Here is a 72,089-nt window from a genome sequence, read left to right as displayed (position 1 = left end):
TTAATGAATTAATTGCGATAGTAATATTTGTATTCGTCTTTAATGTTGTTAAGTTTTCTTGTGCAGTATGTTGTCACTTTAAGGACTTAAAATTTAGTATGTTGGTCCTTATGATTTGGTTATACCCACCTTTGTGGGTTGTGAATTATGATTTAGAGTGCACTTGATTTTACAAGTTCTCTTGGTAGAATTGTTCACGTTTTGTAATTTGTGTACTAATTCTATTTGGAATATGCAATGACATTTTTGAAAATAATTTGTGAGACTATGATAATGATCCTATCTATGCATGTGTGTGTATGATCTTTGACATGCTAGATTTAACCTCAACTCAAGTCAATAATTTGAATGGTTCAAAATGCAATTTTTTTTATTTTTTTGGGGGTTTTGTTTTCATCTATATTTTAGATATGGATTCAATGAATGAAGAAAATGATGATTATGGTGATATTGTTTCAAGTGCTCCAAAAAGAATGAGATCTAGGACTTCTTCTGTATGTTCGGATTAGCTAAAGGTCCTAATGGGAAAGAGAGCAAAGTGTAAAAAATGTCAAAATACTTTTCTACTGGTGCTAGTTGCAATACTACTTTGTTGCGTTATAGAGCAAAATGCCATGAGGTTGACAATCAAATTGTGTCTCATCAACCTTTAGATCAAGCTACGTATCAGGAATTGGTTGCATTGGCAATCATTAGGCACAACTATCCATTCTCATTTGTAGAACATGAGAAACAATAGGTTGCTTCATTGTTATCTGAATCCTAATGTTAAGATTATATCTAGGAATACTGCAAAATTGGATGTGATAAAAATATACAGGAGAGAAAAGGAAAATCTAAAACATGATTTAAAGTCAATTACTAGTAGGTTTTGCTTTTCATCAGATTTATGGTCTTCACCTAACACTGATGAGTACATGGTTCTTACAGCACATTATGTTGATAAACATTGGGTGTTGCAGAAGAAAGTTTTCCGTTTTCCTCAAATGCCACCTCCACATGGTGGTGTCGTAAATGAGGTTGTGTACAATTTACTTGAAAATGTTAAATGTGTGAAAGGTTCGGATCATAGGAAGTTGACGTTTGCTGAATGTCTTTTAGGGCTTCCTTTTTTGACAAATAAGAAAGTACGCCAAGATGTGCCATCAAGATGGAACTTAACATACTTGATGATTGAGACCTGCCTTAAGTATCAAGATTCATTTTCTCACCTAAGTAGGATTGATAAATACTTTCTCAATTTCCCTTCAGAAAAGGAATGAAGAAGGGTGGAGAAGATAGCAAGGGTTTTTGAACCATTTTATGATATCACCAAGTTCGTCTTTGGGACAATCTACCCCACAGCCAACTTGTATTTCCATTGTGTTTGGAAAATTTAGTTGCGTATTCTAAAATAGTTGGAAGATGATGATGTGATAATTAGAGCAATGGTATAGGAAATGAAAGAAAAGTTTGATAAATACTAAGAGTATTACAGTCCCGTGCTATCATTTAGTGTCATTTTGGATCCTAAATATAAGTTGCAATGTGTAGAATTTTGTTATGAAAAGTTGTATAAGCAAGTAGCAATATTGATGGCAGTGAATCTTCATGATAAATTATATGGCATCTTTGAGGAATATATAAATTCTACTAGTGATATCAAGGATATGGTTGAAGTAGCATCCAGCAGTGGTGGAAAGCGTGGTTGTTGTGATAGGCATGATGATTTTTCTGGTTTTGAAATGTATACGAGTCATCTTACTGGTTCAAATTCAAGCAGTGTCACAATTGGATTTATACTTGGAAGAGACTCGACTTAACCATAGGATTCATGAGGATTTGAATGTTTGGGGTATTGGAAGTCTCACAATAATCGTTTCCTCGAACTTTCCTTGATGGCATGTTATATTTTGAGCATTCCCATTACTACTATTGCCTTAGAGTCTACATTCAATATTGGTGGTTGTATTCTTAATAAGTTTCGCAGTTTTCTTTTGCCATAAACTGTAGAAGCTTTGTTATGTGCTCTTGATTGGCCATATGGAGTACTAGGTATATCATATTTTTTTATCATTTATGTGCTCGCAGTATTCACTAATATGTTTTTGATGTGCTAATAAATGTTTTGCTTTTCCTTTTCAGCTATACATGATTCTGAGGAAGAAGGCCTTATGAAGGATTTTGGCAACTTATGCCTATCTCAATCTAGTTTATATGTTGATGAGGATTAGGTGAATAAATTTGTCAATTAAATTAAACCATAGCCTAAAAGCATTCATTTTTTTTTTGAGTTTCTCCATTAAAAGCATGTTGTCTATGATTGAAGTACATGAATTTTTAAATATGCAGTAGTTTCATTGTTGGTTTTGCGTTTTAGATGTTTGAATTCTGGAAATAGTGATGTTCTTTCCTATGTAATTGAGCTAGTAATATGTACTTGGCTTTAGATATGTTTATACTAATAAAGTCGTCTTGTGCCTCTTGCAGCTTCACTCGTAGGAAGAAAAGAAGCTATTTGAGAGTGTTTTTACAAACAATCACTTGTGGATGTGCAAGATATATGGTTGTGTTATTGTGACTATTATGGCTGATTTTGTCAATTTCAATCTTGCCTTCCATTTATAGTTTTAAGATATCTAAATAGGGGCTTAGAATACATAAATTTTGCTGCATACCAACTTGGTATATAGAGCAATATGTACTTGAGAAATAAGCCACATATATCATTCTTCCTATTCCTTATTGTTAAAAGGAGTGCTTTTAATTTTATTAAGTTAGTTTCTCTTAATCAAAGCATACCATGATGAGATCGCCAAATTTTACCATTACTTGCAACTAATTAATGCATGGAAGTTTATCACAAAGCCTATGATAATTTTCTTCATTTATTTCTTTTCTAGTAATTACTAGTTTTTATTTGTCCTTTCAAAGAGTGAAATATTAATGTTCTTATTAGAATATATTATTCTTTAATATATTGTTGAAGATTGGCACTCTGAATTTAGTTGGGCTTTCAGGACTCAAGAGGTAGAAAAGTAAATAGTTTTCACTTCATTATTATATTTGATGTGTTTGTAATGCTTGGGTCAACAATGGCAAAGTGAGAAGTGAAAATGATATATATGGTTCATGCAAATATGTCTGTCAAGTTCCAACTATTATTAGTGTAAGAATGTTTATAATTCTATTTGTAATATAGCTCACTTTGTTGTGTGTAGTAGATTCTTTTTTTTGTCTTGGAGTCTTAAGGGTTGTTAAATATTTTTTTGTTATTAATTTGTTGGTTGGTTTATTTGTGTAGTTGTGGATTTTAGGTCTGCAAGGCTTACTGTGTTTTCTATTGTCGAGCTCAATGAGAATTCTTACATTAAAAATACTTTATTCATTAATTAACAATAAATATAAACTGAATTTTTATTTGATCTAAGCACACATTAGACCCTCCAAATCAACAAATTTACTACTATCTCTATCTTATTAGTTTTTTTTAGCTTGGTGGCTTATATATTATTTTTTAGGTTTTGGGGGCATTTTGGTTAATTTTTTGGTTTTTGGGGTATTTTGGTAACATGTCATCCAATCCAAGCAACAAAGCGACATGACCTCTAGACCACGCTGACTGAGCCACGTGGCAACACCTATGCCAGACAACTCTAACGAATCCCAAGAAGCCACATGTATGGTCCATCAACGAATCATGATGCATCATGTGTCATCCCAACATCGAATCACAACGTGCCCTATGTTAAAAAAAATAATATAAAAAGGGAGAAGAAACATATTTCAACACAAACCCAATGAGAAATGGCACAAGGCATCTTCAACAAATACATTGATGGCTCACAAACAAAGGGGCAACTAATGGGTAATCAAAAAGTGTTTATCGTCCATGTGAGTCATCCACAAGAAGAAGGTTCATCCAAGATAATGGTCTGGAAGGAAGAGGGACAAATGTTAACAACAAGGAGAAAGGTCGTCTAAGAAAGATAAATCACCTATGCAACAAGAGACTGTAGACAACCAATGAACACTTAGTAAACTCTAAGGTGTTCTCTGCAAACCAAGTCCAAATAGATATCCCGCATCTCCACCAACCGTCCAAATAGACTTCAGTCGTCCATAGAGATATAGGTCGAGGGTATTTTAGTAATTTTATAGGTTTAGGGGGTATTTTGGTAATTTTAAAAGGATTTTAAAAATATTTTAGTCATTTTTAAGTTTTAGGAGCATTTTGGTAATTTTGATTATTGGGTGGGTTGAGGTTTACTCATAATAACTGAGTTGGGTTGTGTTTGGGTTAGAAGTAATTAGTTTTTTTTTTTTTTTTTTAAATCAATGAAGGGAAGTAATTAGTTAAATGAGTTTTATATATCCAACTCAATTATGCTCACCCCAAAACCACCCATTTGGCACCCCTAGAATTAAGCTGTAAAATAAGATTTCCACTTCTTTTTTTTTGGGTTAAAAGTTAAAACTAATGCAAGATATCCATCCACGAACCGCTGCCATCACCACGGTCTGCATTGTCCTTGTTGTGCTCACAACTTGTCGCTTCACTTTGTTAATTTGTGCGTGATATCTTTACCCATATAAATATTCTTGCAAGATATGATCTGGAATCACCCATCAAGCAATGTCACCTGTTTACTTGGGTAAAATTGGAAGAATGCAGAGTGGGTACTCCTGGGCTGAGTTATTAGCAGCGGTGCACCTAGTATTTATTTTGCTTTACCTTATTTTTTCAGGGGACCAAATGTAAAGAAAAAGGTAAATTCCGAAAAAAACCTATTATACAGACACACAGGGATGGTAGAGATGTTACTTTTATCTTTAATATTATTTGGCATATGTTATTTTATCAGATATAACAAAAATATTTTTAAAATACGTTGTTTGTGTGTGGTTAATTAGTTTTTTGGTTAGTAGTATATTAGACACAGAGTAAGATAATAAGTTTAAGGTTTAATTGATTTGTATATTATGGAAAAACCAACTACCATATTTGATTTTTTTTTTCAATAATACCCCTTAATTTATACATTAATATGGAAAACGATGTGAAACCTAGTAAAAAAATATATTATAGATAAGATTCAGAACAGTTTGAATTCCATTTTGATAGAATATAGATAATTGAGTTAATATACAGTATGAAACAATTATTTTTATGAATTTTCTTATTATTTATATCTTTTATTTTTTAATTATTGCTAGTTTAGATTTGTATGTATTACTTAGTTTTGAATTTTAGTATATTTTTCATTTGTGATTCAAAAATAATATATATATATTCGTTTGAGTGTGTGTGGGTGCTCTCGTCATGTAGCTAGGGCTGTGCCTATTGAGTTTGAAATAAATTCTCATTGTAGACAAAAGTTCTTTACATGGAAAACGTGTTAGTCGTAAACCCATAGAAACTTTTTCAAATTTAGTCAAAAAAAAAAAGTTTTTTCAAATTCATTAGCATGGGCTATTGTGATAGATACATAATAAAAATGGTGTTTGTAGTAAACAAAGTAGAAGTGACATTACTCCAATCTAAACTTACTATTTTAATAAATTGAAAAAAATAATTTTGAAAAAATTGGTGTGCCTGCTATAAAGAAAACATAACAAAAATGTTTCCTTGAGTTTGTTTGTGTTTTTTCACACGACATGATATCATATTTCTTATTCGACCATAAGGAACTTTACCAATTAATTTAACTAAAGCTCACAATTTTCTTGAGTTAGAAATAAAGTAGTTCCATGGCTATAACTGGCAAATTGGACTCTAACTCAATAACTTGCAGAAAAATATAGTATAAATCGAGATTTTCGAACAAGTGAAAAAAATTGATCAACCTATACCCGACCCATTGAAATTGTGGGTCATGTTAAGTAGACCAATTTCTTTTCAAAAACGATTTTTTGGCTTTTTTTTTTCCTTTCTTTTCTAAATTTTTCTCTTCTTACAACACTCATATATTATTTCTTCAAAATGTCAAGATTTGTGGTGAGTTTGGTTCAAATTTTTGAAATTGAGTTTTTGAAAAATTAGTGGTTTAAAAATTGCAATATGAAATTCGGCTTTTTAAAATAAGTAGTGTTTGGTAACATTTATCAAAATGCTAAATATTTGACTAGTACTTATAATGTAGCAATTACCAAAAAAGAAAAAAATAATATATATATATAAGGAAATTTATTTTATACTTCTAGTTTCACCTTCTTATTAATAAAAATATAAATAAATAAATATTGTTTTGCAATTGCACATCAACAGGTACAACTGTCAACTGGGTGTTTCTTTTTGACATGATTAAGAAAGAGTTAAGAGCACGAATGATAATAATAAAATAAAAGTCGTTCCCGACCAAAAAAGAAAATATTCGAGAACCTTATAATTAATACGGCACCTGTTTGGTTTTTTTTAGAGATGGTCGCTTTGAGGCTGAGGTTAGACTTTAGAGCAGAGGATGGCTACGCAAATTGACTTGCTTCAAATTGATGACTTACTAATAATTTGGTTTTGTGAATGAATGGTATTCTTGAAATGTGAATGGTGTATTTCTGACATAGCATAGTCCGTTTATGGTTCCAAGAAATTATTAGCATATTATTATTTTTTTTTTTAAATTACAACTTATTTGCGTATAGTTTAGCCAAAATTTAAGTTACCTAAAGAGAGAGATATAAAAGTAGAACAAAATTACATTTTTAGCCATGTTTTTAACAGAAATCTAACTAATCTCAAATGGGTAAAGTGTCAAATTTTAAACTAAATATAGACAACTTAAATTTCAGCTAAATTACAGTTGAATAAATTATAATTTGTCTGTCTTTTTTTCCAAAAAAAAAAAAAAAAATCAATGTGATCAAGGAATTTATTGTACTTTTCAGATAATGTAGGATCGTTAGGAATAAGTGTCATTTATTTTCCAATAGACGAAAGAGAATTAATCAATTTACTTTGTTGAAGAGATACTACTAAGTACTAATTACTAGTAATTTAGGGATACTCTAATTAAGACCTTAATAAAATGCATTAGTTCTAAAGTTCTTTCATTTATCTTTCATTTAAGAGTGCTATTCACAAATATATACCTAATATATAGTGAATCTTCCATTTAGCCCAAAAGTTAAAAGATTATTAAAAGAAATAAAGAAATCTTGCAAAGATTCAACAACGTATCTAAGAAAAGAGAAGAGGGAACAAACTCATTAAAAAATAAGTGCAGTTCTTTGAATAGATTTAATAGTAGCAAGTATCAAATTTCAAAACTTGGGAGGGACAGTGACATTTTGAAGCATCATCATAGAAATGATAGAATGCCGTAAAGAAAAAGAAAATCCTTGCTGACTAAATATGAATATCCCCATCCCATGTGTCCCTTCTTTTAGTACGTTCTCTCTTTGCATTTCCGAATGAATTAAAAATTTAAAATACGGCCGTTTAATTCGCAGTTTTTAATCAGATTCCTATAGATTATTTGTTTCTTTCACCTTAAACTTTCCTTCGTAACTTTTGACTTGTGTAGTTGTGTACCTATAACTTCTTAGAAAGTGTGGCCAACTGTCCTACTCTCCTATATAAATAATAAATCCCCATTAGATTACAGCATCAGATACAGCCATTATAAACCAGAAAAAAAGCTCTAAAAACCATTTCTATACCTCAATTCCTCACAAAGAGTCTCAGAGAAACAAGGCAGCAGCAGAGGAAATGGATAACAGCAGCAGCAGCAGCAACAACAACAACAACAACAATCATTCTACTCTTCAAGAAGGGTCAGTACCTATTACAAATTTCTTTGATTTGTAGTTTTTGTTTTTACATTTTTCTATATGGCCAAGAGTTTTACACTTCTACTAGCTAGCTAGTACTAGTTCAAGTTCATCATGATGTATCATTTATGTACTAGTTTTTCCTTTTGGGGACAAAGTTCGTTTTGTCTCCTCAACTAAACTGGCAATATCTTAGTCATAAATGATAACTTGCTCTTTTTAGTGTTGTAGTACTAAATAAAGCACTGATTATGTGACTTCAATTACTGTCCCCATTGAACTGCTTGTTATATATAGGTGACAGTTTATGAGCGTGTGAGTGTGTTGGACTTCAAGAAATTGGAAACACTGGTTGATTGAGTATTGATTTCCTGTATATATTTAGAAACTTTTGTTTATGGGTTTTTACTTTAAATTCATGTAACCCGGGAACCAATTTGACTCGGGTTATTCAGTTATCCGGTTTAGCACTTGGATTGTCCGTACGACCCGACCCAGACACAATAACATAATTGTAAATAAATATTTTTTTTTGGGTAATATATATATATATGTAAAATAAGCTGCCACATAGCAACACGAGATAAACATAAACTACCACATCGCAGTTTCAGTTTTATTATTTGTTTCACTCTGTCTGTCTCTCTCACAATCTCGAGCATTCCTTTTTATTCAGATTTTTGTAATTATTAGTATAAATTTATTCTTTTATTTATTTATTTATTTATTTTGACCTTAGATCTGGGCCATCTTTTGATATTTGCCCCTCTGAAAAAGCCCCCATTTTTTTTTAATCAAACAAAGCCTCTTCTATTAATATTGATTGACCACTAATATTAGATTATGGAGATTCTTAGGAATTGAAGGCTTGAGCCTTGAGCGGTAGTTGATTTTTTTTTTTTTTTTTCCATTTTTCTGTTTAGATGTATTTAATTCTCATAATTTTTTATATTGTCCATCCACAAAATGTTTAGATTTTATCCCAGACCATTTTCTAGGATGATTTTTTTTTTTTTAAAGGGTTCTTTTTTCTACTTAAAAATTTTGAAACTTATAGAAGAATATTAAAATTAATAAAAATATTTATACATCAGATAAATACATATATTAATTTAGCTTTTACAAGCTTGTTCGTAACTCTCTGTTTTTTTTTTTTTTTTAACATCAATTTTTTATTTCATGGGAGGAGGAAGGAGTGGTTATTTGACCATTGACCATAACACAATGTAAATATGCACATTTTCTCTACACGCTTTTGGGATGTTTGTGTAAAAGTGATATATTCTTTTCTTCTTTTTTTTGGATATTCTTGCTCCATTTACCCAATAACAAATCATAGAAACCTCAAATAATAGAAAAAATAAATAATAAACTAGCTTATAATTAAGATCCAAATGCACACTGAGATTGTGTTTGACAATCAATTATAGACTAAATTTTTAATTAAATTATCTATTATTTTTAGATCTCACATTATTTTTTGTGAGTTATAACTTTTAAAAAATAAGCTAACTTTTAACTTTTTATTTTATATTATTCAAATAAACTACCTAAAAAAATAATTACTAAAGGTACAAGATGTAAACACAAAATGAAATAAGCTTTAGATGTTTTTGGGACCCATGTAGGACCTACAAACAATAAATAATAAGTTTGTTTCTAGCAAAATGTGGATGCCAAACTAGAACACGTGTCTGTGCAGTTCTAATACTAACTTAATTTTTACATTTAGCTTCCCCTTTTTTTTGTTTTAATTTATTTACAATTTGTTGATAGTAATTTATTTACAATATAAAATGAAAACCTTTATAGATGTATAAGTTCCCACATACTTCAAAAACAAAAAGAAAAAAGAAAAAAGAAAAAAAGAATTGAGATCAAACTAATTTAGGTACGTACGTATTATTAGCTTATATTGAAATGCACAACATAGACATAGTGAATTTACATTATTTAAAATAAAGTTCTTGTTTAGGTCCGTCACTATGAGAGATTTAGGAGACCATAAATTTCAACATCAAAAATTAGGAATTTGCTTTTAGTAGTAAGGATTAAAGAGATCAAATTGTTGGATTCTATTTAACTCAAATAATAAATTTTTTTATTGTTAAATAAGAGACTTGAAAATTGAATACTACTACATACACTAAAAAAAATTTATGGTTTGATATGATGAGAAAGTGCAATAATTATAGAGTGAACACATAAATTGAAAAATTATTGTATTTTTTTATTTAAAAAAAAATAAAAAAGAGAGAGAGATCTAAATGCCCAAAGAAGTTTCAACATGATATATAAATATACTTCTACGTAACGTCGTGATCAAATCCCGGTCCAACTTATGGCACCTCTACCAATTCAACTCAATTTGCAAGATAGGTCATTGCATTGAGGTTTCTTTTTCTTTTCTTTTTTTGTCAAGATTAAAAAAATTGGATTTTATTCAACTATTTAAATTCATTTTTTTTTATAAATGATTGTAATTTACATAATTAGGCTTAAGATTGAGATATGGGAAATAAAAAATCAGAATTAGGACTTAAGGTGTCAGTATGGTGTGTGTAGCCGCTGTAACGTAAGTAAATAAAAAAATTAAAAAAAAAAAAAAAAAAAAAAAAAAAAAAAAAAAAAACTTATAATTTCTTGTATTAGTATTATCACTAGCATCGACCAGTCTATAAAGCCATTTTTTTATTTTTTATTTTGGGTCCTCTTAATGGGTCTGTTTAGGAAAATTGTAAATAAACTATTTTATGAATGTTTTAACATTATTTTTATGAAAAATATAAAAAGTTATTAAATAAAAAACCTTAATTACTTTTCTGTTTCCATAAAATGCTCCTAAAACTATTTCCTAAACTAATATTCCTATGACATTTAACTTTTCTCTTTTATCTTTCATTCTTTTTAAATACACCCTCAACTCAACAAACTCTCTCTCTATGGTAAAATATATATATATTTTCAGTGTTTCTTTATTTTTTATCAAACAGTCAACTCACAACCCAACAAACCAAGAACGAAACTAGCAAACACTTCGGCCCAAGTACAAACCCATTGAATTGAGAATGAACCCGGCAACTTTACACCCCAAATCAACACAAACCCAACCACAACTCAAATCGGCCCAAATCCACAATACAAATCAGCATAAACCCAACCCAACAAATCTGCAAACCTACCCAAATCACAAATCCAAATCCCAACCCAAATTTCCCCCAAAAAAAAGTACCTAACCTTTTTTTCTTTTCCATTTTTTTTTAAGGGAAAAAAGAGGACCTAACCTGACCCATCAATTCACAAAATTTTGTATACATATATCTATAACTTTGTGAGAGCTTGTAATTTTAAAAATAAAATCCTTTTTCTTATAGTGTTTACTTCCCATGAGAAGTATTATATATAAGATTAAATTAAAGTTAAATGTCCTGCAATGTATTGTTTATACCCCAATTATTTAGGTATTTTTTATAGAATCATTTAATAGGTCTTTTGGCACACCATCAAAAGATTTTACCCAATTAGTTAGTTGACATCTTCAAATATATGACAAATTTTCTACAACCCTTGTCCTACTTTATTTACGGTCTAGGTTGTCTTCACACTAACATGGCATGTTGCACAATTTAATATTATGTGACTAATATTCTTTTAATTCTGTCTTAAATTGTATATTTCATGTAACTGAAGCAAAATTATTATTTTTTTTTTTATATATAGGAATGAGCGAGAACTCCATTTCTTCACTTGGTTTCTTGAAGCTTTTGGCCCTCTCTTTGGATTTTTGCTTACTCTTCTGGGATGGAAGTATCAAAGTGTCTCTATATTCCAGACACATGGTGCAACAATAATTCTCTTAATAATAAGCGTATGTATCTGCATTTTGGCATTGGTTGGGACAACACTACCTGCTTCCAACCAAAGCTGCCGCCATTTCTTCGTGGCTGTGTGTCTCGTCTCTGGAGCTTTTGCCTGCGATTTGTTGTTGTTGGTCATTGTCCCTCCCTTTGGGTGGTTCATCCTTGTTGTATGTGTATCAATACTTATGTGGTTACTTTACAGCTCGTACTCTCAAATTCTCCAGTGCTATCAAGAAATTCTCCTATCAGTTTCAAACTACGCTTCTTGGGAATCCCTCAATTTTCGTGACTCGTTTCGACATGGTGTTGAGTTGGTCCCGTAAAGGCTTTTCATTCCTACTGCATCAATGGATCTCCCGTGCTAACTATAAATGTGATGGAACAACAAGTGACGAAATTGGCAGCTACTGTCTAGTTGGATGGAGATTAAGTTCTTGTTACATAGAAATTAATGTGTCTTGAAATTTTTTCACCTATATTTGTTTGTGGACTAAAAAGTAAAAATGCATGTTACAAACTACATATTGATATGTAAAACCCAAATTGTATAACTTTGTCTATTAAACAATATAAGTTGTTTTATTTCACCAGATTACTTTAGCATGAATAATATTTGGACATTGTATGAGATGCACTGTATATGATTTAGTTTTGAGGATAAGATTTGTAAACGGAAGATCTAAATTACAAGTTCTTTGTAAACTGAAAAACTTTGGTTCATATTTGGTGATGAAATTGGACATTTCATCTGTGAAGATTATAACGTATCAATTAAGATGATTTATTTTGATCATTGAGTTGAAGACTTCTAATTGATATGTTAGTGTGTTTTAACTATGTAAGATACATGGAACTGGACTGATGTGATATTTATTATTCTATTAACTAGTATCATATAAATAACAAATCTCAAGACTTACATATAGTTTCATTAACTCTCAATCCTAAGAGGATTGTTAACCCGAACATCAAATGTTGGTTGCTTTTGTGTATACATGAGTGAGATCTTATTAATGGTCAAAACCTCATACGTTGGGCAACAACATGTAGTGTTAAGGGAACACATATTCTCAAGATAGAATTCATAATTTCTTTTTAGAAAAATGAAACATTCCCTTGAAATAAGTTTAATGAAAATTGGTTACTCAAAGTATTAAGCACAATCACTTTAGTAAAGAGTTAAATATAAGAATTAAGAATAACTAAAAGATTAAAAATAAGAACTCAAGTAATATATATATATATATATATATTAATAATAATTGTACATGTGATCTAAGCTTTACGTACTTATACACTTATACCTTCACCATGAGCTGTGTAGCCAAAAAATTTTGTTTGGAGGGGCTAACTTATGAGATTAATTTATTAGTTTATGCAAACTTTCATAAACATGCACAAATACATATATTTATACACATTATTAATATCCTTCATAATGAATCCTTAAATTTTTCGTTTTTAATATAAGTTATCAAACTGTCTACCAAAGTGAGTAAAAAAATTTCAACTGAACTTATAAAGTATTTAAAGACATGAATGATCCAAAATTTTAACAAACACAAGAACACATTTTGTAATAAAAAATAAAGGTGAAAAAAAAAAAAACATTCTCTATAACTACTAAAGTCAAGTGAACAATTTTTTTAAGAATATCATTGGACTAGTTCAAATATTTGGGAAGGCCAAGTCTCATTCTTGTAGACTAATAATTAAAATTTTAAATATTTATATATAATATTAAAATATTTTAAAAAATTTTGGGCCATACCTCCCCACTCATACATGCAACTCCACCCCCGACTATGAGAGTAATCTCTTTGATAATCTCCTTGATAAAATATTTAAAAACATAGAAAGAGATCTAAGTGGAAAGTTCCGATTGGTATTGTTTATGGGTTTCAGGGTTTCTTAGAAATTTTGACCTCAAATTCGGTCTGCATACATTTGGGATCAGAGTGTTTAAAGAATAAAATCCGATTAGCTCTCCTCGTATGTGATATATATTAGGATTTAACGGTTTTTCAATGATTTACATTATAACATGAGCTGGATTATATAGAAATACTGACACATGAAACATTAAAAAAAAAAGTCAAAATATGATACACGTATGAACAAGTAACAAACATGGTTTTCTTAGGTTTCATCAATGTCATGTCGGTGTAGGATACATTCTAAATATAATATTTATCATGTATTAAAACCTCAATTTTTAGATTAAAAAAAAAGTTTCATTTTCTTCTTACATCATAACTTTTATCGGTGACATCTAAAATGTTTGATTTTTTCCACTTTATTTAATAAATATTTTGTAAATGTTTTCTTTTTTGGGTAGAAACAGAGACTTTATTTATTTAACAAACATTGTTCATATAACAACAACTAAAGTCGGCCGTCGAGTATAGCGTCTATTAGTCCCTAGACTTTGTTTCACTATGGGTGTTTTCATGAAAGGATCGAATGATAATGTAATAGAGTCTTAGGATTTAATTTAATTAATAAAATTTATGGTGCAATTACATTTTTATAGTATCATTAAAAGAAAATATATAAAAGAAAATTTATTTTGTACTTCTGGTTTCACCTTCTTATTAATAATAATAAAAAATAAATATATTATTATTGGTGTTACTATTGTTATTATACAGTAATATTTTTTTCTTAGTTATTTTTTTTTAGTGTCACCACGTGTGCTCTTGCCTTTGAAAGTATAGAGGGGCGAGCTGTCAGACTCAGATGTGAGATGTGCTGAAATTAAAGTGTGTTTTGTCAATAAAATATAAAGTTGGACTTTACATTAAAAATTAGGGGTCTGTTTGATTGGAATGGTGAAAAAATAGGGGGATAGAAAATTGTAGGAAAATAAAAAAAATTTTAATTTTTCTCATTTTTATTTGGTTGGGAGTAAAAAAGTAAAGGGATGGAAATAGTAAGTTTATATAAATTTACTCATATACCTTTGTTAAAAATGATGCCCAATTAAAAAATAAAAAAAATGACAAACAACCAAGAAAAATAAAATCACCCAAATTTATTAAAAAAAATAAAAATCATGTCCAGAAAAAGAAATCACGTCTAAACCAAAAGAAGAAGAAGAAGAAGAAGAAAAACAAAACAAACATTGTCATGCCCAAGGGCAACAAAAAAAAAAAAAAAAGAACGAAAGAAAGAAAGAAGAGGCAACCTGCAACGTCCTGTCCAGTGGAAAGCAAAAAAAATAATAATAATAAGAACAAAAAATATTCACTTGTTATAATTGAAATTGAAAAAAAAAGAAAAAAAGAGCAACGTAGAAACCCATATGCAACTTGCATATGGGCATTTTTGTCATTTAGCCATTAGGCTTTCCTCCAATAAGTTTTCTCTCCATTTTAGGGAGAAAACTTTTTAGTGGACCCGAGAAAACACTCTCATTTTCCCATCTCTCCCATCCAACCAAATACCCTCCAAAAAGTTTTTCCTCTTCATTTTCTTTTTTTTTTTTTCCATCCTCCCTAAAATTCACTCTACCAAACACATCCTAAGAGAAATTTTAGAAGAAGTGGACACTTTTCTCACTTTCTCACAGTAATATTTAATATCTGTTTTGGCATAACTTATCTAATTTTTTTGTTAAAAATATTGTAAATAAAAGGTAAAAGATAAATAAAATAAGTAAATGACTTATATGAAACTCACAAATAGAAAAAAATAATAATAATAAGCTAGCTTACAAAGACATCTTAAAGCGGACACTTTTAGCTAAAGTTTGCAATTGCAACTCAACAGGTGCTATCGCGTTTTGCAATATATATATATATATATTTTTTTTTTTTTTTTTTTTTTTTGGAGGAAGCTGGTTCTTTTCTTTTGACATGTTTTAGAAAAGAGTCAAGAGCACGAATGATAATAATAATAAAATATAAAAGTTTCCCGATCAAAAAAGAAAATATTCGGAACCTTATAATACGGCACCTTTTTTTAAGAGATGGTGGCTTTGAGGCTGAGGTTAGATTTTAGAGCAGAGGAAACATCAAGCGAATCAACATAGAAGAGAATGGCAACGCAAGCTGACTTGCTTCAAATGGATAACATAGTAATTTGGTTTCTTTGAATGATTAGTATTCTTGAAATGTGAATGGTGGATTTCTAACATAGCAAAGTCCGTTTTTATGGTTCTAGGAAATTTGTATATATATATATTTTTCCTCTAAAAAAAAAAACCAAAAATCAATATGATCAAGAAATTTATTGTACTTTGCAGATAATGCAGGAGTAGTTAGGAATAAGTGTCATTTATTTTCCAATAAATGAAATAGAATTAATCAATTTATTTTGTTGGAGAGATACTATTAATTACTAATTTAGAGAGACCATAATTAAGGAATTTGGCTTATATTCAGTACTTTTTTAATTAGAATCTCCTTTTGTTTAAATGAGAAATTGACACATCACCCACTAACTAAATAAAAAGTAAAAATTAAAACTTACTACTATTTATCATTGTATATTTAATTTAAAATAAAATGAGACCTCTAGTTAAAAAAGTACTGGAAGTACGTCAAACCCCTAATTAAGATCTTAATTAATAAAATACATTAGTTCTAACGTTCTTTCATTTATCTTTCATTTAAGAGTGCTACTCACAAATACAACCTAATATATGGTGAATCTGCCACTTAGCCCAAAAATTAAAAGATTATCAAAAGAAATAAAGAAATCTTGCTAAGATTTAACAACGTATCTAACAAAAGAGAAGAGGTAACAAACTCATTAAAAAAATAAGTGCAGTTCTTTGAATAGATTTAATAGTAGCAAGTATCAAATTTCAAAACTTGGGAGGGACAGTGACATTTTGAAGCATCATCATAGAATGCCGTAAAGAAAAAGAAAATCCTTGCTGACTAAATATGAACATCCCCAATCCCCATCCCATGTGTCCCTTCTTTTAATACGTTCTCTCTTTCCATTTCCGAATGGATTAAAATACGGCCGTTTAATACGCCGTTTTTAATCAGATTCCTATAGAGTATTGTTTTCTTTCACCTTAACTTTCTTTTGGAACTTTTGACTTGGGTACTTTCATAACTTCTTAGAAAGTGTAGGCCAACTGTCCCACTCCCCTATATAAAGCCCCATTAGATTACAGCATCAGATACAGCCATTACAGACCAGAAAAAAAGCTCTAAAAACCATTTTTATACCTCAATTCCTCACAGAGAGTCTCAGAAACACAAGGCAGCAGCAGAGGAAATGGATAGCAGCAACAACAACAACAACAACAATCATTCTAGTCTTCAAGAAGGGTTAGTACCCATTACAAATTTCTTTGATTTTTAGTTTCTGTTTTTACATTTTTCTATTTGGCCAAGAGTTTTACACTTCTACTAGCTAGCTAGTACTAGTTCAAGTCCATCATGATGTATCATTTATATATGTACTAGTTTTTCCTTTTGGAGACAAAGTTCCTCGTCTAAACTGGCAATATCCTAGTCATAAATGATAGCCTGCTCTTATTAGTGTTGTAGTACTAAATAAAGCATTGATTATATGTGTGACTTCAATTACTGTCCCCATTGAACTTGTTATATATAGGTGACAGTTTGTGTGCGTGTGAGTGTGTGGACTTCAAGGCGTGCTGTGTAATTGGAATCACTGTAATTTAGAAACTTTTGTTTATGGGTTTTCACTTGAATTCCAGAAAGTAGGGAATTGATTCAAATTCAGGTAACCCGGCAACCAATTTGATTCGGGTTATTCAGTTATTCAGTTTAATATTTAGATTGCCCGTACAACCCGACCCAGATACAATAACATAATTGTAAATAAATAATTTGTTATATATGTAAAATAAGCTGCCATATGGCAACTTTGGTTTAAGATGCAGTTTAAGATGATGGACAATAGCTACACAAGATAAACATATACTCACCCATTCCTTTTTATTCAGATTTTTGTAATTATTATTATTTTTCTGAAATTCGAGTGTTTAGTTTATGGTTGTGAGATTGAAGCTTAATCTCTTAATATTCAAATTTTTTGGTAAGCCTTTTTTTTTTTACTTTTTTTTTGAAATTTATTCTTGGGATGTTTTATTTATTTATTTATTTAGACCCTAGATCTGTGTCATCTTTCACTATGGCCTTCAAATCTACATCTTTTTTTTTTTGGCTACGATCTGGGTCATCTTTTGCTATTTGCACATCTGAAAAAGACTCTATATATTTTTTGTAATCAAACAAAACCTATTCTATTAATATTGATTGACTATTACTTATTATATTAGATTATGGAGATTCTATGGAATTGAAGGCTTGAGTGGTATTTGATTTTTTTTTTTTTTTTTTTTTCCATTTTTCTGTTTAGATGTATTTAATTCTCATAATTTTTTATATTTTCCATCCACAAAACGTTAGATTTTATCCAGAACATTTTCTAGGTTGAATATATATATATTTTTAAAGGGATCTTGTAACTCTACTCTACTTAAAAATTTTGAAACTTTTAAAAGAATAATAGAATTAATAAAAATATTTATACATCAGATAAATACATGTATTAATTTAGCTTTTTCAAGCTTGTTCGTAACTCTCTGTTTGTTTTTTTTTTTTTTTTTTTTTTTAAATCATTTTTTTCATGGGAAGAGGAAGGAGTGGTTATTTGACCATTGACCCACAATGTAAATATGCACATTTTTCTCTACACGCTTTTGGGATGTTTATGTAAAAGTGATATACATATGAGAGAGATCTAGAGAGAGAGAGAGAGAGAGAGATTCTTGCTCCATTTACCCAGTAACCAGAATGCATTTTGCATTACTATTATTTTTCTATGTTAAGTGTTTTTTTTTTTTTTTTGAGAGTGTTTCAACATATGCGTCCGCTCTTGATGATAACTCTTTATTATCAAACTAAGACTATTGGTTTTTGGAATACACAGAAATTGAACATTAGATCTCTCTTTTTGCTAAAAGTATAAAAGTTAAATAAAATAAGTAGATGACTTACATGAGACTCCAAATAGTAAGAAAAATAAACAATAAGTTAACTTATAAATAAGATCTAAACGCACTCTAAGATTGCGTTTGAATATCGATTATAATCCATTTTTTTACTTAAGTTATCTACTGTTTGTAGATCCAATACTACTTTTTGTCACGGCTTTATTTCAAATAATATAAATTTCAATTTTTTAAAAATAAACTAGTTTTTTACTTATATTTCACCTTATTTAAATAAACTACCTAAAATAAATAATTTCTAGATGGACACGTAAACACGAAATGAAATATGCTTAGATGTTTTTGGGACCACGTAGGACCTACAAACAATAAATAATAAGATTTAGCAAAATGTGGATGCCAAACTAGCTTACGTGTCTGTGCAATTCCAATACTAGCTTAATTTTTACGTTTACCTTCCGGTTTTTTTTTTCAAATTTATTTATATATAGAGTTTATTTACAATAAAGAATTTGTTGATAGTAATTTATTTACAATATAAAATGAAAAGCTTAATATGTGTATAAGTTCCAACGTACTTCAAAAAAAAAAAGAAAAGAAAAAGATCAAATTAATTTAGGTACGCATTATTAGCTTATATTGAAATGCACAACATAGACAGTGAATTTACATCATTCAAAATAAAGTTCTTTTTTTTTTTTTTTTTTTTTGGAGAAAGATAAAGTTCTTGTTTAAGTCTGTCACTATGAGAGATTTGGGAGACCATAAATTTCAACATCAGATATCCGGAATTTCCTTTTAGCAATAAGGATTAAAGAGATCAAATTGTTGGGTTCTATTTAACTTAAAATGATAAAAAAAAAAAAAATTATTGTTAAATAAGAGTCCTGAAAATTGAATTTTGCATACACTAAAAAAAAAATTATGTTTTGACGAGATGAAATGATGCAATAATAATAAAGTAAACATCAAAAGTTGAAATTCTATTACATTTTAATATATATAAAAAATAAAAATAAAAAAGAGATCAAAATGGCCAAAAAAAAGTTTTAACATAATATATATATATATATATATACACATTTCTACTTGACGTCGTGACCAAGTCCAATCAAGTTGAGAAACCCCTGTCCAACTTATGGCACCTCTGCTCTACCGATCCACAACCCAATTCGTAAGATAGGTCATTGCATTGAGGGTTTTTTTTTTTTTTTGGTCAAGATTAAAAAAATTAGATTTTTATTCAACTATTTAATTTTTTTTTTAATAAATGATTGCAATTTACATAATTGGACTTGAGAATGAGATATGGGAAATAAAAAATTAGGATTAGGACTTAAGGTGTCACGTATGGTGTGTGTAGTGTAGGTTAAAAAAAAGAAAAGAAAAAAAAAACATATAATTTCTTATATTAATATTATCAATAGCATAGATCAGTCTATAAAGCCATTTCTCTATTTTTTTTTTTATATTTATTTTGGGTCCTCTTAATGGGTGTGCTTAGGAAAATTGTAAATAAACTATTTTAAAAAATTTTGACATCTTCTCCAAAAAAAAAATTTTTTTGAAATTATTTTTATGGAAGATTTAAAAAGTCATAAAAAAAAACTTAATGGCTTTTCTGTTTCCATTAAAAATTCCTAAAAATATTTTTTAAATCAATTATGACATTTAACTGCTCTCAACCAAAAAAAATTATGACATTTTACTTTTCTTTTTTATTCTTTTTGAATACACCCTCAATAAACTCTCTTTCTCTATAGTCATGTTGTTCCAGTAGTTGTTTAAGTGTTGTAAAAATAAGTATAGATGAAAAATTGTTGTGAAAATATATACTGTGTTATTTAAACAACAAAAACTGTTGTTCGAACATCACAACCGGTCCATATTTTTTCATTAGTATTTTTTATCATACAGTCGCAACTCAAATCCCAACACAAACCCATCAACCTAGAACGAACTCATCATACCCAGCATACTAAGAATGAAACTAGCAAACACTTCAGCCCGAGTACAAACCCATTAGATTGAGAATGAACCCAGCAACTTTACACCCGAAATCAACACACTACCCAACCGCAACTCAAATCAGCCCAAATCCACAACACAAATCAGCATAAACCCAGCCCAACAAATCTGCAAACCTACCCAAATCACAAATCCAACACCCAACCCAAATTTCCAAAAAAAAAAAAAAAAAGAGGACCTAACCTGACCCATAAATTCACAAAATTTTGTATACATATTTCTATAACTTTGGGAGAGCTTGTAATTTTAAAGATAAAATCCTTTTCTTATAGTGTTTTCTTCGCCTAAAAGAATTACCCCAATTTTAAGAGTATAAGATTAAACTAAAGCTAAAGGTCCTGTAATGTACTGTTTATACTCCAATTATTTAGGGTTTTTTTTAATAGAATTATTTATTTAGGTCTTTTGGCACACCATCAAAAGATTTTACACAATAAGTTAGTTGACATCTTTAAATATATGACAAATTTTCTACAACCCTTGTCCAACTTTATTTACATGACGTGTTACACACTTGTTAGAAACCCAACACCACAAAATGAAAATGTAATGTGACTCAGTACTGATATTCTTTTTAATTCTATGTTTGCACTCTTTAATTGTATTATTTCATATAACTGAAGCAAAATTATGTTTTTTTTTTTTTTTAAGGAATGAGCGAGAACTCCATTTCTTCACTGGGTTTCTTGCAGCTTTCAGCCTTCTTTTTGGATTTTTGCTTACCCTTATTGGATGGAAGTATCAAAGTGTCTCTATATTCCACACACATGGTGCAACAATGTTTCTCTTAATAATAAACGTTTGTATCTGCATTTTGGCATTGGTAGTGACAACACTACCAACTTCCAACCAAAGCTACCGCCATTTCTTCGAGGCCGTGTGTCTCATCTCTGGAGCTTTTGCCTGTGATTTGCTATTGTTGATCCTTGTCCCTCCTTTTGGGTGGTTTATCCTCATTGTATGTGTATCCATACTTATGTGGTTACTTTATGCCTCGTACCATTGGATTCTACAATGCTGTCAAGGAATTCTTCTATCAGTTTCAAACTTTGCTTCTCGAGAATTTCTCAATTTTCGTGACTGGTTTCGACATGGTGTTGAGTTGGTCCAGCAAAGGCTTTTCATTCCTAACGCATCAATGGATCTCCCGTGCTAACTATAAATGTGATGGAACAACAAGTGATAAAATTGGCAGCTACTGTCTAGTTGGATGGAGATTAAGTTCTTGTTACATAGAAATGTTTCTTGAAAATTTTTCAGCTATATTTGTTTGGGGACTAAAAATGCATGTTACGAACTACATATAGATATGTAAAACCCAAATTGTATAACACTGTCTATTAAACAATAAAAGTTGTTTTATTTCACGAGATTACTTTAGCATGAATAATATTTGGACATTATATGAGATGCACGGTATATGATTTAGTTATGAGTATGGTTGTCAAAATCCCGATCTGGTTCCTACGATCCTACGATTTTACAATCTCATCTACCCAAAACGATCCAAATCTTTCAAGGATCTTTGCGATCGTTTAGGATTGGTAAGATTGTACGATTTTGACGATCTCACATGACCTTAGTTTCTTGTAATCTTTTTTAACTTGACAGAAGGCTTAGTTGGACCCAAATGAAAAATAAAATCTCATAAGACCAAGTTTTTCTACTCTAGTGTAAAGAGAGTGTCAGTTGGACTCAAATAAAAAAATTCCAATAGAGTGTCACATTTTGAGGTTTTTGATCTATTTAAATAATGCTTATAAATGAATGTAGTGATATATGATAACAGCTTACTGTAGCTAAGGTGTTATTTCATTTAGCTAAAGCACCTTTGATGTAACCCACTTCTTAGTGTTTTAGCATTTAAATTATAGCATTTAGCATTTGACATCTTTGTTAAGAATGCTTTAATGGCCTGTTTGGAAGTTTAAAAAAGGAGGGGGAGTAGAGTAGAGGGAGGGAGAGTAATTCAATTACCTTATTTGGAAGTTTTTTAAGGAAAGAGAGGGAGGAGTTTGGAGGGGTTTGAAATGGTTTCAACCACCTCTAATTCCTCATTTTTAATTCCCCCAAATTGGAGAGATTTGGAGGGAGAGTAGAGTAGATAAATTATTGACTAGATAAATTTCTCAATTTGCTCTTTCTAAATTAATAATAGACCAATTTTGCAAGTCTATTTTCAAATAGGGGTAAATTTGTCTATTTTAATCATTTTCTCTTCTCTTCATCCTAATTTTTAAAACATCCAAATAAGAGGAAAGACTAATTACTCTCTTCCCCCTTACTAATTTTAAAAATATCCAAACAAGGATGGAGGGGAACCAATCCCCTCTACTCTCCTCCCCACTACTCTCCTCTCATTTACTCTCCTTTCTCTCTAAACTTCCAAATAGGCCATAAGAGCATCCACAGTAGTGAAGCTATATTTTTAGCTATTTGGCACCACAAAAAGCTACTTAATCTATTTTACCTACTCATTTTACAAAACATTCAGCAGCAGTGGATTTATTTTAGCTTTCAACACAATAAAATAATATAAACATCACAATAAAATAATTCATCCCACTACACCAAAAAAAAAACCACAAACCTATCAAAAGCACAATCCACAACCGCTGCCAACCAAGAACAACCACCCACAACCACTACCAAAAAGTCAAATTAGCCAAAAACTACCACACAAATCAACCATCAACATAGAGACGGAGAAACCCACGAAACCATCAACCACGAAACCAGAGAAACCCAACCATCATTCATCAACCATCAACAAAATCAAAACTCATTCATCAAAATAAAAATAGAACCCCTCAACATAAAACCTAGTCACAGCGACAACGCCGTTTTGTCAATCACGGCGACTAATCAAAATCTAGCACTGGCGATCATGGGTCTTGGTGTTTGAGACGAAGAAAGATTAAGAGACAGAGTAGAGGAAAAATGAGATAGTAGAGAGATAGGGGCGGAGAACGAACGGATCAATCGGCGTTGGGCAGGGGCTTGGGTCGGCGGCAAGTGGAGGAATTGAAGAGTGTGAGAACCGACTGAGGGGAGAGAGGAGCAACGGGTAGAAATGGGGAAAGAGGAGAAAGGAAAAAAAAAATATATATATATATATATTCTAACCATTAGTGTGAACACAAAATAAATTTTTTTTTTTTAACCTTTGAGCTATAGTTTTGAGCTACTGTAGCTTGGAAGCCAAATTTTTTGGCTATAGCTTCACTGCTATAGCTCCAATTTTAAGTATTAGTGGTGCTAAAAATAGCAATATAGCTATTTAGCACCACTATTGCTAATGCTCTAAGAGTGCCAGGTATCCAACCATGAACAAGTTGCACTGTTAATCATGTCGTCAACATGACTCTCTGTCAAATTAAATAATGGGGACTCAAAGCGTCTCTCATCCCATTCTTCTTGAACAATATGTTGATATTTAACATTATAAGAAAGTTCATCTAGCTTGTCAAGATTGATTGCCTCTAACATTTGTGTTTCCAACACCTTATGCCTTTCCATTATTATTATATTCACCATAAATGCATTATCATCCCCATATTTGGGTCCTAATTGATATCGCTTACATACTGAAGAACCACAAGGTTGACTTAAAATCCGGATGGCATATTTTTGTAATACAGGGAGATGATTGCCACAAAATTCCCACCATATATCTGCAAAATTCAAAATAATAACACAATTATATTAGAATTTTTCTTATAAACACAGATAGAAGTGATTGAACTTACGAGGATGGGATGTTTTTAGCATTATTATAGCTTGAGCTGTGAACAAGTTTGAGACCTTCATGCGGTATAATTGTACTTGGTTAATAAAAGCTTCTTTCTCTTCTTCATCAACCAAATGTTCTAGAGCAAAGTTTATACCATTAGTCAATTCAACATTCTCTTTAAATTTCTCACTACACATATAAGCAGGATTTAAAAAGGCGGCGACTGCGTGTATTGGATGAATAATATCATTTCGTCTTTCATTAAAAATTTCCCATATACGATCATAAGGGAAGAGAGTATTGTCATGACACTGTATAATTGCATCTTTTACCCTTTCCATCATCTCATATTCTCATACAAGTATCCTGATGTTGCACCATCACCATCAACTAGACAAAGAGATTGCAACATTGGCTGCAAAACTTGTGCTATTTTTTTTCCTCGAATCCAGAATTCTATGCAATGAATAGCATAATCAATAAATCTTGCACCTTTAAGAAGTTCTCCAATCTGTTTGTAATTATGCGTTCTCCCCCAATCAGTAGACAATGTTATATAGACACTTGTAAGGCCTGCAATTCATCTTCAACCTTTAAAAGTGATATTAGCATACAAATCTCGAAACTAATATAATCTTTCCTTCTTTTGTGCACTCTTCTAAGGGGCACACTACCATTATGCTTGAAAATAGATGTTACTATAAGCTTTGCAACTTGAATTGTTTTATTCACAAAAGAAATATCGTATATTTTTTCCAAGAGCAATTCAATCCCATGAGTGGCACAATTTGTCATTTAATCCAAGGATACTTTTTAAGCATATCTTTAGTTGATGTAATCTCAGAACTATCACCACATCTTTCTTAACGATAAACTGTATGACATGTTTAGGCCCAATTTCTTCAACTATGGAAGACATGGGTCTTTAAATAAATAAAGTTCTCCCATTGGGTAATGGGATGGATCCATGCACGCCAACCCTCTTGGTGTATAAGCAAAAATTTTCTTGTGGGGGGAAAATGTTATAGGCCATATATTGTACATTAAGGTACAACCTATTTTGATTGAATATTTTTTGACATTCTGAGTGACTCCTCAACTTCCTTCTTGATACCAGGCATTATCAGTGATTTGAGGGTTAATGAACTTGGTAATTCGTAACCAGGCCCATATTCAGCAACACCTTTCACAAAATCATTGAAGAAGGGTGATTGAATAGCATCAGAACAAATGCCGTCTGAGATCACGAGCTTAGCAAACTTTCGATCCACTATACTCTCTTATCCTTCTCCACACATATATTTGGCATTTGTGATGATGAGGAAGTTGAAATACTTTCCCCCTCCAAAGTATTATTTGATTCAGCCACACTTTTAGCTTTCTTACTATGAGGGTCAATTGCTTGTACTACTGCTAATTGAACATCTGCAGGTACTTGCAGACAAATTTCAACATCACAGCCTCTTATCCCAGACAAATGTGATTTAATCCTTATAATACCCCCAGAAAACTCTTTTTGACAAAACTTACATAAAAAACGATTATTTCCCTGATCCTCTGCATACTTCCATAATGAATCACTCTTCCTAACCATGTCAAACTTTTACCCTACATGAAATAAATCACATGATAATTGTTGAATTTAATACGAAGCCAAATAAAAAAAAATTTAAATAAGAAAAGCACAAAAGCCAAATCAACCATGACTAAGACTGGACACCCATCATCTATGGAGGCTCAATATGCCAAGTATGAGTGTGTATGGCCACAGAAGGGTGTGCAATCAATTTATGTATAAATTGACTATGTTAGGAACATGCTAATTCAAGCCTTCCTAGTTTGTTTGGTATTCCGCTATCTAGTTTACGTACAAGCTTTTATAGTTTTATTTTTTTTAATACTATTATTTTTGAGAGGGGGCCAAGATTTAAACCTCTAAAATATGACTTATTACTTGGTGTTCATTTTGGAACAACTTATTTAGCTTTTTGCTAAAAAATATTTGCTGCAAGTGTGTTAAAGTATACTTATATTTTGAAGAAGTGTGAAAAAAAAATGAAAAATTGAAGTTTTATAAAACTGTACATAAAAGCTAAAAAGGAAAAAGCTGGCTTATAATTGGCATAAGAGTAGAAATCCATTATTAATTAATAAATATGGCTTCCAATTCTCTGCCCTTAATAACATCAAGACCACGGTATTAGAAGAAATACTCTTTTGTTGAAGATTGAAAAAGGAAAAAAAAGAAAAAGAAAAATGAACATATATATATTCAAGTTAGTGAAGTCACCAAAGCCCTGGCCAAAAACATTTGGGGACAGTAATAAGTAAACAGTTGAGTAAAGGAAATATAAGAACATATATGCCAATGAATATGGACTCATAGAGGGGTTGTCAGGTTAAGACTGAGATAGACGTACCAAGAATTGAGCTGTCTCCTTTTTCTTGTTCTGTTCACTGGTGGTAGAAATGGAAGTTAGAGAAACTGTAGAATCAGGTACAAACCTCCGCTGAGCTTTGCTGGTGTTAGAATCAGGTCTCTCCTTAATCACCTCCACCAAGACTCTCAAAGTCACAAATCAGGTGCAGAAAGTCAACAATATACCAGGCTTTGTTGGTGTTAGAATAACCATTAAGCGAATGTCAACAATGACTTTTATTTTTAGTTAATAATGAAGTCACCAAGACTTTCAAAGTCACAAATCAGGTTCAGAAAGTCAACAATATACCAGGCTTTGTTGGTGTTAGAATAACCATTAAGCGAATGTCAACAATGACTTTTACTTTTAGTTAATAATGAAGTCCAACTAGTCCAGCTAGCAGAACAATCTGTCTCTGTCTCTCCTATATTCAAATTCCAACTAGTTCCTTCTTTTCTGCTAATTTGTCTACTACACAGCTCTCATTGACTTTACAAATGTAAAGGGTAGACCAATCTGTTCCATATATTAGATGAACAATTGAACATGCCCCAAGCAGCTGAATTACAATGCAATGGGCATCATCGATGTTAAACAATTATGCCATTATAGAAACTAATGAAACCAACTCAAGATAAAAAATAATAATAATAAAAAGAAGTTCAAAGATACTGTAATGTTTGCATATTTGCTTTTGAGATGTGAAGAAGTGAATAGAATTTTTTCTATAAAAAAAAAAAAAAAGTGAATAGAATTAAAGGAATAATTTTATTATATAATAGGATATTTTCAAGGTGGAATATAAATGATCAAGGGTTCTTAACTTTGCATAGAAATGAACGAATAGAGATAAAAGTGAAAATATGAATTAAACTTTTTTTTTTTAATTTTTTTATGGACAAAGTTTAGCTATAAAGATGGTTGTAACTTAGGCTACAACCTTACTCAATAAAAATAAACATTACTACATATTTTAAAAATCTAACCGTTGAATTGTATGTTCTTTACGCTGTTAATACACATGTCAAATTTTGTGTAAATCAGATATTATTTACTATATAATCTGTGGGCACTTAACCACTGGTTCGACCTCGGATTCGACCCATTTTTGGGAAGTCCTCGGAAGCCTTTGGTTTTGTATCCCACATTGAAAGAATCTTCCCCCACTTTCTGCCTTATAAGCTTTGAAGCGAAGGAGTAGTGTACCACTAGTTATTATTATTTGTATACTACTCCTTCGCTTTAGAGCTTATAAGGCAGAAAGTGGGGGAAGATTCTTTCGATGTGGAATACTTTAGTGGTACACTATTTCTTCGCTTCAGAGCTTATAAGGCAGAAAGTGGGGGAAGATTCTTTTGATGTGGGATACAAAACCAAAGGCTTTCGAGGACTTCCCAAAAATGGGTCAAACCAGAGGTTAAGTGCCCACATAATCTATAAGCTTATATTTTATACATAATTTTAAATTACAAAAACTTGCAATTTAAACAATTTATTGATGACATAGTTATTGATCTTTAATTTTCTATAAATTTTGCAAACATGAAGAATATAAGAAGAAGATGTCATCCAATGGTGGATTTGTCAAAATTCACCTCCAATAAAAAGATATTGAGTAAGGTTGTAGCCTTAACCTACAATCAATTTGTAGCTAAATTTTGTCATTTTTTATTCTATAAAATTAATAGCTCTTCTATTTTAACTCATACATGCATTACTCTCCATATGTCAATTCCGAGCAAAAATGTTAATCATCTAGTTTTATCATGAATAAATTTAGTTCAACATTTTTAATAGACATGTATTTTTAATGTAGCCAATGAAATATATAAGATCCCCTAACATAATCTACATTTTTACCATCGTAAAAAAAAAAAAAAAAAAAAAAAAAAAAAAAAAAAAAAATCTAAATTTTTACCTATTAAGCTAACCAAAACCCACGTGAGGTTTTGGTTAAGGTCCAATTTAGATAGTAGGAGGCACATTCATATAGTTAAAAAAAAAAAAAAAAAAAATTGGAGTCTCAATTGAATAAATAAATAGTAACAGGATCTATTGTAAGTCGATTGAAAGTTTAGAGTGAAAAAGTATAAAAATGACCTAAAAAAAGAGTAAGGACCCATTGGCTCGAATTTGAACACCCTAAAGAAAACCTGCTTTCAACGACCTGCATCTTCCTCACATTTTTTCACCCCTAAATATCCTCCCTCTCATGCTGTCTACAACTACAACTTCAACTTCAACCTGCAAAGCTAAATAATATCTAAACCAAATCCAAATCCAAATCCAAATCGTAATTCTAAACCTTCACTCACAAACTCGCTCATGACTCATAACCAACTCATCGAGTTGCTCACCTCCCATAACTCTCTCTCCCGCTCCTACCCTATCTCTCTTCCTCCACCCCCAAATTTGAACATCATAGCCTCCGATCCTAGATAAATGTGATTTAATCTTTGAAATACCCCTAGCAAAATCTTTTTTTACCAAACTTATATAAAAAATGACAATTTTTTAGATCCTTTGCATACTCCCAAATTGAATCAATCTTTCTAACCATGTATCTTACATGAAATAAACTATAAACCACATTTAAAATGAAGCTAAATCCAAACTATTTAAACAAGGAACGAAAGCGAAATCAATCACAGGCAAGAAAAAATTACCCATCATCTCTAGTCTTTATACACATAATATATATGGCAATAGAAGAGTGTGCTAAAAATGTACCCATAAATCAACTATGTTAGCTGGTGAGAAGCCCTTGCAGCCCATCACCTTGTGTGTCTGAAGTCGTGAGTTTGAATAGTGGTAAGCCCCACTATTACAAGGATAGTTCCACGCCATTCATGAATAGAGTTTAAGTGGGCTGGGACAGTGATTACATTTGCAAGCTCCCTTTTTCATTTAGGCAAAAAAAAAAAAAAAAAAGTCTTCATACCAGATTGCATAACTTCTTAAAGTTGTACTTTCAATATATATTTTTAAGCCAAATAAACCAATGAAAATAAGCTATGCTACTTGATCAAGTACGCTATGAGCTCGATCAATTTATCATGGTTTGGTTCACTAGATTCAAACAATGCAATAGTAGATCTATAAAACTTGCACACTTCTCTCAATCTTAGTTTTATACCATGAGATTAGATTTGGATCGAATTCATATTAAAATTTAAATCATTGACCGGTAGTTCTTAATATGTATACATATGAGTATGAGGGCCAAGATTTAAACCTCTAACATATGACCTTATAAAACTCTTTATTTGTAAATAATACATCAAAGATAAAATGATAACAGAGTAATGGAAACATAAGAAAGTAAGATTCATCCTAAATCCTAATGAATATAGATTCTTAGAGAAGGAGGGACCGAGAGAGACATACCAAGATTTGAGCAGTCGCCCATTTTTTAATTTGTCTCTAAAGAAGCAAAATTATTCTGCCCATTTGTTTACTACACAGCTCTTATTGACTTTGCTAATAAATTGAGACTTGATGGAGGAGCAAATAAGATCAATTGCTCTTGTAGAGTGTAGATCAATCTGAATCTGTACCATTAGATGAACAATGCCCCAAGCAGCAAAATTACCATGTACTGGACAACATCGATATTAAACAATTAGGACATTATAGTAACTTATGAAACCAAAAAACGAAAAGAAGTTGTTCAAGATATAATGTTTTGCATATTTGCTTTTAGAATGTGAGGAAGTTAATACTTAATAGAATTAAACGAATCATTATATAATAGGCTATTTTCAAGGCGAAATTTAGTAACAATTTAGAATATTATAAATGATCAAGGGTTCTTAACTTTTTTAATATAAATGAATGAAAAATGATCAAAGTGAAAATTTGAATTAAACACTTTCTTTTTCTATGAAATAAATAATTGTTCTATTTTTACTCATACAGACATTACTCTCCGACATTACTCTCTAGTCTCCATAAGTCAATTCTGAGCAAAAATGTTAATCATCTAGTTTTAGCATGAACATTTTCAATAGATGTGTATTTTTAATGCAGTTAACATTATAAATAAAATCCCCTAAAGTAATCAGAAGCTACATTGGTAACTTGCAGCTAATATAATAAATAAGATCCCTCACCGTAATTATTCAGGACAAAAAAAAAAAAAATCCCCTAACATAATCAAAAGATATATATAAGTGTTTTTGGGGTGTGAGGAACAAGGAATATGGTTTAAGTTTTCAGAAGAAAACTTTACACATATATATACTTAGATTAAGTTAGAATAGAATTTCTATCTTGTATTAAAAAAAAAAAAATACATATCTCTAAGTCTAACCATTATCAAAATAGAGAAAGAAAAAAAAAAAGGTACATATGTAACTTAATAAAAATATTAAAAAAATAGTAAATTACATTAAAAAAAAAGCTTACTTTGGCATCATTTTCAATGAGTCCAAAAGAACCAAAACTTCTACTTGCTAGACTCACACCCCAATTTGAATTAGTTATTAAATAAGATAAAATTTGTATTTTTCCATTGAATCACTAAGTGTAATCTCAGTATTGCACCTAATTTATGTCTCACTTTTTTTTTTTGAGAAAATTTATGTCTCACTTAATACCCAATTTAGTCCAAAGGACTCACATTGGTATGATAATTATTTAAAACTGGGATTGTCAATTGATAATTGTGGGAGAAATACAATATTTACAATATTTTTATAATACTTTTATAATAAATTTTAAGTTGTAGGTTGTTACGTGTAAGCAAAAAAGTAATTTAAATTATGAATTCAAATTAGAACAAATAATAACTTATTACTTATAATTTATTGTAAAAATATTAAAAAATATTATAGATATAACACTTCCCATTACATAGGTTAAAAATATTGCATGGAAAAATATTATCCTAAAAACTCAACAATATTAGGACCATAATAATTTACTTTCACCATTCTCACAATTTGTCACTGGCAAATTATGGTAAAAGTTTTATTCGGCAGAAGAGTTAAAGCAAAAGTGGTTTGATTCTCAAAAAAAGGAAGAGGCAAAAGTTGTACTATAAATTTTAGCGTTCTACCATATTTTCTAAAAAGTTATCAAATTCTCTCTTTTTAAGGACCCACGGGGCCTAATCTGGACCCCCCCAAACAAAACCCGCTTTGAACGACCCGCATCTCCCTCACATTTCTTCTCCCCCGAGTATCCTCTCTCTCCTACTCTCTCATGCTCTCTGCAACTACACCTAAAACTTGTCAACTTCAGCCACCAAACCAAACCAAACCCAATAAAATGTCGAAACCAAAATCAAAATCAAAATCAAAACCAAATCGTTGTAATTCCAAACCTTCACTCGCCAACTCGGTCATGACTCAGAGCCAACTCATCGACTCGCTCACCTCCCACATCTCTCTCTACCACTCCCGCACCACCGCCGACTCAGATCTTCCTCCGCCCCCAAACTCGAACCCTAGGTCCTCAATCCTCAAATGGTTCTCGTCTCTCACCGTCCACCAGCGCCAGGCTCACATCACCGCCGTCGATTCCAGGTTCGTCCGAGTCCTCGTCGACATGCTCGGCAAGGTCCGAACCCACGGCCATGGCTGCTTCATAGTCCTCCCCGATATTCCTTCCCGCGACGACCTCCCCAGCTTCTGCTTCAAGAAGTCGCGCGGCCTTCTCTCTCGCGTCGCCGAGTCGAACCGCTCCGAGAGACTCGTCTCCGAGTCGGTTCGGCTCTTCTCCTCGACCGAAGGGGAAAGCGTCGGCCAATGCTCGTGCTCGGTTCGGAGCCTCGATACGGCGACGGTGAGCGAGGAGTTTGTGGAGGATTTGGAGAGGTTTGTGGAGACCATGGATGAGGTTTCGAATGGAGGGTTTTTGAGAGGGGAGGAGAGCAAGTTGGGGTCGGATTGGGTGGAATTGGAGTGGTTGAAGGCGAAAGGGTACTATACAATGGAGGCTTTTGTGGTGAATAGGTTGGAGGTGGCGCTGAGATTGGCGTGGTTGAACTGTAATAATGGGAGGAAAAGAGGGGTGAAGTTGAAGGAGAAGGCGAGCACCGCGGCGGGCGTGGCGGCTAATGTGTATTGGAGGAAGAGGGGATGTGTGGATTGGTGGAGGAATTTGGATGCTACCGCAAGGCGGAAAATCCTGACTGTGGTGTTGGGGAAATCCGCAAAATCTTTGGTACTTTTCTTGGAATGTTTGGTCATTTGTTTATTTTTTCTGATTTTGGTTATAGATTGTATAATGTGGCATTTTATGTGTAGTTAAGAATGCAATTTCGTATTTAGGAATACGAGTGGATTTGTTGTAGTAGCAAAATATAGATGCAGTGAACAAACCAAAACCAAAATATGGATATATTGAATGCGGTAGAATTAGTAAAAAATGACAGTGTATGATTTTGCCTAGGCTAGAATGGTAGTGAAATCCATTGCTGTCTCCAAAATTTTGGTACTTAGGCTTTGTTATTGTTGAAGTTAAATGTTGGGGTAATATATGCATTGATGGAGAAGTGGTTTTAAGTAGAAATAGTACATATTTTAAGGGTGAAGTGTAATTCATTTATAGAAAGTTTGTGAGTAAAAGGTTAACATATGGAATAGTCTTTGTATGAAATGGGTGAATCATATTTCTTTGTGGTTAGGCTTATGCATAAGTTTTGGATATTTAAAGACATTGCAGATTTATGAGCCATACCTTATACAGTAACTTGGCTGATTTGGTTATCTGGCAATGATGCAATGCTTGATAGGTGGACTAGATCATACCTCATGCAATTCTTTAGAAGGTATACAAAACTGTTAACCCCACGTGTGATTTTGATTTTGATAAGTTAGGGAACCTTTCTAAAGAAATCCCCTTGAACTCACCTATAGTCTGGTAAAACCCATGGGCAACTAACCCCACCTGCCAAAGCAAGTTGCTGGGTAATCCAGGGGCATTCACCTTTGATGGGCTAAGCAGTTTATTCTCATGCCTAGGGGCAACCCCGTGTGTGATTTGTTGGGTAAACATCAGAATTTGTGTAATATACAGTATGTAAGGATCTTGTGCCATGAAGACGTGCTTTCTTTGTTTCTTATTTTATTTCTCCTTTTATTTAGAAGGATCTGTTGCATCGTTTGTGCAAATTTGTGTAACATACAGAATATTTCCTTGAGAGAGAGAGAGAGAGAGAGAGAGAGAGAGAGAGAGAGAGATTGCCTTTCATATTAAATAATACATGATTGAACCATGATGGTTCTAAAATTGACTAATTGCTGGTTCTAGTAATTTTTTATTACACTTTGTCCTAAATTTTTGGTCACTGTTAAATTTTCAGACTCATGAGATTCTGAAGGAGGCAAGTACAGTTTTGGAGGATGAGATGTGGCTTTTTAGTGCAGGAGCAGAACATCCGGTGAGATACAATCATACCATGGAAATGCAGAGGACTATCCCCAGTGTTGCTGCCAAGGCAGAGTTTGGCTTGATCAGTACCTCTGCTTCTCTTCTTGGAAAACCAACTTCCTTAGCAAATGCATTTAATAGTTTGCTTGTGCTTCATGATATTATCATGATGATATCATCATGTCACCATGGTGAGTATGATAAAGGGGAACTGTTTTTTAGTAAATTGGGATCTGTTTGTACCATTTCTGATTGTATTTTGAGGAAACTGCGAGGATTTCTCAAGGTTGTTTCACTTGATTGTACAAAACTTGAACTTCTGGAAGAGGGAATTGAGAAGTCATTACCTTATAAATCCAAAGAAAAGCCTGGTGCTTGTAGCCGTAGAAAAAAAGGGAGAACCCGTAATATGAAAAGGGGAAATCCTATTCCAAGGTCTCATCTAGATGATTTTCCATGTGAAAAATCTCTCAAGGTAATATTTTATGCTATAAAGCATTTGCTGAAGTCCTTTTACACACACATACACACATTGAGATATTTAGTGATAAATGTTCCAAATAATATTCCAGGATCTTGATTGTGCGAATGCATGTAAAGAGAAGGCAGATTTGATGGAGTCCCAAAAGATTTTTGATATACCTCGGGGGAAGGAGACTTGCAGAGAGACATCAACTGTTCAAATGGTGACAATAATTATTACTATCACATTTTCATTTGAAATCATTTATCTTTTTATTGGTTTATTGGTATGATATTAATTGTTTGGATGGTTTATAACTGGTAGTTGTTATCAGGATCATGCCCAAGGAATGGTTGTTGGAAAAGTTCAAAATCCTGCAAGGAAGGGTAGGAAAGATAAAAACAAAATGAAAAAATCTGGGTTTAATAATCTCATGGAAGTGAGGAAGTATGAGAATTCAGTCATGGAAGATTCCTCGTTGTCTGCTGTTTCTCAAAATGAGGCACCAGATTCTGGTCGAGCATCTGACAATTCAACCACCCTGAATGCCACAGATGATAATAAAATTGGTAATAATATCCTTGCATCAAATTCCGGTCTTCCTTGTTCCGTTAATGGGCCTACTAGGGAGGACAATGCCACCCAAAGCATTCAAGGAGATTATGTTAATGGTTCTAGTGAAAGTTTCTGTAATATAGGTTCAGAGTGTTATAATTTATCAAATGATATGATTGAAAAGCAAACAATATCTTTAAGATTAGAGACCTTAAATTGTAATGTACCTTCTGCTGTGCCTGCATTGGGGCTTGATAATGTTTTGAGCAATGAAGATAGCAATTTCCAGAATTGTGAAAATAGAAGTGAATGTGATGTAAAATCAACTTTCCCTGACAAACCAATCCGAGCTTTTGACATAAAAGATGAATCTGTTCTGGTTAGGGAGCAAGAGAGTGTAAATGCATTTGATACAGGACCCTCCAATTCTTCAGAGCACCCACCAAATGAGTGGCCCAATGTTACTCCTGTTTATTTTCCATCTGTTAGTTCACATCTCCCAGCTGCCACTGATCGATTGCATCTGGATGTTGGTCGGAACTGGCATAATCACTTCCAGCAATCCTTCATACCCACAATGCATCATGCAAGAAACTCTCCAATTGAAGGCGGGTGTAAGCCAATTCTGTCTCGACCATTGTCAATGAGTTTAGATTGGCCTCCAGTGGTTCGAAGTACTTGTGGACTGGCTCCCTCGGTAACCTATAATTATGATTCTGGATTTATCTCAAGGCGGCAGTCTACTTTCCCACAAAGTTTAAACGCTCACAGTGTGCAGCTTAATGCTCCGACCACTGATGATGAAAGGAAGTATTCTGGGGACTTCACAGATTCACCCGATCTAACAAATGCACAGGAACTAGCAGATGAATGTGACAGCCACTGGATATCAGAGGAAGAAGTTGAGGTGCATGCTGTTTCCGGGATAGATTATAATCAATACTTTGGCGGTGGTGTGATGTACTGGAATCCTTCTGATCTCCCAGGGACGGGTTTTTCTCGACCTCCTTCCCTTAGTTCTGATGATAGCTCATGGGCTTGGCGTGATGCTGACATGATTAGGGCTGTTGATGACATGGTTGCATATTCTTCTTCATATAGTACTAATGGTTTGACTTCACCTACTGCTGCTTCATTCAGTTCTTTTGATCCTTTGGGGCCTGGACACCAGCCTCTTGGTTATGTAATTCCAGGAAATGAAATACCTGGCAAGATGTTGCATTCCTCATCAACATTGGCAGATGCGGGGGCTGAAGAGGATAGTTCTGGATCTTTGCCAAATTTACCTAGTGATGTTGAAGGGAAGACAGGAGATTCCCTTCCTTATCCTATTTTGCCACCAATCGTCGTTCCAAATTGGTCGAGGGGATCAAGAGATTTTAAGCGTAGTCATGATCACAAAAGCCCTTGTGTTCCTTCTACGAGGCGGGAGCACCCTCGGATAAAGCGGCCACCGTCACCTGTAGTGCTTTGTGTTCCAAGGGCTCCACGTCCACCACCGCCTTCCCCTGTGAGTGACTCCAGAAAACTAAGGGGTTTTCCAACTGTTAGATCTGGCAGTTCCAGCCCTAGGCAATGGGGTGTGAGAGGTTGGTACAATGATGGAAATAACTTGGAGGATGCTTGTTTGCGTATGGATGGTGCTGAAGTTGTTTGGCCTTCTTGGAGAAACAATAATCTGTCAGCTCGTCCAATGATTCAGCCTCTACCTGCAGCTTTGCTGCAGGATCGGTTGATTGCTAAGCTAGCTCGTGATCAGGAACATGTAAGTATGGCACCTATTTTATATTGTTCTAAAGTTTCTCTGGTGTTTTGCAATGCATTTATTAGATGAAAATATCATTACACAGCCAGACGTTGCAATCCCTCTGCAACCACCAGAGTTACAAAGCTGTCCTTCATGGAAGACCTCAATTTCTTTGATGCACAGCCTCCTCCGTGATGAGATTGACTCATTCTGCAAGCAGGTACAAGGCTTTTTTTTCCATGATCATGATCACCATCATCGTCTGTCATTATGGCCATCATCATTATTCTAGGGTTTTTTTTCTCCACTCAAAATTTGCATTGAGAATTTGTAGCTTTGCCCTTATTGACTCCAATAATCCATGTGACATTACAAATATGATGGTGTCCAAGGTTGCTGCAGCAAATATGGCCAGGAAGCCCTACATAAATTGGGCAGTCAAGCGAGTTACACGATCTCTCCAAGTCCTATGGCCCAGGTCTCAAACACACATATTTGGTTCAAATTCAACAGGTTTGTCCCTTCCAACAAGTGATGTGGACCTTGTGGTTTGTCTCCCTCCAGTGAGAAACCTGGTAAAATTCTTGATTCAATAACTACTTTACCCTGTGCTAGTACTTTTATGGCAAACACCTTATCTGCAAGACATATGCTATAGGAACCCATTAAAGAAGCTGGGATATTGGAGGGTCGTAATGGTATCAAAGAAACATGCCTTCAGGTACGTTGCCAATTATGTACATCGGTATTGTAGTAGTAAGGCAGTTGTGGCAAAACAGCTGTTTGTGTGAGTTATATATTTCTTGATGTTCTTTATCGTGTAGTCTGAAACTCTTTGGGTTCTCAATAAAATCCAATAAAATTGTAAATGTCATACCTAAGATTGTAACTGTTTAAAATATACTGAGATATTCTATACAATCAGATTAAGGGAAATCTCATTGATGTCACATTGAATTACCTGAGAATCAATGTTGCTCACAACAACAGTGTTATTGGTGCTTTTAGGAGTTGAAAATAAGCCAATATTTTGCACCTTCTCAACCATTTTCCTTGATTACTGTCCTTCTACAAACATTTCTAATTACTGCCAGAAAACTCAGAAATAATTGGAGCTGATAACGAATGACAAATGTGTTAGGAGCCTTTTGGCAGTGGGTGCAACTTGGTGTAATGTGCGTTAATGTTATTTATTTCTCTTTTTTAAGAGCAGATGAATTCATCAGTACTAATATCATCAAACATACTTCAAATTATTATTTCTTTTCGTTGAGAAGTATAGGAATGCTTTAGGTAGGAGTTATCTAATTTTATATATATCCCTCAAGTCCTTTGCATAGTTAAAAAAATTGGTCTGATATAATTAGCAAAAAAGAAAAAAAGAAAGATCAGATATAATAAAACTGTGAATGATTACTGGCCTTGTAAATTCAAGCCAAGTTTATTGGTTAATTTTTTTCCCTTTCCTTTATGTAAGTACTTTTAGTGTCTATCATTGGTGTTCAAGGTTGTTGATCAACGACTTGTTTGGCCTTTCTATACACATTCAGTCAACTTTAGCTGGTAGCTAAGCATGGGTTTCTTGGTTTTTTAGCCAAAGTTTCATTGCACATTGTGGATTTCTGGTATTGGGTGGAACTTGATGTTGGAATTAAGAGATGGATTAGAGGTTCCACAATTTTAGGTCAAACAACAACATTCTTTTCTAGACCTGCATGTTACCATGCTTAATTGGACTTCCATTACTGATTTCTTTTACACTAAAGATCATCAGGGTTTTGGAAAGGGGTCTTGAGGGCCCTGATTTAGCATGCTGATAGTAGAAGAATGTTGATGCATGGCCTACTGTATTGGTCCTAATCTGATGCAGAATTTTTCCATTTGGTTCTGACCACTGCCATTAGATTTCTTTAAGTGTTCCTCACTCTCCCTCTTTTCATTTTAAAATATTTTTATTATTACTCTTATAAAAAAGTATAAAATAATAGTAATAATAGTAATAATAATTTATTGGTAAGTAATTGCAATTATTATTATTATTATTATTTCCTATCTAAAAAGAATTTAATACCTCTGTGAAGGCCAATCTTGATACTAAGACTTTATTTGATGAAGTGTGAATTTTAGCATTTAATCAAGCTAATGATGGTTAGCTGCCATGGAAGTTCATGGCAAATGAGATTTGCATGACCAAGCACCTTTTAATAAAAAATCTTGAAATGTATACATCAATTACAAACTGAAATTCCAAAGCAAGGAGTAAGGGAGCTTTTGAAGTGACAGCAAAGTCTGTAATCTTTACTTTTTAATGGTGTGACTTTTTTTTTGAATGAGATGTTAATTTTTGCAGGTGAATGATTAGATACACAATCTTGTTTTCAACAGCTTATGTTTTCAATATATATATTTTTTCTAAACTTAGTTCTTCTAAATATTTTGTTTGTGGTGCATGGCATTTGTATCTATTTCAAAATGGTAAATTTTTTCTCACCATTAGTGTAAACATAAACTAAATTAGATTCCTAGAAGAGGGTGCATAAACTTGTTGATACTGATTATTGTGGTTCTGTTCATGATTTTTTTTTTTTTTTTTCTATTTTATGTGTAATTTAAATTGCTTTTGTTGTTGTTCTTTGCCAGTTAAAAGATTGAGATTTTGTTGTATTGGTATTTCAGCATGCAGCTAGGTATCTTGCCAACCAGGAGTGGGTAAAAAATGATTCCCTTAAGACTGTGGAAAATACAGCTGTAATGCCTCTTCTTTTAAACTCTGTTAATTTTGCTTCTCTTTAATCTTATATGTTTCTTCTTATACTGTTCCCCTTTGCTCTTAGATACCTATTATTAAGCTTGTGGTCGAAGTACCTCACGATCTCATTACCTCTTCTGCCTCTAATGTACAATCACCTAAGGAGGAGACAACTCACATGAATGGTGAACAAGGCAATAATGTTTATTCTGATACGGTTGTTCTAGAAGATTCTGCTCTGCCAAAATGTGCACAGATAGATTGTGATACTACCAATGATTCAAAATCAGTTTGTCTTGACATCAGTTTTAAGTCACCATCACATACAGGATTGCAAACTACAAAGCTGGTAATTTTGTTTGGAATATAGTACTTTTAGCTATAAGATCCTTACCTTTTAGATAGTTATTAGAATATCTACTTCAAGTTCTACCCATGGTTCACTCAATTTTGATAAAAGGTTAATTTAAGTTTTTGGGGTTAATGCCCCTGGATTACCCAACAGCTGGTTTTGGTAGGTGGGGTCAGTTTCCCATAGGTTTTACTGGCAAGAGGCGAGTCCAATGTGCTCTTCTTTAGAAAGGTCCTGACATATAAATAATAATAATTAAAAAAAACGAAGTCTTTTCATAGATTTGATCAACTATGCACTTTTGTTGCAAGATATTAGACATGGTAATGTGGGTTCTAGTTAGCTCAATTGGTAAAATCCCTTGTCTTCAAATAAGAGATCTAAGGTTCAAACCCTACCTATACTAAAAACCAATTGGTATCATGGCTTGAAGATAAAGAACAATCATCATGGAGCGGATGCCATAGTGTGAATTCTATCATACCTGTGTAAAAAAATATATAATACAGATGGTAACAAGGGTTTGCTTAACTGCAATTAATCATTGCTGATGATGTACTTTATCTTAATTGTGATAGTGTAAGAAGAATAATAAGTTAAGGGTTTCTTGGTTTCACTTATCAAAGGGTCTACTGTTGAGCAGTTTCTATGTTTCTTAGTCTTGGACTAGAGCTTGTAATCCATTTCTTAAACCAACTTCAGAGGAACATCAGGGCGTGCATGCCAAAGATTGATGTTTCAGTTGAAGACTCTTATGGCCTGTTTGGATTGAGGGGGAGGGAGGGGGAATAGAGGGGATTAGAGTAGAGTTGGTCAGACCATTAAGGGCTGTTTGATACATGGAATCCTGTGTTCTCATGAAAGTTTACATTCTTGAGTTCTTGGATTCCTGGGGTATGCCCTCTACTTTAAGAAGCAAAATTGACTTGTGGGTTCTTATTGTACTTGAGGTTTTGAAAGTATTGTACATCTATTGTCTTAGCTCAAAAAAAGGAAGTATGGTACATTAATATGTGTCTGTCAGTGTTCTTGTGAGGAAGGCTTATTTAGATCACTTAATTGCAATTTGATGAGCTGGTTTGGAAATGTTATATGAAAATTAGTTTGAACAGAATCCCACCCTACCCCCCCCCCGCCCTCTCTCCCTCTCCTCCTACACAGTAATCCAAAAAGAAAAGGAGAAACTGTCCAATAAAATGTTACTTTGAAAGGCCGAAGTTTTCTGTAAAGTTGCAGAAACCGGCCAGATGGATTTGACTTCAAATTAGGATGCCACCACAATCTTGGTGGTCTTTACCTTTCTGTGTTTTCTGCCTTAGCTTTGGACACATTTTCCCAATTAGTCCTTCTGAGGTTTTATTTTATTTTATTTTATTTATTTTTTTTAAGTATTAAATTCCAAATCATATTTCAAGTTCTACATATTTTTTTTGTTTTTGTACAGGTTAAGGAGCTGACTGAACAATTTCTAGCGGCTACACCCCTTGCTTTGGTACTGAAACAGTTCTTGGCAGATCGTAGCCTGGACCAGTCATATTCTGGGGGTTTAAGTTCCCACTGTTTGGTTAGTAATGCTGCATTAGTCATATTCTTTGAACTGGCTTGTTCTGTGACTAAAGAAGCTGCATGAACATTTTAAAATTCTATGAAACAAGATGCACATTTTGTTTTGGTTGTTCTTTTGAGCTTTTACATTTTCTCATTGAGGATAAAAGAGAATAAGTCAATGGTGATTCTGCATGTGCCAACTTTTGTACTATGGCTTCTTTTACAGGTGTTACTTATTACACGTTTTCTTCAGCATGAGCATCATCTTGGCCGGCCTATTAACCAAGTTAGTATTAGTCTTTCAACTTTGCATGTTGTTTTATATAGTGTGGATTTTTCCCTTATTAATGACATATTACACTTGTTTTATGTCTTATAATTATTATAAATACTCTTTTTCTCTGGGTTTTTTATTTTATTTTATTTTTTATTTTAAAGATTCTGTTGAGCTTGAAGTTTGTATCATCGTTGCTGTTTCTTCTTGTATATAAAACATTACTAGCGCTATTCCTTTTATAAAAAAAGGTTGTATTTAATGTACAAAGCTTCCACTTTTGGTAGGCGGCCTTAGTTTGTTTATGGAGATGTTGATTCCTTGATTTGAACCTGCGACCTATTGCTTTTTTAATAGATTTCATTATTTATCGAAAAAGTGTCATATTTTTTTTATTGTTAAGGTACATGTGCATCCAATGAGGCTTTTTCCTTTTAGTAATAAGAATTTTATTAAAAAGAAAGAGGGCAAGAACCTAGTACACGGGTAGTATTCTAGAGCATCTAAAGAACTAACATCTGGAGTTTTAAAAATCTAAAACATCCATAAAAGAATTATGCATATCTAGTGGGTTTTTTCTTTTGTTAAGCAAATAATTCTTTAAAATGCAAAGGGGTGCTACCCAAGTACATGAGGTGTATACAAGGAACAAAGAAAAAAGAAAGAAGAAAATGAAAACGAAAAAAAAAAAAAAAAAACCATAAAAGTGCAACAAAGAATTAATGAAAGTTCAAGTAATCTAGGAACCCCAGAAAGTCTATGGCAGAAGATGTAGGAGATGTGGAAGTCCATTCATATAAGGTCTTTAAATTAAGTATTTCAGCTTCAACATGCTCAACTCTTTCCCTGCAAAGCAACAAGAATCTCTCTCCAAAGACACTTCAAGGCACAAAGGTACAACTTTCCAAACCCCTCATTACTCTTGCCAAAATACCCCGTCCAACGTGGTAACATCTCCATCACAAAAAATGGCATTACCCTGGAAACACCAAACAAGCAGAGGGATCATAGACCACAGTTTCTGAACCACTGCACAATGTAAGAAAATATGATTCGTTATTCTTTCCATGGATTTTACTCATAAAAAATCAATCCATGATAATTATCCCCCGTTTCCTTTAATTATCTGTTGTCAAAGTGAGTTTTAAACCCACGTTCTCACTCTACACCTTGTTCTAAGTGCCATTTAAAATAGAGTTCATTGGCTTTATGGTTCCCCCATATATTTTATATTAGGAGTAAACAAAAATTGTCTTCTATATTCTTGTTCATGTTCTATAATTATGTCAACATTAGACCTCAATTACCAAAGTGGTCTGTGGTAAGTCTAGGAAATATTTTACTCGTAGATACTTCATCCTTCTTGGAAATCTAAATTGACTGGAGGATATTTTGTTATATGTTATTGAGGGTGTACAATAGATGCTTGTATGAAATTAGAACACTAGGGGCTCATCAGTTGTGGAGTTTCGTATATAGTATTTTTGGGCTGGAAAGCACTGACATGGCATTTTGCCTGCCGTGCCCGTGTCGAACACGGGGAACTCATGGGACACGGCTGCACGTGTGTCCCAGCCTTTTTTTAAATAAAAAAAATAAAAAATTACCGGATACGGTCGGGACACGGCGAGGGGAGAAATTAAAAAAAAAAAAGAAAAAGAAAAAGAAAAAGAAAAAGAAAAAGAAAAAGAAGTTAAAATCACCCAAAATCAGATAATTTCTTTCCTCTCTCTCTCTCTCTCTCACTGATTCACTCTCTCAGTCTCACTTCGATCTCCCACTTCTTCTTCTTCTTTTTCTTACGTAGCTCCAGCAGCCCAGATTCTTAGATCTATTTCTCTTCTGCGTTTCGTCCTCTCCTCTGGTTCTTCACTTCTTCTCCTTTTTATTTTTATTTTTATTTCTTGTTGTCCGCTACTTCTTCTACTTGATTTTGTGTTGTTTCTTTTTACTTTCTTAGTTTTGTGAGCCTTTCACGTGATAACATTTGATAGGGCAACAGAAAGTTTCAGCTTTATTGACTTTTGAAATTTGAACCTCCTCCACTCCTATTTCAACATAATTACCAACTGGTTTTGTTTTGTTTTATATATATATATATATATATATATATAATTCATTTATATGCATATCCCAGCGGAACACCTGTCCTAGTTTTTCAAAATTTGCCATGTTGCTGTGTTGTACTCATGCCCATATTTGTGTCCGTGCTTCCTAGCGTTTGGATATGCAGGGTTCTACCAGAGAGAGTGATTGATCTTTTGTTTGGTTGGAGGAACTGGATGGGAAAACATTCATCAGACATTTAGAATTTGGGTTTGTTTTGTTTGTTGTGGATTATAAGGTGGGAGTGCAATAGGCATACTTTTGAGGATATGGAGAGTATGGGGGATCGGCTCCTCTCCCTATTTGCAGGAACCTTGTTTGATTGGTCTCGTGCTTGGGGACTCACAACTAGAGATTCCATTTCAATGTTCATAGAGTCCCTATCTTTTTGTAATTATTTTGGCTACTTTGTGAACTCATTGTATGAAGTAGTCTTCTTTCAATAAAATCATTCTTACCTATATAAAAAAAGAAAGAAATTAGTTCATTAATCTGCATCTAATGCCTTCCTTATTCTCATGGTGGCTTTTTAAGTTTCTTAAGTGGATAGTAGATGAACAAAAGTGTCCACCTTTTTTGAAATAAGGTAACTAATAACACTTGGGACTTGACATGTTGAATAGCCAACCACATCATATTGGAAGGCATTCATGTAGGAGGCATCATCCTCTATAAGCATGAAATGTACTGCCTTTTTTTGCTGCTATTGTCCTTAAGTTCTTTGCTCATGAATACTAACAATATTTTTGAAGTTTACCTTGGAATGCCAGGGCTGGAAACCTTGTGGGGGATGTCATATTTATCCCCCCTATAAAGACATTTTAGGAATTTCAATACTCTGAAATGATAGTATTAGTTTAATGGGTGGCCAATGGACTTTAGGCCAAATTTTGATCTCCTCTTCTCTTGAAGAGTGGTGTCATTGGTGGGTAAGGTCATGGGATCAAGTCCCACGGGATATCGTGTCATATACCAGGTAAAAGAAGAAGAAGAGATTTTATAGTTTCTTACCATTAAACTAATAGGTTTTTCAAGTGGACAGAGTAGTGACAAATCTCTTGTAAAGATCCAACGAAATGCTAGAAACGTCAACCATCACGGTAATTTGGACACCATTTCCCCCTTAAATACTTTGGCATTTTTTTTTTTTTAAAGATTAACATTGAGTAGTGCATGACAAACTTCAGCACATTTCTTGAGTTGTATGATTATTGATGTTTTGTTGGTTTCTTGACAAAGCGGACAGAAAGGAGGAAACAAAATTCTTATTTTGCATTATTTGGTTCCCAACATATAAAAACCTCACGTTAAGGAAGCCAAACAGCTACATTTTAAGTCCCACCTGCCCCCTTCACAACCAAAATAACTGAACTAATAAATAAATCTAAAACACTTACCCTACCTACTTCCAACAATCAATCAGGAAACGATGTTGTTAAGGTTTTCAATTCTCTAATTTGAATATTCAAATTTCTTACTTATCAAATATATATATATATATATATATATTGTCAAATTTCTTGTGGCTTGGTTACATGCAAGGTTTGCAATTTTATGCTTTTGTTCTCTTTCTTCTGTTTCCAATTTGTGCTGATAGTTGTTAAGTGAATGCCTTTGGCTAATTACCGCTTTAATGTTCTTCCAGAACTTTGGAAGCCTTCTGATGGATTTTCTATATTTCTTTGGGTAAGTAAAATGCTGATATCAAATTTTTTCTTTCCTTTTTGAAAGTTGTTATTGAATTGAAATTTCACTTTGAATAAAAAGTTATTTAGTATATACAACACAATATTTATAGATTTATTACTGTTTATCAATCAACCTCTGATTTTCCAGGAATGTATTTGATCCTCGCCAGATGCGTATTTCAGTACAGGGAAGTGGAGTTTATATGAAAAGAGAAAGAGGTTGTAGGTAATAGGAAACACCTGCTTGCTTTCTATGTTGAAATCTTTGAATGATAAGTGATTTTGTGATTTCCCTAACATATCTCCATTTGTGTAACATATTGACAATCTTCTGCTTGTAGTATTGATCCAATTCACATTGATGATCCTCTATATCCAACAAATAATGTGGGGAGAAATTGCTTTAGGATTCATCAGTGTATCAAGGTAAGCTAGTGAACCTTGTTGCAGTTATTACTTTGATATGATAAATTTTTCCATGGCATGATGATTGAAGAAAGGGATTAAACTCTAAATTGACCTGTGTGATAATATGGTGCTTCATAGATAGCTGCTTAACATTATTAGGTAACTTTCATGGTTGTTGATCATGCTTTTCTGAAATTGTAGGTAGGGTTTCACTTAACAAAAACAAATCTTTAATAGAGTTTCATTATTATTAAGTTGTATTTTAGCCAATGAACTCTAGCTCAAATGATACCTCCTCTTGTATGAGGAAGCTGGAGAGTGAGTTCATGGGCTTAAGACCCTCCGAGTGCATGCGTAATTACCAATAAAATAATTCTTAATTTTTATGTTGGCATGCACACAATTGTGGCAACATATCATGTATGCTTAAAAAAAGTGCCTCCAATTCCACAATGACACATTAACGCACAATCTCTTCATCTTAAGTGATGCCCAAATTACTGACGAGCTAATTAATTGTAATTTTAAATATTTTCTGATACCCATTTGTAAGCTTCAACTGCCTGCTAACATAATTTTACTTTTAAAAAAAATATCTTTCTTTTGTATTAGAACTTTCCGTGCATGTTGGTGGAATGACTTTTGCGATTTCTTTTTGGTTTTATTATATCTCATACTCAAATGTATAATGTTTCAGGCATTTTCAGAAGCCTATTCTGTTTTGGAGAATGAGCTTATGTGCATTCCTGATTATGGCGATACTTGTTCAAGGCCACCATATAGACTGCTTCCAAAAATCATCCCAAGTATTGATGTATTATAGTGGTTCTTACAAGCTGAAGAGTTTGTATGTGTTTGCAAGGTATTCTTCAAGTCACTAGTTATCAAAATACTAATTTTGATGTTTGGTCTAATCCTTTCTTATTACTGTTTTGATTTCTTTGGGCCTCATCTTTTAAGTATTGAAGAATGTAAGAGCATCAAAACAGCATGAAAGGCATTCAAGATGGAACACTGAAGTTATGATAGTTTATTAACCTTATTAAAAAAAAATTTCAACATAGGATAGATTAGGAAATTTGTACACCTGCCTGTAAGTGGGCTTAGGAATTATAGATGGATATGTTTAGGGTTTTAGACTTTCAAACTAAAAGTTTTAGTTTGAATATGGCTTGGAAGATTGAATTTAATGCTACGTTTGTTTGGAGTGAAAATAGGAAGGATGGAAAATGGGGGAGAGAAATAGGAGAGATTTTGGGTTGGAGGGGTGTTTGGTTGTAGTGATTTTGGAGGAGAGAAAATGGTGGGGCCCAACTGTTTTTTCCTTGGGCCCACCATTTTTCAACCCCCCAAATTGGAGAGAAAATGGGGAGGAGAGGTGGATGGATAGAAATTACTTATCTAACCCTTCCCCTCCCCAGTAAATTCACGTTAAAGTTTTTTTTTTTTTTCAACGATAAACACATAAACTCTGTTTTTGCTTTGCAATGTTAAACACGTAAACCCTTTTTTTTTTCTTTTCTTTTCTTCTCTTTTTCTAGGTTCATTGCAACGTTAAACTCTTTTTTTTTTTTTTTTCTAGATTCTTTTCTCCTCATGTTAGACTCCTTTTTTTCTGGGTTCTTTGCTCTGGGTTGCTTATTTTATTAAAAGAATACTTTATTTTCCTTTATAAAATATTTATATAAAAAAAGTTATGTAATAGGGTTATGAGAGTAAATTTGTACAAACTTTATTTTCAGTCCCTCCATTTTTTCACCCTCTAACCAAACACAATTGATGGGATTAAAATCTTTTCTATTTCCCCATATTTTCATTCTCTCCCCATTTTCTATCCTCTCACTTTTCCATCCCCTCAACCAAACAAACCCCAAGGGTTGAAAGTGGCCTGAAATAGACGATGACAGGTTGCGTGAATTTTGGACTATAGATGTATGTGTTAAGGGTTTTACTTTTTCATGACTTGTTTCAATGGGTGTTTTGGTGGCTAATGAGTAGGGAAATGTAGGGGTTCTAGGGTTTTGCTAAGAGGGAAGAAAAGAGGTTTGTGACTGTATCAGTGTGCAACAAAGAGAGAGAGAGCTCTAGGCATGCGTGTTCAGTAACCAAGTACTCGATGTTTCATTCTCAGAATTTATGAATTTTTTGAGCATAATAAAAGCTTATTTATATAAATCATTGACTCTTAACTTATTAGCGCTAGGATTCATAATTTGACTACTAAACTTACAACCTAATAAAGTCCAATAACAGATTAACTTGGACTTGAAGGAAAAAAAAACCCAAAATATTTGGAAACTTCTAGACAATTTAAGACTCAACTACTTATCAAAAAAAGTTAATACTCAACTCAAATACCAAATTATATAACTTAGACTCAACCTATTTACACAAGTCTCACATCTGGCAGGCATCACATAAGAGGCCCCTCCCAACAAAAACTCTGTAGTACCAAAATTGAGACATCCAAACAGTGAGTAAACCTCTTTTTTCGTTGCTGAATCATTATCTTTGAACAGAGTGGTTTTGTTTTTATAAATTATTGATTCTCCCATTGGATGAAGCTGATAGAAATGGTGAATTTAATCACATAACCAATTTTCTTACACTCCTCTCCACATGTGGGCCAACACATTTTAAATGGGAGGTAAGAGTGGAAATAGGGTTCAAATTCATGACCATTTACTTTAATACCATGATAAACTACCGATTCTCCTAAAAGTTGAAGTTGATAGGAAAAGTTGAGAGTTTATCACTTAATTAATATTCTAATAGTTTTAAAATTTGAAAATATCAGTGAACAAAAAGAATTTTTTTTTTCAGCTTATTAGTTCATATATTTTGCCAAGCATTGCTGGAGTTTGGGATTGTCATGATATCAGACTCCTAAGTTCTGTTATGGTTGTGATCAAGATGGTGCACCATACTTCAATGAAAAGCGCTCCCTTCCCTTCCCTCCCCCACAACTTTTGACCAGTGAATGCTTGACTTCCTTGTTTATCCTTTTGATTTAGGAGTGTATTGTTTTGCATCTAGATTCTTGTATCTGGGATTTATTGCTATCTTACCATTCTTTGACATTGACGTAATTGGTGGGGTGTTCGCATATATCACTCAATATATTCTAAAGTAATTATACCTATCAAAAAATATTCTAAAGTAATTATATCTGATTTTTCTGGAAATGCCTGTTTTTCTATATCTTATCTTAGTACAAAGGCTTTGAGAAGTTTAGTTTTTATGGGACACTTTTGCACTTGTGCATGAGCATGAAAATTTCTAGTGGTTATGATAAACTCCTATGCTGTCACATTTGAATATTACAAGAAATTCCGAAATGTATTTGCCTCTTTGATGCAAATCACGTTATGAAGAACAGAGAGTTTTTATTGTTTTCCTTTTCCTATTTGAATTAGGATTTATTTACTCTAGTACTTTGAATTAAAATCCTTTTCCTAGTTGAATTGAGATTTTAATTGTTTTTCTTTTCCTAGTTATATTGTTTTTCCTTTCTCAAGTAGAAGTAGGTTTATTATTTATTTTTCTAAAAGGAGTCGGAGAAATTCTATTCCTATAAATACTCTTTATAGAGAGGTTATTTATGTTATGTGTGTTTTTGAATACAAGTTTGCTAGAGAGGTTTTCTCTATTATTTTGCCTATTAGCCTAATGTTTTTGTAGAACTTAGGTATAGTGGAAGAGTTGTAGTATTTGTGTGTTATAGATTCTGCTTCTACACGCCTACGCTGCATCACTCTCTAAGGACTTAAAGTGCATGGGCTAAGTACTTGCTGCTAACCACCCTTGGATAGGCAGGACAGGCTGATTCACGTGGAGGGATAATGAGAGTCTTGTGCGAATAGCATCCCTAGGATTCAAACCAATAGCAGTGTCTTTTTGACTTACTTGTTTGAAAAAGTGTTTTTAAATAACAATTTTAAAACCTGCATTTTGAAAAAACACTTTTTTAAATCACATCAAGTGTTTGGCAAAACTAATGAAAAGGTGCTATTTCTATCAATCAAACGTCTGGATAACATTGGTATAAAATTGATGTTTCCGTTTTGAAAACTATGCTATTAAGGTTATCATATATATTAACTTATTTTTTAATTTAGACCAGAAAGCCAAGAATGGGAAGCTATAAAGATGAACATCAGAAAGTACTTAAAAAAAAGAAAAAAGAAAAAAGGGAAGGGTTTGGGTTAACCTGTTTGTCTTTAATAAAACAAAATAACATACAATCAAAAACAGGAAAATATACAATAGAGTGTAGATGAATATAGAGAAGAATGCACATTAATCCAAAAAGGTGTAAAAAAAAAAAAAGAATAGAGAGAGTTGATAAGAAAAGTGGGAGAATCTCGTCAAAAGTAGTATATTGGTTTTTGGGCTGGAGTCTGTTTCTGTCATCAATTAGAGACAAATTTAATGCATAATGGAAAGATCAGAGAAAGAAGATGATAAATTACTTGAATTTGACAGTAGGCATGGCAGATGAACAACTGTGAGGGCAACAGTGATGTGAGAGACCAGAGGACATGGTAAGGAAGGGGAAGTTTCTTTTTCAGATATTTTGGTCATTAAAAAATTATGAAGGTGATTTGGCTATTGAAAATCCAATAAAGTGCTAAGCGCAAAACATGATTTGGGGATTGAATTTGATGTTTCCAAAAAGCTATGGGGCATTTGCAATTGTGCAGTTTCTAAATGCATTTTTTTTCTCTTAGTGGTTTTCAAAACACTGTTCTTTTAAAATCACAAAACCAAACAGTTAGGCTTTTCGCATTTCAGTAAAAAAAAAGATGCATGTTTGCCTTGTGAAATTGTTGGGCCAAGAATTTACATGGTTCGGCAATTTGCCTATATATCCACGGGTGGCGACAGAGAGAGTTTCACTATAAAATAGGGAGATTACAACAGTGGCACAAGGACTCTCTCAAGAAACCAAATACACTCTAGCCTCACTTTCACAAAAGGCACAAAACAAGAAATCCCTTTGGTTTTTGACTCTAATATATGCAACTGCTAGGTTTCTCTCACATCACAACACACTTGATTTGCCGCAACACATAAAAGATGTAGAATCAAGAGTTCAAGCCCTCTATTAATGCTAGGTATAAGTTGGCATAAGTTTATGCCTTTATTTGAGTGGGTCATGGCACTATTCCACAATCATCAAGGAGTAAAAAGAAAATGTATTATTAGCAACCAAGTGGGAAACTTTTGATGGGTTTTAATCCCACATAATGCCACAAGAGTGCAATCCACGCACCCTACTCAAATACAAGCTGCGTTTCATAAGAGGGGGCTTAGCCAGTCTGTTGACTGAGTGGTTGCAATGTTCTTTTCCCATCATCAATAACTGTTCAATTATATATGAAAAGATGAATTTGGTTAGAATCTTATTTTAAAGGCACTCTGATTTGATATGAAGCACCTGCCACCCAGACGTATCTGGTTCAAACCTTTGCACTTCATAGTTTTCTTATTTAAGACAGATGATTAAAATATTTGAAGATAAGCTGATGTTTTTTTCTAATTTCCTCAATTCATTTACTGACTTCTCCTTTCTGCAATTAACTCTTTTTCAAAGAATTCTTTCTAGCAGTGCCCTACATTAGTAATTTTTTGGCTAATAGGTTTATGCTGCTGTAATCAAATTTTTTATATTCTTTTTTTGGTTTGTAAATGGTTTCTACTGTCGTAATAAAATTTTTCATGTTTGATTATTTTCTATGCTCAGCATAGGATTAGATATTTTAGATTCAATTTGCAGCTTGATCTTGCAGTTGATCTTTTAAAGTGAAGATACTCCAGGAAGTCCAATGTGCAACTGTCAGCATTTCCTCCCAAGTTGAACCTGGTTGATACTAAAACAGAAATTTTAAACGTGTAAGTGGAAGTAGTAATCCCGAAAGCATATTTATATTTTTATTGAAAAGTAAGAAGATTTTCAGTATCAGGTTTTCTTGCATAGTCCAGAAATTAAGTATCTGCTCTGTCTTGTTGAGCTGTTAGTGAATGACTGTAAGTTCATTGAATGTTATGTGTTGCTACTTTTTCTACTTTTTAGTGTCCTTTTGAAAAACTGTAAAATGCATTGAACGTTATAGGCAATTGAGATGAAACTATCATGTCTTCAGTTATCAGCAACATTAGAATTTCTTCATGATTTTTTTTAAATTGATTCCTGAAGTCTACTTCCTGCATTCTCGTAGGATCCTGCCATGCATCAGACTGTCAGTTTCTGTACTTTGGTATCATTTCTTCAGTATTGTCTTTGTCTTTATTTAAAAAGTATTGACTGTTCTTCAAGGCTGGACCATAAGGTTGGAGGCTGATTATGCTAGGCATTTTGTGAAGTGTTTCAATTTTGTGTCTAGGTTTGTTTTCAACTAGGAACTTGAGTTGCTCCTGTTTGTTAATTATTATCTTGGGTCTATCAGATAAATTATACACAGAAATTTGGGTTATTTATGTTTTGAAGTTGGTTAAAAAGGAGAAAGCATCTTCTTTCTTTGACAATTTTGCCTTGATCTAGGAAGCACAGACTTGGACATGGGTACTGGTATGACATGACAACACAAGCAATTTCCAAAAAATTATAACGTGATACGGTGGGTATGACACTAGTATGACATGGGTATAACACCCCAAATGAAGTGTCCATGCTTCCTAGGCCTTGATCACTGATCTGTTTATGGTGTTCTTGATTTAATAAATCATGGTCAGTTGGGGTTTGCTTATATGGATGGTAGAATGCATGTTAAATCAATTTTATTCATCTGGCTATATTCTGCATTTAGGTTGGTTTGATTCCATAGATCCTGTGGTTCTTCAATCTCTTTACTCATGATTATAACCATCTGTTTCTCAGTTTATTTTGACTTTTATCAAATGCAATTTATTTTTTCTTTTTTAATATAAATTGCACTTGGAAATGTTGTGCTGATGCATTTAGCATCTGTGTAAATATGAAAATAATAATGCAACACATTATGTTGTACTGGCCAACTTTTCTGGGATCCACCACCGATGTCATAGATAGTGGCTCCACCTAAGATCCTTCTCTCTATCTTTTTTTGGGAGAAAAGGAGGATCCGGACAAAATTCATGAGATGGAAGAGATCTGAATGATGGACAAAGTATCTTTCACTTTGAGGCTGAAAGATACTTTGTATACAGACTTATAAAATTCCTTAAGTGTTCAGGCAATCAATTTATAGGTCTTCAAATTGTTCATTTGAAAAAAACCTGAAATCCTTCAATTTTTTCAAATGAACAGGTGTTTTCTGTAAAAGCCATGGAGAGAATATGGCTCATCTATTCTTACATTGTGCAGTGGCTAAGGGGTTGTAATGGTTGGTTTTCTGCTTGTTTGGTGTCTTCATGGTTGTCAGAATTATGGTTAAGTGATTAACTTTACCATTTCCTAACAACTTAGCTTTTGGGACAATCAGTAGTTTAACATGGTATCCGAGTAGGAAGTCCTAGGTTCGATCCTGTATCTACTCTACTTCCCATTTAAAATGTTAAAAATCCCTCGTGATGTCCCCACTTATTAAAGGGGAGTATGTGCCTACTCGCGAGGGGGAGTGTTAGAATTATGGTTAAGTGATTCAATTCACCATTTTCTAATAGCTTAATCGGTAGTTTAACAAGGGTAATGCCTTATTTTGTGATGGAGGTGTTATAATATTGGAAGGGACTTATTAATAAGAGGAGTATAATGCCTAATGGGTGATTTGGAAAGTTGTTTCTTTGCGTTTAATATGGTGTCTTCAGGGGAAAAAAATGATACTTCGGAGAGAAAGGAATGGTCATTGCTTTGAGGGGAAAGTGTTAAATTTGTGGTGAAGTTGAAGTTATTGTTGAACCCTTATATGAATGTACTTTGGCCTCTCATACTTATTTTATTGCAGACTTTCTAGAGTTCCTAGATACCATAAGCTTATGTTGGTTTTTATTGTGTGTGTTAAATTCTCTATTTTGGATTCACCTTGTTTACTCCCCATATACTTGGTTTGCACCCTTAGTGTATTCTTTTAATGATAACTTTTGCTCGTAAAAAAAAAATTGAATCCCGTCTTAGTTGGATGATCATGATACTTCCTAGAAATATAAAATTTTGATTTAACGGAGAAAATATCCCCATGTTTGTTCAATAAGATACCAGAGTGGGGGATGATTGACTCATTCTATACCATATGGTTATTTTGGCTAGGTGAAAGCCCTCTTATTTAATCATAGTTTGGTACTGAGATTTTCCTTAATTGCTTGTTTAATGGATATGGTTACGATTTCCTGCTTGTTCTTTTAAAACCTGTAACATTTAGCTGTTCAATGCCCTTGCCAGTGTTGTCATAAACCATTTGTGCATGTGACCGAAGCTTCTTAATCAGTCATGCAAATCTACTTTGTCATCTATGGGTTCATTTATTATGCACTGGCTTTTTGATGGTCCTATGATCACTTAAATAGCTTTCCTTCTGCATGTGTTCTGAAATCAGTATACTTCTCATAACTACAAACATGTAGGTTAATAATAATATAGCAACCATGTAGGTTAATAATAATATTTTACTTGTAATATAATTATTAGATAGGTGCATCTTGTTTTTTGGTTGGAAAAGGGCGGTGTTCTAAATATGTGGATTATTTGACCTTTTGATTTACATTTTTTGTCATTTATTTTCAGGTGAAATGTGGAGGTAGCTGGCAGAGGACTATGCTTCCATGTTTAGGAAGCTTTGACTTATCAAACTTGGGGCAGCCTTCATTCCCATGGCTGGAGAAGTAATTATGGTAATTCCAATATATACCTCTAATGTTATTACACAGCCTATGTTCGTTTTTAGAGTTCTTGTATTCCTAACACTCTAATATGTAGCTCAACTGACATGTCATCATTGGTAATAATATAAGATTGTGAGTTTGATCTTGTTTGGCTGTGTGACTTACTTTACTTAAGCACCAAAAAAACCTACTACCCAGTGTGTACCTACGGTTTTCCCCTTTTTTTTATTAACAAATTCTTATCAATAATTAATTTCCAATTTTATTACTATAATCTGCATGTTGTTCTTTTGTAGAAAATTTTAGCAATGGCAAACTCACACGCCTTTTTATGGGTGTGTTGGTAAATAAATTTCTCTTGTTTGCTTGAATAACCATGTAAATTATTAAATGTGCTTTCTTGACAATGGTCAAAGACTTAAAGTTTATTTTTTGTTACTTTGCAACATGTAGTTTGTCATTACTAATTACTTGATTCCCTAAACTTTAATTACAACTAAAAAAATAGTTACTTTATATATCTATTTATTAGCTGTAGTGTCACCATGTGATATTGCAATGTTAGTTTGCAACTTACTCCTCCAGTATGATGCAGCACAGGGTTTGTAAAAGTAATATTGTTGGAATTTAGGAAGAAAAACAGAACTAAACTCTAAGCTTCACCACCTAGAACTTGCTTGGGATCCACCACCAGGCTTTAGGAAAATTTTCTAATGTACTTTTATTCATCAAATTCAACATAACAATAATGTTTCCTCTGGGTTGATAAATAGGGTCCCAAATTACATCAAATAAGGGAAGATAATTAAATCATAATTAGAATAGCAATTAAATCCCTTAAAATAAATTATAATAGGTTCAAATCCCATAATTTGGATAAATGGAACTGATGCAGAATGAGCACTAAAATTGATTTTCTGTTGAGTTCTTGAATGGTTCTTGAATAAGGATCAATGTTTAAGGTTTTTAGGTTAGTAGAAAAATATTGAATCTTGATGGCTGTTTTGGGGCTGAAACAGGGGATAAACATAAGACAAGATAAATAAAACACTAGGTAATCACAGCTGGTTCTTCCTAAGCAATCACACGTAGGTAGGAGAAGGCAATCACACCCTCAACGCTTAAAATAAGCTGCTAGAATTTTATTAATTAATCACTCTATTATTGGCTACAATAAAGCCTTTATATAGAGACTATTATTATAACCTTTCCTAGAAGGACTTGAACTCTAAATATTCTATTCCTAGAATGACTAGGAATACTGACAACAAATAAAAAAAAAAGACTTAATAACTCCTAAAACAAATAGGTGGAGGACTTAAAACATAAAATAAGACTCATGGGCCTTTGGTACAGCCCATTCCAGAAAATCTAGGAATTACCAAGTTTCCTTATTTCTTATTCTGGTAGAGCTTAATTGAAACTAGTAGATCTTAATTACAACTGATCTAGCAGCAATAAAACAATAAAGGTAGACTAAGCAAGGTCCCATGAGAGTCCTCCATCATCCGAAACATCCCAAGGCTTGAGCACTAGAGCCAGCTTTCCCTCACCTCTTGTAGGTCTTTAAGGTGGGCTGCCACTTGTGTTTCCCATCAAGAATCAATTAGCATTAATCTGATGTCTACACCATAGAACCTATCTAATAAGACTTCGAGTTTACCACTGCTATATACTTCATGCACAACATGTAGAATTTTGTTAGTTTGCTGGTTTATTGTACTGAATACTGATTAGCTAAATAGGGTGACTGTCTTATTTAAAATGTTGATGATGGTCCTGCATTCACTTTGTAGGTAAATGAAATTTATATTCCTTGGTGTGATTTATTGATTTTCAGTTAAATTTGGGGTCCTATATTTAAGGAAATGAGGTATGCCATCTGCCAAAATAAGACTGATACAATTCAATGGAAGTAACTTTTTTCATAGGACTATTCATCTCTCTCTCTCTGGGGGCGCTCTTTTATATAATTTCTGGTAAACTTGATTTGTCCACACTTTGGCACCAGGATTCTTTTTTAGATTGCGCATGAAGGGGGTTGACTGGTGTAATTATGTGAATTTTACTGGGTTTCTACTTAAATATTGGTAAATACCAGTTGGCACACTTTTACTTGTCCCAATTAATCTTGCCAGTATATAGGTTAATTATATTCAGTTTATTGTGATTTGTGATTGTCAGTATGCTTTGACAGAGTATATATTCCCTCAAAATAGGTTTGCAATTTAAAATACTAGTGTATTTATTTACTTTATTTATTTTTTATTAAATATGTTGGTTTTGAATGATTGCATTTGCTTTCAATATGATTTTGTTTTCCCTTGTCATGTCAGCAACCAAATGGAGCATAATTGAACATGTTCTGCCTATGCTAATAACCCACAAAATCATTTCATTGCTTCTTTCTTACATGAGTTTTGATTCTAGCAACATCACTGTTTACTTTTCACAGCAACTTAAATACATATATACATGTTAAGAGCTGCTGACGCATACAGACAGCCTTCCCCAACTCATTTTTCAAAATATGATTTCACTGGTTTGGTAACAAGTGCATTTTTTTGTCTCTGCTGATATTTCTGAATTTTCCTTTCTTTCAGGACTCTGATATGAAACCAGAACCGTAATTTGTGCTCTGCCTCCAAATTCTTTGTGCATTTCTGGACTGAGCTGATGATTGTGCCACTGCCATGGCTACTACATATGAAAGATTAAGCCATGTGCACAAGCAATACAAGGTTTTTCACTTCATCCTACTAATACTCTACCTGTTATATTTACTTCTGATCACAGTATTTAACTAGATTAAATTTTTTATTTTCCCAATCCTAGCTCTTTGCTTGGTCTTTTTGGCTACAGGTTAGGTGCTGTTGTTAAAGATAAGACAGCTTTGACTACCATGTAGATGAAAGAGAAGGGCTGGAACCCATTTATATGGTTGAAGACTGTAGAACAAGTTGGATGAATTAGCAGGACTTCTCATTTGGGAGATTTTGCAATATACTAATTGTTGGTTACAATTTATTATGCCAACAGTTGTGAAAAAATATTTGTCCTAAGACTTGGTATTTGTAAAGGGTTGGTATTTGTAAAGGGTTCCAAGTTCTAACCAACATGTTTCAAAACAGCCAATTGTCTTGTAGCGCAGTGGTATTGTATTGATTGGTATCCTTCAAGGCTCAAATCCCTTCCGTGTAATAATTGAATTACTCTCAACTTAAATTATTAATCCCATTAAAATTCTATTAGTTTACCTCTTCATTATAAATGATTCCACTTTTTATTTATTTATTTATTTATTATTATTATAAATGAATAGATTCTCTCATAGTACTTATTAATAAAGTACATAAAAATATTATCGTTCAATATATAAATGTGATTACAATATATATACACACACACGTGAAGCTTGAAATTTTATTAAGTACTCTGCAAAATGTATTACATCATGGGCAAGAACTACCTCTATCATTGGGTAGTTTTCTATCCAATTTTCATAATTCAAAATGATTTTTTAGTATGTTGGGCTAAGATACGTGTTAATCCATTTCCTTGTTGCTTGATAATTGTAAAACACACTAACTTGGGCTATATTTTCATAATTCAAAACCTGGGTAGATTTCTATCCAATTTTCATAATTCAAAGGTTTTTTTTTTTTTTTCATCTCTTAATGGCCATATAAGAGCATCTCTAATAGCATCAGCAAAAGCAAAATTCTTTGTATTTTAGAGTCTAATCATAAACGATGCTCCTAATTTTACCAATACATTATCACATTAGTTTGCTTTTCTAAGCACATGGTGAATTGATTTATGGCTAGACAGTAGCATTATGATCGGCAGCAAACCAATTAAGCATTTTGTATCCACTGCCAACAATAGACCTCTTTAGGAGAGCACAAAGCTCAGAGCCTGTTTGGCCAACAAAATTTGGTCACTCAATTTCTATCACTCATCACTCAATTTTTCACATCCGTTTGCCTTCATCACTCAGTTTTCATCACTCACTATTTTTCACACTATTTGGAGGGCCCACACCTGTCATGGTGCAGCTTTTTTTTTTTTTTTTTCCTCTTGGGTTGGCTATTCAGTCTGGGTTTTTTTTTTTCACTAAGTTTGGTGAGTCTAGGTACTAAAGAAAAAAAAATAGAATAGAACAGAACAGACCGAACCAGTAAAAAAAAAAAAGAAACCCAGACCGAACAGCCAACCCAGGAGGAAAAAAAAAAGAAGAAACCAGACCGAATAACCAACCTAGAGAAGAAAGAAAAAAAAAGTCAAAGGTCAAAAGTTGCGGCTGAGTACTGTTTGTGGGTCCCCTATGTGTGTTTAATTACAATATTGCCATTGAGTTATGAGTTATGGAAACTGAAAACAGCCAAAATGTGTTTTTAGTTTCCATAACTCATAACTCAAAAATCAGAGAATTGAGTGATGGAAACAGAGTTATGAAAACATAGTTATCGTTTGCTAAACAACCTTTTTGTTATGAGTCCCACCATTTTTGAGTTATGAGTTATGGAAACTGAGAATTGAGTTATGGAAATTGTGAATCCAAATGGCCCCTCAGACTTTTTGGCAGGGCAGAATCTCACGAATACTGGGCCCATAATTCACAAAATGGGCCCAAAAAATATTTAACAGAAAAACGAACGAGCCTAGAAAAATAAAATAAAATATCAGTCAGAATATCATAGAAACAAAATCTAAAACCCAGCAGTCTCTCATAGCGGTGTCTCTGTGTGTCCAATCTTTCGTTGAAAAATGTCAGAAAAGAGAGAACTTCCGATCCTCCGACGAAGGAAGAATGATCTCCCACACGACATCGTACTCAACATCCTGACAAGGCTGCCTGCCAAATCACTCATAAGATTCAGGTGCGTTTGCAAAACCTGGGACTCCTCAATCACCAGCTCCTATTTCATCTCAACTCACCTCAATAACTTAGCTCATGATCATGATAATGATAATGGTGATGATGATGGTGATGGTTATATCATATACATGCCATGGGGTACAAACTCTTCTAACAGAGCAGTCTGTACGGTCGCTTTCGACCGCACCTTTGATAGGATATCCGAGGTTGAAATTCCCTTTGATTTTACTCCTGGGCGTGCCCAAATAGTCGGTTCCTGCAATGGGTTATTGTGTCTTGCTGATATTGGAAAACTTACCATTTCCAAAGATTTTATATATTTGTGGAACCCCAGCATTAAAAAATTCAAGAGGTTGCCTGATTCTTGCTTAGGACAGTTGGATTTTGTTACACTCGGATTTGCATATCATCCGGAGAACAATGACTACAAGGTTTTGAGGATTTCGAGCTATCCTGGGATGGAACCGCATCTCGCTGATGAGATTGAGGTGTACACATTAAGTTCGGATTCATGGAGAAAGGTTGGAATGTCATTGAGAGCCAATGTTATGGTATATTTTAATAATTTTCCTTTGCCAATCCCATTGGTTAGTGGAGCTTTGCACTGGATGGCACGTGTAATAGAAGACAAGTGCAAGAGTGATATGATTGTGTCATTTGATGTCAATAGTGAGAAATTTAGACTGTTAGGAATGCCTGATGGTTCTAAGAAAATAGTGAGATTTCAGACGTGTCTTGCATCACTCAAGGGGAAACTGGCTTTCCTTACAATTGGACAAAGTGAACATGACTACCACTGCTTCATGTGGGTGATGAGGGAGTATGGTGTGCTTGAGTCTTGGAATAAACTTTTTGTTGTACCACTTGAGAGATTATCTGCTTGCATTGGCTTCACCATGTATGGTACACTTTTGCTTCGCTGTCTCCAGCCCAACAATCAAACAGACAAGTTTGTTTTAGTTGACACAAAAACTCTAAATGAAAAGGATACTGATATCCAAAGTCTTTCATGTGTAGCTACTTTCACGGAGAGCCTTGCTTTACTTGATGGAGCAAACGTGGTGTCTTACTAAGCAGATGGTGGCATGCATATTAGAAGTGAAGTCAGTGGTATGGATGAAGTGAAACCCTTCCCTTGTTATTCCTTTTCCTTTAGCAGTAGGCATGATAGTATCGCTAAAATCTTGATTTTTATCCTTTTGTGGCTATTATCTAGTAGTATATGATATTTCTCTGTGGATGTTTGTGGTGCACAAGCCTAGATTTGGCAATGTCAACAGAAAACAATACTTGGCCAACGTAATCCTTATTTGCTTATGTGTCCCTCTGGTAGTGGTAAAAAGATCTAGATTATTGCTCTCTTGACTACAATTTAAAAGAAGAAATGACCAAAAAAAAGAGGGACAATAAAAGTAGCTCTAAAACTGAGAATTTTGAAAAGAAGTAGCCAAGTGCTTTTTTAGCGAGCTTGTTGCCATTCCAATTCCAAGGACTTGTTCTTACTTCCATGTCTCAAGCTACATGGTCTTATCTTTGTTTCAGTTGTACATTCAACCTTAATATTGACAATAATAAGCTAATTTATATGAAAGAGAGTTTGTCCCTAGATATGTAATCCTGCTATATTATTCCAAATTCTTGTTCTTACTTCCCTGGCTCAAGTGGCATTGTCTTTTCTTTGTTTCTATAGTATATTTACCCTTAGTATTGACAATAAGAAGCTAATTTATATGACAGCGAGTCTATTTGTATTAAGATATGTGGTCCTGTTATATTATCATATCTTTAGCCTCTTAGAGATTTAAGTATCTCTGTTTTAAGTTAACATCCATGAAGTAGAATACGTATGGTACTATATTTGACCTCTTGCATGGATTTCGAATAGTCATCCTTTTTCTTGTACATGCTTTAAAATTGGTTCTATCTATGCGTCCTTTCTTTCACCATCTTGATTCATGAACTTGATACAATATGATTGATTCTTAAACTCTCCATCTCTAATCTCTATCAGATACTACTATTAACTATTTCACTTCTTCAAATTGTTTTTGATCGAATATACATCTGGATCTATGCAAGTGTGCATTGCACCAAAAACTGAGTTTGCATTGTTTCCTTTATGGCCAACTAAAGCAGAAAAGAGTACTTATGAGTGAAAAATTATATATCGGCTCCTATTTATGTTATTGGTTAGATTATTTCCTACAAGAGTAAAATTGGGCTTTCCTTAAGCTTTACTCTTATAGCCTTTCTATAATCCCCATAAGTAACGATGTGGCAAATTGTGCTAGTTGGTGCAGTTCCTCAACACGCAATGCTAGTTTTATGAACTTATACTCTCAAAAAATTGACTAATCCTATGCTTACCATGTATTTTGATTTTCATGTGTCAATTGGACAACTATGATGTTAAGAACAATAGAGGTGGGTTGTTTTTGAATTGTTTATGGCCAGTGGAAGCATGAAATAGCTCCTGGTAAGTGGTAACTAGCTTCCATGTAGGCATTTTTGAGTAAGTACTTTGATAGGATAAGAAACACAAAATATTTGTTCTTGACCTTTTATCCTTTTGTAATTCCCTTTATAGAGTGGTGCATTAAGTCTACTTAGTCTAGTTTATGGTTTTTAAGTGCAGAAAAAACTTTAGCAACAAAATCAACATGCTTGCTTAGAATGATGTCATTTGATGCCAATGGAGAGAAATTCGGGAATATAGCACTCCCTGCAGAAATTATTCAGTCACCCCATTGGATCACACTACCTCTTGTCGTCAGAGATGACTTGCAAGTAGGACATCTTGAATTGTATGAGGAAAATTTGGCTTTTATTGCATATGGTCACTTCGACCACTGAGGATTGTTTGGGTGAGCTATGCATTTTTTGGGAGATGAGAGAGTATGGTTTGCACGAATCATAGTCACAGAGTAAACATCGTTTTTTGTGCAATTAGAAAATGTTCTAGCCTTTTTTTGGTTGCACCAGGCATGGTGTAACTTTTGGTTCAAAAAGGTTCATGCTTAGGCTAGCGAGAAAAATTCAAGTTTATCACTCTCTCATGTATTTGCCGCAGAACACAAATGAAAAGGAGCATTTGTGAAAAATTGGATAATTATTGTGTGTGTGTATAGACTTATTGGATCCTAAAATTCTACATGAGAAGGTTCTTGGTATTCTAGCTTTTCTAACTATGCTTGCTACTTTTGTGGAGAGGATTGAATTACTGAATGTAGAAAATATTCTATTTAGATAAGAAGTTTAATTATCTGCAACTCAAGCTGTGATTGAGGAAGGCTGAATGCTCCTTTTCTTTTCCAAAAGGAATGAAAGTAATGGTCTGATGTGGAAGGGTAAAATTATCTATGACTTATATAATTTTTTAATGCTTGTGGTTTTTTGTTTTTTGTTTTCAAATATGATAGGATTTAAACCTATTCTAGTTGAGTGAAATGGAACCCACATGACTATTGTTATGTTATTACTTAAAAAAAAAAAATTTGAAAATTTTTGAGAACCAATTATCTGCTAAAGCTTGTTTGCATCTTAGTTTTTCATTATCCTTTTGTGGTTATTTTATATTAGTTTTTGTTATTTCTTTGTGGAGTTTTTGATATTTCTTTGTGGATGGCTGTTGTGTGCTAATCTAGATTTGGAAATGTCAACATAATCCTTATTTGCTTATATGTCCCTCTGGTAGTGTCAAAAATATCTACATTATAGCTCTCTTGTTTCCAAAAAAGGGGAAAAGAACAGAATAAAAGGAGCTCTAAAACTGAGAACGTGGAAAAGGAGTAGCCAAGTGCTTGTTTAGCGAGCATGTTACCATTCCAAGGTCATGTTAATACTTCATTGGCTCAAGCTACTTGGTTTATCAGTTTATCATCAACATAAGCACTTTTTTTTTTTTTTTTTTTAATTAGACTCAATAATTATGTATCCGGTATTTACGTACCGAAGTGAACTAATACGAATGGTTCTGAGCCAAGCATCACTAGGCATAGTACTTCAAACAAAGTGTTATTGGCTTACAAGGGTAGGTTTACAATTTTCTACCATTTTTTCCCAATATTTTCCTATAATTTTATAATATAACAAATTCAATCCTGAATCTTTTACTTCGTCAATAGTTGCAGAACTCCCTATATTGATATGAAAGTTGCAAAGATATATGGATATGGAAAGAGCGTTCTTCCCTTAAATATGGTAATTGTCCCCCTAACGCAACTTATTGATATTCACTGTCAAACAAAAGACAATGTCATAAAAGAGTCTTGGTTCCTCTGAGCTTTTGAAGTACCAGGATCTCTTCAACAATTTTTTTTTTCTACTCTATCCTACTCTTAACCTTTTCCTTTTAGCTTGTATCTCGTATAGGACTTGTAGGTGACAAGTGAAAAGCCTAAATCCACAGCTCTGCTGTGTTTTGCCTTTAGCAGTAACAAAAGTTTTGCACAATTGCTTATCTTACGACACTTTACTGATTCCTGTTCTCTAAACCTAAAGGAATTTACTATGCTGATTCCACTACTAATTTGAAGAAATGAAAAATATATGGTGTTTTAATATAGTCTTGAACATATCCATCTTTAATTATTAAGAAAGGGGAAACAATATATCATTCTCACACTTGCTTATTTCACAAATATGCTACCAAATATCACCAATTTACCCCAGGAAGAAAAATCAACACTTTTTTCTACTCTATCCCACCCTTAACCTCTTCCTTTTTGTTTGAATCTTCAAATAGCCAGCCCATCTTTAGATTGTGTGGGTAATTTGGATTTCTTAGTGTTGCCGTTTTGAGGGTTATGAGTTCATTTGAATGGATTTTTGTGATAACTCAATGAAGGGATTTAGAAATGGTAGTTTGGATGGGGGAGTTCTACCTATGACAAATTGTGTATATTATTGTGTTGATAGAACTCTAACAAAATGATTTTGTTTTATTTTTTATTTTTTATTTATTAATAATTTAATAGTGTAAAGAGAAAATTTGAACCCTAGACATCTCCATTAAAAATATATAGAAGTATAGGTTGAACTACAAGGCCTAGGCCAAAGACCTATTTGGTACACCATTAGAGTTCATGAATTATTTTTGTTATTAATTTATCATTAATTAATCTCCATAAAGTTTTTTTTTAGAGAGTTTCAACTTATGACGTCCGCTCCTGATGATAGCTCTTTATCATTAGACCAAGACACCAATCAGTTTTCGATGTAGGCGGGAATTGAACCTCAGATCTCTTATACAACCATCAGAAACTTTACCAGTTAAGCTAACTGGAACCCACATCTCCATAGAGTTCTATTAGTTTATCTCTTCATTATAAATTATTCCAATTTTTTTAAAATGAATTGATTCTCTCATAGTATTTATTAGTTATTAATAAAGTACATTAAAATATTATCACATTCAATATCTAAATGTGAAGCTTGAAATTTTATTAAGCACTAGCGAAATGTATTACATCATTAGCAAGAACTGCCTCCATCATTGGGTAGTCTTCTATCCAATTTTCATAATCAAAAATGTTTTTAGTATGTTGGGCTAAGATACATGTTAGCCCAACACACACACACACACACACACATACACATATAATCGCAATTTCCTTTGGGGTTCTTTGGAGACAGCTAGGAAGGTCCATTGGGTTGGTTGGCAAAAGGTGGCAAGACCTAAAGATGAAGGAGGCCTCGGGTTACAAACTGCGAAGGGAAGAAATGTAGCCCTTCTTACAAAACTTAATTGGAGGTTTAATAGTGAAAAAGAAGCCTTTTGGGCTAAGGTCCTAAGAGCTAAGTACTGTAATAATAGAAGATTAACCTCTCCTAATGCTGATAGGCTTCCTTGCTCCTGAGTTTAGGCAACAATGAAGAAAGGTAGGGAAGTGTTCAATGCAGGCAGCATGTGGACGGTTGGTAGGGACAGCAAGTTGAGCCTTTGGTATGGGAATTGGACTAAGAAAGGGCCTCTTCGACATGTCATTCAAGGCCCTCTAAACCGTGAAGAATCCAAGTGGGAAGTGAAAAAACTCATGACGGATACCAGGTGGGACTTAAATCAAATTTCCTTTATGATCCCTTCAAAGGTGAAACTCATGATCCAAGCAATTCCAATCCCTTTCACAGGTAGGGGAAGTGATAGTTTAGCATGGAGGTACAATCCTAGAGGTATTTTTGATCTTAGGAGTGCCTATAAACTTGTTAATGGGTCTGCCCAAGATTTTTCCTTTTCAGCTAAATGGATTTGGAAAGCCAATACATTACCTTAAATCAAGACCTTTATGTGGCAGTGTGCTCACAACAGCTTGGGAGTGAAGGGATGTCTTTTTAGAAGAGGGATGGGAATTGATAATACATGTCCTATTTGTCAAGATGAAGTAGAAACAGTGATGCATGCTCTTAGGGATTGTCCTTGGGCTAGATCAATTTGGAGGCAATTGGGTGTGCTGACTTTGAATTAAGAATTTTGGAGACTAGAGTTGCAGGATTGGTTGGTTTATAATGGTAATCTGTCTCCTAATGGTACTGCTGGATCTTTGCCTTGGAAGATGATTTTTTCTTTTGCCTTATGGAATATATGGAAGTGTAGAAATGGGTGTGTGTTTAGAGGTAAAAGCCTGAACCCAAATTTAGCCGAGGTGATTGCAAACCAAGGGATGGAGTTTTTGTACTATGTAGCATCACCTAGGGACTTAACTCGTAGCATCATTAAGAGAGTTAGGTGGGAGAAGCCGTAGACAGGTTGGAAAAAATTAAATACAGATGGAGCTTCTAAGGGCAATCCAGGTTTGGTAGGTTGTGGAGGCGTGGTTAGGGATGAGAATAGAAGATGGGTGGTTGGGTTTTCTAGGCGTATAGGGGTGACTACCAGCTTTGAGGCTGAGCTTTGGGGGCTTCGAGAGGGCCTCATCATGTGCAGCAACTTACACATCCGTTTATTAATTATTGAACTTGATGCTAAAGCTGTTGTGGATGTTTTCCCGAATCCAAGTTATCAGAATAATGCTATTTTGCCAATTTTGAATGACTGCAGGGAGCTGTTGCCTAGGTTTTAGCAGGTCCAGTTTAGGCATTGTTTTCGCCAAGCTAATCGTTGTGCAGATGTATTAGCTAGGATGAGTACTGATCAGAATGTTAAGTTTATTTCTTTTAGTTATCCACCTGTGGACATTAGAAGTATGTTAGATGAGGATGCTGTTGGTATGTATGTGAACAGGGTCTGCCTTGTTTCTGATGTTCCTGGGTAGTTTGTTTTGAATGAAATCGCATTTTAACCATATATATATATATATATATATATTAAATGTGAATCTTGAAATTTTATTGAGCACTAGCGAGATGTATTACATCATTGGCAAGAACTGACTCCATCATTGGGTAGTCTTCTATCCATTTCTCATAATTTAAAATGTTTTTTGTATGTTGAGCTAAGATAAATGTTAGTCAATTTACTTGTCACTTGTTAATATCATAATAGAAAAACACACTAACTTGTACTATATGCCTATTTAATATAATATAAAGAAGTTATTTTTTCATCTTTCACTCTTTTAATGGCCATATTAGAGCATCTCTAACAGCATCGGGAAGTGCAAAATCAATTGTATTTTAAAGAGTATAACCACAAATGATGCTCCAACGACCCTCTAAATCAAAACAAAGAGAAAACACAATCTTTTATATAAAATAAAACTAATCAAATTAGAACAACAAGAAAAAATGAAAAAGAAAAAGATGGAGAACGCCAATTTGACCCATATAGGCGACTAGGTTGCATGTTCTTAAAGGTGGAGAGGAGAACAAGTGATGGTGGAGCAAATGAGGTGGCGTATGTGAACGCTGATTTAAAAGGCAAACTCTCTCTAGCCTTTTTTCTCCACTGGTTATGAGAGAGAGAGAGAGATGTTATGGAACGAAGAGGTAGAAAGACAAAAATAAAAATGAAGATAGAAAGAATAGTGGAGATACGTTTGTGGAAGATTGTGCTTTGAAAATGAGATTAGTTTAGGTTGCTCCAAATTTTTCCAATGGATCAGCATATTGGTCTGCTTCTCTAAACACATAGTGAGGTGATTTGTGCTCGAATTGAAAGAGAAGTTTCCTACAATCTTGTTATTAGACCGCAAACGAATTAAGCATTTTGCATCCAATGTCAACAAGAGACCTCTTTGGAGCTCTCGCCTCCACCTGTAGGTAGATTGTCTTAGTTTTACTTCGTTTTATTTCTAGTTTCTACGAACAATGAACATTGCAGTTTAACCAAAAAAAAAAAACCCTCATCGGAGAATCTTATGGATAGTGGGCCCATAATTCACAAAATTGGCCCAAAAAATCTTCAACAAAAACCCTAACGAACGAGCCTATAAATAAAATAAAAGAAGAAGATTTATTATTAGAATATCAAAGAAACAAAAGCTAAAACACAGCAGTAGCGGTCTCTCTCAGCGGCGTCTCTGTGTGTCCCCTCTTTCGTTGAAAAATGTCACAAACGACAGAACCACCGATCCTCCGACGAAGGAAGAATCATCTCCCAGAAGACATCGTACTCAGCATCCTAACAAGGTTACCTCCCAAAACAGTCATAAGATTCAGGTGCGTTTGCAAATCCTGGGACTCCTCAATCACCACTCCCTATTTCATCTCAACTCACCTTAATAACTTTGCTCATGATAATGATAATGGTGGTGGTTATCTCATACACATGCCACGGCGTACAAATTCTTCTAACAAAGCAGTCTGTACGGTCGCTTTGGACCTCACCTTTGATAGGATTTCTGAGATTGAAGTTCCCTTTGATTTTCCTTCTGGGTCTGTCCAAATAGCAGGTTCCTGCAATGGGTTATTGTGTCTTGCTTATAATGGATTTTTCAACATTTTTGGTAATGTTATATATTTGTGGAACCCCAGCATTAGAAAATTCAAGAGGTTGCCCGATCCTTACTTAGAACGGTTGGGCTGTTATGGACTTAGATTCGGATTTGTATATGATTCGGAGAACAATGACTACAAGGTTGTGAAAATTTCGAGTTATCTTCCAAAGGGATTGCCACCGCCTATGCCTGACGAGATTGAGGTGTACACATTAAGTTCGGATTCATGGAGAAGGGTTGGGATGTCATTGAGAACCAATGTTAAGGTATTTGATGATAATTTTCAAATCCCATTGGTTAGTGGAGCTTTGCACTGGATCTCACTTGTCTTAGAAGGAGAAGAGGAGCACAAGGGTGAAGTGATTATGTCATTTAATGTCAATAGTGAGAAATTTAGAATGTTTGTAATGCCTGATGGTTCCTTGTCAACAAGTAGGTCTCAGAGAAGTCTTGCATTATTCAAGGGCAAATTGGCTTTCATTACATTTGGGATAACTGACCAACATGGCTACCACTACTCCATGTGGGTGATGAGGGAGTATGGCGTGCTTGAGTCTTGGAATCAACTTTTTGTTGTACCACTTGCGAGAATATCTGATTGCATTGGCTTCACCATGTGTGGTTCACTTTTGATTCACTACGTTGAGTCCAACAATCAAGCAGAGAAGTTTGTTTTAGTTGACACTAAAACTCTACATGAGAAGGATTTGGATATCCAACAACCTTCACGTGTAGCTACTTTCATGGAGAGCCTTGCTTTACTTGATGGAGCAAACATGGTGTCTTACTAAGCAGATGGTGTCGTGCATATTAGAAGTGAAGTCCTTAGTAAGCATGTTGCCATTCCAAGGTCTTGTTCTTACTTCCCTGTCTCAACCTACATGGCCTTTTGTTTGTTTCAGTAGTACATTTAAGCTTAATATTGACAATAATAAAAGAAAGTCTGTCCCTAGATATGTGATCCTGCTATATTATCCCTTCCCGTGTTCTTGGTTTCACCATCTTGATTCTTGAACTTGATACAATACTTCTGATTCTTAAACTCTCCATCTCTATTCTCTATCGGATGCTTCTATTAACAGTTGCACCTTTTCCAATTGTTTTCGATAGAATATACATCTGGATCTATCCAATTGTGCGTTGCCTCCTTTGTGGCCAACTAAAGCAGAAAAGAGTACTTTTGGGCGAAAAAATCTATGTCGGCTCCTATTTATGTTATTTGTTATGTTATTTCCTACAAGAGTAAAATTGGACTTTCCTTATGCTTTGCTCTTTTAACCTTTCTGTAATCCCCGTAACAATGTGGCAGATTATGCTAGTTGGTGTAGTTCTTTAACACGGGATGCTAGTTTTATGAACTTGTTCTCTCAAAAAATTGACTAATCTTATCTTCACTAGTTATTTTGATTTTCAAGTATCAATTGGACAACTGTGATGTTAAGAACACCAACCCTTGTATTTGATTTGTACAGCCCTGTATACTCCCTGGATAGTTGGGTCTCTTTTTTTATATCAATAAATGTTTATTACTTGGCCAACATAATCCTTATTTGCTTATGCTTCCCTCTGGTAGTGTCAAACAGATCTGAGTATTGCTCTCCTAACTACATTTTAAAAGAAGAGAACATAATATTAAGAAGCTCTAAAACTGAGAATGTTGAAAAGGAGTAGCCAAGTGCTTGTTTATCGAGTGTGTTACCAGTTCAAGGTCATATTAATACTTCCTTGGCTCAAGCAGTGCAGTTTATGGTCATTGTAAGCACATTTTTTTTGAATTAGACTCAATAATTACATATCCAGCTTTTATGTACTTAAGTGAACTAATACAAATGGTTCTGAGCTAGGCGTCATTAAGCGTTGTACTTTCAAACAAAGTGTTATTGGCTTACAGGGTAGGTTTCCAATTTTCTACCATTTTTTTCCCAATCTTCTCCTACAAATATGTAATATAGCAAATCATTGAACAAATTCAATAATGAATCTTTTACTTCATCAATAGTTGCAGTGGCCGCTATATTGATATGATAGTTGCAAAGACTCCCCTATATGAATATGGAAAGATCGATCTCCCATTAAAATATGGTAATTGTCCCTCTTACTTCTAAACCCAATAACGTGACCTGGTGATAAGGCAATGTCATGGTATAATTTCTTTGTTTGATAGGAAAATAAATAAATAAAGTCATAATAGAGTTGTTTAGGTTGAAAGAATCAAGCTCTATTTTACTAGGCCTCTCCTTAAACTTTGCAGATCGAGATCATGTGCAATATCTAGGGTATTCCACCTAGTGCAATATTTGAATGGTTGAGATTGAGAGTTGAAAAAGGCAACTTTCAATCTCACCACTGAATGGTAAAAATTTTGTGAGAGAAAAGGGGATAATTGATTCAAATCCAAATTCTACTGGTTATTTGGTAACAATAAAAGAGTCTTGGGTTGTTCCTTTGGGCCTTTGAAGTACGAGGATCTCTTTAACAATTTGTTTTCTACTCTATCCCACTCTTAACATTTTCTTTCTAGTTTTTATCTCGTATGAGTGACAAGTGAATGGCCTAAACCCACACTCTGCTGTGTTTTGCCTTCAGCAATAACAAAAGTCTTACACAATTGGTTATCCTACGACACTTTACTGATTCTTATTCTCTACACCTAAGGGATTTATTGTGCTTTAATATAGGCTTGAACGTATTCGTCTTTAATTATTGAGAAAGAGAGATATCATTCTCACAATTGCTTATATCACAAAAATGTTACTAAATATCACCAATTTACCCACAGAAAAAAGAAAAAAGAAAAAGAATCATCACTTGTTTTCTACTCTATACCACCCTTAACCTCTTCCTTTCTATTTGAATCCTCAAATAGCCAAACCATCTTTAGATGGTGTGGTAATTTGGATTTCTTAGAGTCACTGTTTTGAGGGTTAGGGGTTCATTTGAATGGATTTTTGTAATCGTTCAAGTGAAGAGATTCTGACATGGATTTAACGGTAGCTTGGATGGGGGAGTTCTAGCTATGATAGTGGGAGATTAGGTATATTATTGTGTTAATGGAACACTAACAAAACAATTTTGATTTTCTTTTGTTGATAATTTAGAGAGAAAATTTGAACTTTAGACATTTTCATTAAAAATACCTATAAGTATAGGCTGAGCTATAAGGCCTTTGATTACCAAAAAAAACTGTAAGGCCTTGTCTAGAATGGCCAATTTGGTACACCATCAGCACTAGCTTCTAGAAAATTTTCATAACATTTGTAAAATTGGTAATACCAATTTGGTATATCTAATCCTCTCTCTCTCTCTCTCTCTCTCTCTCTCTCTCTCTCTCTCACAAAGATTTTGTCTCCTTATTTTTTGTCCATCACATCACTCAATCTCTCGTTACTATTTTTCTCTCTCTCGGTTAGTGCACTCTTTTATTAAAGCTTACTTAATAATTTTATATAAATAGCCATAACTTCAAACTAATACTTTGAAATATTTCTTTTTGTTAGACAAATCAAACAATCACCAAAACACAATCAATAACTTT

The 72,089-nt window shown here is 33.5% G+C and overlaps 3 protein-coding genes across 19 annotated transcripts; all 3 read left to right on the top strand.

The window, feature by feature from the left end:
- The first annotated feature begins 31,834 nt into the window (after positions 1-31,834).
- Positions 31,835-58,012, top strand: LOC115987155. 17 transcript variants are annotated; one of them, XM_031110648.1, is made up of 20 exons: positions 31,835-32,901; positions 34,043-34,301; positions 34,437-34,585; positions 34,683-34,796; positions 34,908-36,893; positions 36,979-37,095; positions 37,268-37,450; positions 37,534-37,596; positions 39,552-39,623; positions 39,710-39,973; positions 41,421-41,540; positions 41,751-41,810; positions 45,550-45,590; positions 45,741-45,818; positions 45,934-46,018; positions 46,698-46,862; positions 51,793-51,895; positions 54,702-54,808; positions 57,403-57,540; positions 57,635-58,012. In XM_031110648.1, the coding sequence occupies exons 1-16, from the start codon at positions 31,939-31,941 to the stop codon at positions 46,821-46,823; spliced, it is 4,680 nt and encodes a 1,559-aa protein (XP_030966508.1). In that variant the 5' UTR covers positions 31,835-31,938; the 3' UTR covers positions 46,824-46,862; positions 51,793-51,895; positions 54,702-54,808; positions 57,403-57,540; positions 57,635-58,012. The 17 variants fall into 17 exon arrangements, with proteins under 17 accessions (XP_030966508.1, XP_030966498.1, XP_030966499.1 ...); XM_031110638.1 differs by adding an exon at positions 52,554-52,620 and having other exon boundaries at positions 34,043-34,585; XM_031110639.1 differs by adding an exon at positions 52,549-52,620 and having other exon boundaries at positions 34,043-34,585.
- A 1,499-nt stretch (positions 58,013-59,511) lies between these two features.
- On the top strand, positions 59,512-60,990 carry LOC115987277 (F-box/kelch-repeat protein At3g06240-like). The gene is made up of 2 exons (XM_031110789.1): positions 59,512-60,579; positions 60,699-60,990. Exons 1-2 carry the CDS (start codon positions 59,570-59,572, stop codon positions 60,727-60,729), a joined length of 1,041 nt encoding a protein of 346 aa, XP_030966649.1. The 5' UTR covers positions 59,512-59,569; the 3' UTR covers positions 60,730-60,990.
- A 7,173-nt stretch (positions 60,991-68,163) lies between these two features.
- LOC115985141 (F-box/kelch-repeat protein At3g06240-like) lies at positions 68,164-69,345 on the top strand. Its single transcript, XM_031108108.1, has one exon. It carries the CDS (start codon positions 68,164-68,166, stop codon positions 69,343-69,345), a length of 1,182 nt encoding a protein of 393 aa, XP_030963968.1.
- Positions 69,346-72,089: the final 2,744 nt, after the last annotated feature.

This window comes from Quercus lobata, chromosome 4 (genome assembly GCF_001633185.2).
Source record: "Quercus lobata isolate SW786 chromosome 4, ValleyOak3.0 Primary Assembly, whole genome shotgun sequence".
Lineage (NCBI taxonomy): Eukaryota > Viridiplantae > Streptophyta > Magnoliopsida > Fagales > Fagaceae > Quercus > Quercus lobata.
This window is presented reverse-complemented; position numbering and strand designations above follow the sequence as displayed.

Bases quoted from the DNA above. Each gene is read 5' to 3' on its own strand.
- LOC115985141 (XM_031108108.1), top strand. From the start codon at position 68,164: ATGTCACAAACGACAGAACCACCGATCCTCCGACGAAGGAAGAATCAT.
- LOC115987155 (XM_031110646.1), top strand. From the start codon at position 31,939: ATGCTCTCTGCAACTACACCTAAAACTTGTCAACTTCAGCCACCAAAC. The intron at 32,902-34,042 runs GTACTTTTCTTG...TTAAATTTTCAG, and splicing joins GGAAATCCGCAAAATCTTTG to ACTCATGAGATTCTGAAGGA. The intron at 39,974-41,420 runs GTAATTTTGTTT...GTTTTTGTACAG, and splicing joins GATTGCAAACTACAAAGCTG to GTTAAGGAGCTGACTGAACA.
- LOC115987277 (XM_031110789.1), top strand. From the start codon at position 59,570: ATGTCAGAAAAGAGAGAACTTCCGATCCTCCGACGAAGGAAGAATGAT. The intron at 60,580-60,698 runs GTATGGTACACT...TTTCATGTGTAG, and splicing joins GCTTGCATTGGCTTCACCAT to CTACTTTCACGGAGAGCCTT.